The sequence below is a fragment of the Stegostoma tigrinum genome, unplaced genomic scaffold (assembly GCF_030684315.1).
Source record: "Stegostoma tigrinum isolate sSteTig4 unplaced genomic scaffold, sSteTig4.hap1 scaffold_237, whole genome shotgun sequence".
NCBI classification, from domain to species: Eukaryota; Metazoa; Chordata; class Chondrichthyes; order Orectolobiformes; family Stegostomatidae; genus Stegostoma; species Stegostoma tigrinum.
Window position 1 is genome coordinate 260,872 of NW_026728171.1, and position 66,112 is coordinate 326,983.

Consider the following 66,112-nt stretch of genomic DNA (forward strand, 5'->3'; position numbering starts at 1 on the left):
GGTAAGGGCTGCGGGGCCCAGTCCCTGTGAGCGGGTCAGGGCTGCGGGGACCAGTCCCTGTGAGCGGGTCAGGGCTGCGGGGACCAGTCCCTGTGAGCGGGTCAGGGCTGCGGGGACCAGTCCCAACCAGGGGGTCAGTGCTGCGGGGACCAGTACCTGTGAGCGGGTCAGGGCTGCGGGGGCCAGTCCCTGTGAGCGGGTCAGGGCTGCGGGGCCAGTCCCTGTGAGCGGGTCAGGGCTGCGGGGGACAGTCCCTGTTAGCAGGTCAGGGCTGCGGTGGCAAATAGCTGTCAGAGGGTCAGGGCTGCGGGGACCTGTCCCTGTGAGCCGGTCAGGGCTGCGGGGGCCAGTCCCTGTGAGCGGGTCAGGGCTGCGGGGGCCAGTCCCTGTGAGCGGGTCAGGGCTGCGGGGGACAGTCCCTGTTAGCGGGTCAGGGCTGCGGTGGCAAATAGCTGTCAGAGGGTCAGGGCTGCGGGGCCAGTCCCTGTGAGCGGGCAGGGGTGCGCGGGCCAGTCCCTGTGAGCGGGTCAGGGCTGCGGGGACCAGTCCCTGTGAGCGGGTCAGGGCTGCGGGAACAAGTCCCTGTCAGGGTGTCAGGGCTGCGGGGACCAGTCCCTGTGAGCCGGTCAGGGCTGCGGGGGCCAGTCCCTGTGAGCGGGTCAGGGCTGCGGGGGACAGTCCCTGTTAGCGGGTCAGGGCTGCGGTGGCAAATAGCTGTCAGAGGGTCAGGGCTGCGGGGCCAGTCCCTGTGAGCGGGCAGGGCTGCGCGGGCCAGTCCCTGTGAGCGGGTCAGGGCTGCAGGGGCCAGTCCCAGTGGCGGGACAGGGCTGCGGCGGCCAGTCCATGGCAGCGGGACAGGGCTGCGGGGGCCAGTCCCTGTCAGCGGGACAGGGCTGTGGGGGACAGTGCCTGTGATCGTGTCATGGCTGCGGGGGCCAGTCCCTGTGAGCGGGTCAGGGCTGCGGGGACCAGTCCCTGTGAGCGGGGAAGGGCTGCGGGGGCCAGTCCCTGTGAGCGGGTCAGGGCTGCGGGGACCAGTCGCTGAGAGCGGGTCAGGGCAGCGGGGACCAGTCCCTGTGAGCGGGTCAGGGCTGCGGGGGCCAGTCCCTGTGAGCCGGTCAGGGATGCGGGGACCAGTCCCAGTGAGCCGGTCAGGGCTGCGGGGACCAGTCCCTGTGAGCGGGTCAGGGCTGCGGGGACCAGTCCCTGTGAGCGGGTCAGGGATGCGGGGACAGTCCCTGTCAGGGGGTCAGGGCTGCGGGGACCAGTCCCTGTGAGCGGGTCAGGGCTGCGGGGGCCAGTCCCTGTGAGCGGGTCAGGGCTGCGGGGGCCAGTCCCTGTGAGCGGGTCAGGGCTGCGGGGGACAGTCCCTGTTAGCGGGTCACGGCTGCGGTGGCAAATAGCTGTCAGAGGGTCAGGGCTGCGGGGCCAGTCCCTGTGAGCGGGCAGGGCTGCGCGGGCCAGTCCCTGTGAGCGGGTCAGGGCTGCGGGGGCCAGACCCAGTGGCGGGACAGGGCAGCGGGGGCCAGTCCATGTCAGCGGGACAGGGCTGCGGGGACCAGTCCCTGTGAGCGGGTCAGGGCTGCGGGGACCAGTCCCTGTGAGCGAGTCAGGGCTGCGGGGACAAGTCCCTGTGAGCGGGTCAGGGCTGCGGGCACCAGTGCCTGTCAGGGGGTCAGGGCTGCGGGGACCAGTCCCTGTGAGCGGGTAGGGCTGCGGGGGCCAGTCCATTTGAGCGGGTCAGGGCTGCGGGGGACAGTCCCTGTCAGCGGGTCAGGGCTGCGGGGGCCAGTCCCTGTGAGCGGGCCAGGGCTGCGGGGGCCATTCCCTGTGAGCGGGCCAGGGCTGCGGGGGCCAGTCCCTGTGAGCGGGCCAGGGCTGCGGGGGCCAGTCCCTGTGAGCGGGCCAGGGCTGCGGGGGCAAGTCCCTGTGAGCGGGTCAGGGCTGCGGGGGCCAGTCCCTGTGAGCGGGTCAGGGCTGCGGTGGCAAATAGCTGTCAGCGGGACGGGGCTGCGGGGGCCATTCCCTGTGAGCGGGTGAGAGCTGCGGTGGCAAATAGCTGTCAGCGGGACAGGGCAGCGGGGGAAGATACCTGTGAGCGGGTCAGGGCCGCGGGGGCCAGTCCCTGTGAGCGGGCAGGGCTGCGCGGGCCAGTCCCTGTGAGCGGGTCAGGGCTGCGGGGACCGGTCCCTGTGGCGGGACAGGGCTGCGGGGGCCAGTCCCTGGGAGCGGGCCAGGGCTGCGGGGGCCAGTCCCTGGGAGCGGGCCAGGGCTGCGGGGGCCAGTCCATGTCAGCGGGACAGGGCTGCGGGGGCCAGTCCCTGTGAGCGGGTCAGGGCTGCGGGGACCAGTCCCTGTGAGCGGGGCAGGGCTGCGGGGGCCAGTCCCTGTGAGCGGGTCAGGGCTGCGGGGACCAGTCGCTGTGAGCGGGTCAGGGCTGCGGGGACCAGTCGCTGTGAGCGGGTCAGGGCTGCGGGGACCAGTCCCTGTGAGCCGGTCAGGGCTGCGGGGACCAGTCCCTGTGAGCCGGTCAGGGCTGCGGGGACCAGTCCCTGTGAGCGGGTCAGGGCTGCGGGGAGCAGTCCCTGCCAGGGGGTCAGGGCTGAGGGGACCAGTCCCTGTGAGCGGGTCAGGGCTGCGGGGGCCAGTCCCTGTGAGCGGGTCAGGGCTGCGGTGGCAAATAGCGGTCAGACGGTCAGGGCTGCGGGGGCCAGTCCCTGTGAGCAGGTCAGGGCTGCGGGGACCAGTCCCTGTGAGCGGGTCAGGGCTGCGGGGACCAGTCCCTGTGAGCGGGTCAGGGCTGCGGGGACCAGTCCCTGTGAGCGGGTCAGGGCTGCGGGGACCAGTCCCTGTCAGGGGGTCAGGGCTGCGGGGACCAGTCCCTGTTAGCGGGTCAGGGCTGCGGGGGCCAGTCCCTGTGAGCGGGTCAGGGCTGCGGAGGACAGTCCCTGTGAGCGGGTCAGGGCTGCGGGGGACAGTCCCTGTGAGCGGGTCAGGGCTGCGGGGGACAGTCCCTGTTAGCGGGTCAGGGCTGCGGTGGCAAATAGCTGTCAGAGGGTCAGGGCTGCGGGGCCAGTCCCTGTGAGTGGGCAGGGGTGCGCGGGCCAGTCCCTGTGAGCGGGACAGGGCTGCGGGGACCAGTCCCTGTCAGCCGGTCAGGGCTGCGGGGGCCAGTCCCTGTGAGCGGGTCAGGGCTGCGGGGGCCAGTCCCTGTGAGCGGGTCAGGGCTGCGGGGGACAGTCCCTGTTAGCGGGTCAGGGCTGCGGTGGCAAATAGCTGTCAGAGGGTCAGGGCTGCGGGGCCAGTCCCTGTGAGCGGGCAGGGCTGCGCGGGCAAGTCCCTGTGAGCGGGTCAGGGCTGCGGGGGCCAGTCCCAGTGGCGGGACAGGGCTGCGGGGGCCAGTCCATGGCAGCGGGACAGGGCTGCGGGGGACAGTCCCTTTGAGCGGGTGAGGGCTGCGGTGGCAAATAGCTGTCAGGGGGTCAGGGCTGCGGGGGCCAGTCCCTGTGAGCGGGTCAGGGTTGCGGGGACCAGTCCCTGTGAGCGGGTAAGGGCTGCGGGGCCCAGTCCCTGTGAGCGGGTCAGGGCTGCGGGGACCAGTCCCTGTGAGCGGGTCAGGGCTGCGGGGACCAGTCCCTGTGAGCGGGTCAGGGCTGCGGGGACCAGTCCCAACCAGGGGGTCAGTGCTGCGGGGACCAGTACCTGTGAGCGGGTCAGGGCTGCGGGGGCCAGTCCCTGTGAGCGGGTCAGGGCTGCGGGGCCAGTCCCTGTGAGCGGGTCAGGGCTGCGGGGGACAGTCCCTGTTAGCAGGTCAGGGCTGCGGTGGCAAATAGCTGTCAGAGGGTCAGGGCTGCGGGGACCTGTCCCTGTGAGCCGGTCAGGGCTGCGGGGGCCAGTCCCTGTGAGCGGGTCAGGGCTGCGGGGGCCAGTCCCTGTGAGCGGGTCAGGGCTGCGGGGGACAGTCCCTGTTAGCGGGTCAGGGCTGCGGTGGCAAATAGCTGTCAGAGGGTCAGGGCTGCGGGGCCAGTCCCTGTGAGCGGGCAGGGGTGCGCGGGCCAGTCCCTGTGAGCGGGTCAGGGCTGCGGGGACCAGTCCCTGTGAGCGGGTCAGGGCTGCGGGAACAAGTCCCTGTCAGGGTGTCAGGGCTGCGGGGACCAGTCCCTGTGAGCCGGTCAGGGCTGCGGGGGCCAGTCCCTGTGAGCGGGTCAGGGCTGCGGGGACCAGTCCCTGTGAGCGGGTCAGGGCTGCGGTGGCAAATAGCGGTCAGACGGTCAGGGCTGCGGGGGCCAGTCCCTGTGAGCAGGTCAGGGCTGCGGGGACCAGTCCCTGTGAGCGGGTCAGGGCTGCGGGGACCAGTCCCTGTGAGCGGGTCAGGGCTGCGGGGACCAGTCCCTGTGAGCGGGTCAGGGCTGCGGGGACCAGTCCCTGTCAGGGGGTCAGGGCTGCGGGGACCAGTCCCTGTTAGCGGGTCAGGGCTGCGGGGGCCAGTCCCTGTGAGCGGGTCAGGGCTGCGGAGGACAGTCTCTGTGAGCGGGTCAGGGCTGCGGGGGACAGTCCCTGTGAGCGGGTCAGGGCTGCGGGGGACAGTCCCTGTTAGCGGGTCAGGGCTGCGGTGGCAAATAGCTGTCAGAGGGTCAGGGCTGCGGGGCCAGTCCCTGTGAGTGGGCAGGGGTGCGCGGGGCAGTCCCTGTGAGCGGGTCAGGGCTGCGGGGACCAGTCCCTGTCAGCCGGTCAGGGCTGCGGGGGCCAGTCCCTGTGAGCGGGTCAGGGCTGCGGGGGCCAGTCCCTGTGAGCGGGTCAGGGCTGCGGGGGACAGTCCCTGTTAGCGGGTCAGGGCTGCGGTGGCAAATAGCTGTCAGAGGGTCAGGGCTGCGGGGCCAGTCCCTGTGAGCGGGCAGGGCTGCGCGGGCAAGTCCCTGTGAGCGGGTCAGGGCTGCGGGGGCCAGTCCCAGTGGCGGGACAGGGCTGCGGGGGCCAGTCCATGGCAGCGGGACAGGGCTGCGGGGGACAGTGCCTTTGAGCGGGTGAGGGCTGCGGTGGCAAATAGCTGTCAGGGGGTCAGGGCTGCGGGGGCCAGTCCCTGTGAGCGGGTCAGGGTTGCGGGGACCAGTCCCTGTGAGCGGGTAAGGGCTGCGGGGCCCAGTCCCTGTGAGCGGGTCAGGGCTGCGGGGACCAGTCCCTGTGAGCGGGTCAGGGCTGCGGGGACCAGTCCCTGTGAGCGGGTCAGGGCTGCGGGGACCAGTCCCAACCAGGGGGTCAGTGCTGCGGGGACCAGTACCTGTGAGCGGGTCAGGGCTGCGGGGGCCAGTCCCTGTGAGCGGGTCAGGGCTGCGGGGCCAGTCCCTGTGAGCGGGTCAGGGCTGCGGGGGACAGTCCCTGTTAGCAGGTCAGGGCTGCGGTGGCAAATAGCTGTCAGAGGGTCAGGGCTGCGGGGACCTGTCCCTGTGAGCCGGTCAGGGCTGCGGGGGCCAGTCCCTGTGAGCGGGTCAGGGCTGCGGGGGCCAGTCCCTGTGAGCGGGTCAGGGCTGCGGGGGACAGTCCCTGTTAGCGGGTCAGGGCTGCGGTGGCAAATAGCTGTCAGAGGGTCAGGGCTGCGGGGCCAGTCCCTGTGAGCGGGCAGGGGTGCGCGGGCCAGTCCCTGTGAGCGGGTCAGGGCTGCGGGGACCAGTCCCTGTGAGCGGGTCAGGGCTGCGGGAACAAGTCCCTGTCAGGGTGTCAGGGCTGCGGGGACCAGTCCCTGTGAGCCGGTCAGGGCTGCGGGGGCCAGTCCCTGTGAGCGGGTCAGGGCTGCGGGGGCCAGTCCCTGTGAGCGGGTCAGGGCTGCGGGGGACAGTCCCTGTTAGCGGGTCAGGGCTGCGGTGGCAAATAGCTGTCAGAGGGTCAGGGCTGCGGGGCCAGTCCCTGTGAGCGGGCAGGGCTGCGCGGGCCAGTCCCTGTGAGCGGGTCAGGGCTGCAGGGGCCAGTCCCAGTGGCGGGACAGGGCTGCGGCGGCCAGTCCATGGCAGCGGGACAGGGCTGCGGGGGACAGTCCCTGTGAGCGGGTGAGGGCTGCGGTGGCAAATAGCTGTCAGGGGGTCAGGGCTGCGGGGCCCAGTCCCTGTGAGCGGGTCATGGCTGCGGGGACCAGTCCCTGTGAGCAGGTCAGGGCTGCGGGGAACAGTCCCTGTGAGCGGGTCAGGGCTGCGGGGACCAGTCCCTGTGAGCGGGTCAGGGCTGCGGGGACCAGTCCCTGTGAGCGGGTCAGGGCTGCGGGGACCAGTCCCTGTGAGCGGGTCAGGGCTGCGGGGACCAGTCCCTACCAGGGGGTCAGTGCTGCGGGGACCAGTCCCTGTGAGCGGGTCAGGGCTGCGGTGGACAGTGCCTGTGATCATGTCATGGCTGCGGGGGCCAGTCCCTGTGAGCGGGTGAGGGCTGCGGTGGCAAATAACCGTCAGTGGGTCAGGGCTGCGGGGACCAGTCCCTACCAGGGGGTCAGTGCTGCGGGGACCAGTCCCTGTGAGCGGGTCAGGGCTGCGGTGGACAGTGCCTGTGATCACGTCATGGCTGCGGGGGCCAGTCCCTGTGAGCGGGTCAGGGCTGCGGGGACCAGTCCCTACCAGGGGGTCAGTGCTGCGGGGACCAGTCCCTGTGAGCGGGTCAGGGCTGCGGGGGCCAGTGCCTGTGAGCGGGTCAGGGCTGCGGGGGACAGTCCCTGTGAGCGGGTCAGGGCGGCGGGGCACTGACCCTGTGAGCGGGTCAGGGCTGCGGGGGACATTCCCTCTGAGCGGGGTCAGGGCCGAGGTGGCAAATCGGTGTCAGCGGGACAGGGCTGCGGGGACCAGTCCCTGTGAGCGGGTCAGGGCTGCGGGGACCAGTCCCTGTGAGCGGGTCAGGGCTGCGGGGACCAGTCCCTGTGAGCGGGTCAGGGCTGTGGGGACCAGTCCCTGTGAGCGGGTCAGGGCTGCGGGGACCAGTCCATGTCAGGTGGTCAGGGCTGCGGGGACCAGTCCCTGTCAGCGGGTCAGGGCTGCGGGGGCCAGTCCCTGTCAGCGGGCAGGGCTGCGCGGGCCATTTCTTGTGAGCGGGTCAGGGCTGCGGGGGCCAGTCCCAGTGGCGGGACAGGGCTGCGGGGGCCAGTCCATGGCAGCGGGACAGGGCTGCGGGGGACAGTGCCTGTGATCGTGTCATGGCTGCGGGGGCCAGTCCCTGTGAGCGGGTGAGGGCTGCCGTGGCAAATAGCTGTCAGGGGGTCAGGGCTGCGGGGGACAGTCCCTGTGAGCGGGTCAGGGCTGCGGGGACCAGTCCCTGTGAGCGGGTAAGGGCTGCGGGGACCAGTCCCTGTGAGCGGGTCAGGGCTGCGGGGACCAGTCCCTGTGAGCGGGTCAGGGCTGCGGGGACCAGTCCCTGTGAGCAGGTCAGGGCTGCGGGGACCAGTCCCTACCAGGGGGTCAGTGCTGCGGGGACCAGTCCCTGTGAATGGGTCAGGGCTGCGGGGGCCGGTCCCTGTGAGCGGGTCAGGCCTGCGGGGGCCAGTCCCTGTGAGCAGGTCAGGGCTGCGGGGGACAGTCCCTCTTAGCGGGTCAGGGCTGCGGTGGCAAATAGCTGTCAGAGGGTCAGGGCTGCGGGGCCCAGTCGATGTCAGCGGGGCAGGGCTGCGGTGGACAGTGCCTGTGATCATGTCAGGGGGCATGTCCCTGTGAGCGGGTCAGGGCTGCGGGGACCAGTCGCTGTGAGCGGGTCAGTGCTGCGGGGACCAGTCACTGTGAGCGGGTCAGGGCTGCGGGGACCAGTCCCTGTGAGCGGGTCAGGGCTGCGGGGACCAGTCCCTGTGAGCGGGTCAGGGCTGCGGGGACCAGTCCCTGTTAGCGGGTCAGGGCTGCGGGGACCAGTCCCTGTCAGGTGGTCAGGGCTGCGGGGACCAGTCCCTGTCAGCGGGTCAGGGCTGCGGGGGCCAGTCCCTGTCAGCGGGCTGGGCTGCGCGGGCCAGTACCTGTGAGCGGGTCAGGGCTGCGGGGGCCAGTCCCAGTGGCGGGACAGGGCTGCGGGGGACAGTCCATGGCAGCGGGACAGGGCTGCGGGGGACAGTGCCTGTGAACGTGTCATGGCTGCGGGGGCCAGTCCCTGTGAGTGGGTGAGGGCTGCGGTGGTAAGTAGCTGTCAGGGGGTCAGGGCTGCGGGGGCCAGTCCCTGTGAGCGGGTCAGGGCTGCGGGGGACAGTCCCTGTGAGCGGGTCAGGGCTGCAGTGGCAAATAGCTGTCAGAGGGTCAGGGCTGCGGGGCCAGTCCCTGTGAGCGGGCAGGGGTGCGCGGGCCAGTCCCTGTGAGCGGGTCAGGGCTGCGGGGACCAGTCCCTGTGAGCGGGTCAGGGCTGCGGGGACAAGTCCCTGTCAGGGTGTCAGGGCTGCGGGGACCAGTCCCTGTGAGCCGGTCAGGGCTGCGGGGGCCAGTCCCTGTGAGCGGGTCAGGGCTGCGGGGGCCAGTCCCTGTGAGCGGGTCAGGGCTGCGGGGGACAGTCCCTGTTAGCGGGTCAGGGCTGCGGTGGCAAATAGCTGTCAGAGGGTCAGGGCTGCGGGGCCAGTCCCTGTGAGCGGGCAGGGCTGCGCGGGCCAGTCCCTGTGAGCGGGTCAGGGCTGCAGGGGCCAGTCCCAGTGGCGGGACAGGGCTGCGGCGGCCAGTCCATGGCAGCGGGACAGGGCTGCGGGGGACAGTCCCTGTGAGCGGGTGAGGGCTGCGGTGGCAAATAGCTGTCAGGGGGTCAGGGCTGCGGGGGCCAGTCCCTGTGAGCGGGTCAGGGCTGCGGGGAACAGTCCCTGTGAGCGGGTCAGGGCTGCGGGGACCAGTCCCTGTGAGCGGGTCAGGGCTGCGGGGACCAGTCCCTGTGAGCGGGTCAGGGCTGCGGGGACCAGTCCCTGTGAGCGGGTCAGGGCTGCGGGGACCAGTCCCTACCAGGGGGTCAGTGCTGCGGGGACCAGTCCCTGTGAGCGGGTCAGGGCTGCGGTGGACAGTGCCTGTGATCATGTCATGGCTGCGGGGGCCAGTCCCAGTGAGCGGGTGAGGGCTGCGGTGGCAAATAACCGTCAGTGGGTCAGGGCTGCGGGGACCAGTCCCTACCAGGGGGTCAGTGCTGCGGGGACCAGTCCCTGTGAGCGGGTCAGGGCTGCGGTGGACAGTGCCTGTGATCACGTCATGGCTGCGGGGGCCAGTCCCTGTGAGCGGGTCAGGGCTGCGGGGACCAGTCCCTACCAGGGGGTCAGTGCTGCGGGGACCAGTCCCTGTGAGCGGGTCAGGGCTGCGGGGGCCAGTGCCTGTGAGCGGGTCAGGGCTGCGGGGGACAGTCCCTGTGAGCGGGTCAGGGCGGCGGGGGACAGACCCTGTGAGCGGGTCAGGGATGCGGGGACCAGTCCCTGTGAGCGGGTCAGGGCTGCGGGGACCAGTCCCTGTGAGCGGGTCAGGGCTGCGGGGACCAGTCCCTACCAGGGGGTCAGTGCTGCGGGGACCAGTCCCTGTGAGCGGGTCAGGGCTGCGGTGGACAGTGCCTGTGATCATGTCATGGCTGCGGGGGCCAGTCCCTGTGAGCGGGTGAGGGCTGCGGTGGCAAATAACCGTCAGCGGGACAGGGCTGCGGGGGACAGTGCCTGTGATCGTGTCATGGCTGCGGGGACCAGTCCCTGTGAGCGGGTCAGGGCTGCGGGGACCAGTCCCTGTGAGCGGGTCAGGGCTGTGGGGACCAGTCCCTGTGAGCGGGTCAGGGCTGCGGGGACCAGTCCATGTCAGGTGGTCAGGGCTGCGGGGACCAGTCCCTGTCAGCGGGTCAGGGCTGCGGGGGCCAGTCCCCGTCAGCGGGCAGGGCTGCGCGGGCCATTTCCTGTGAGCGGGTCAGGGCTGCGGGGGCCAGTCCCAGTGGCGGGACAGGGCTGCGGGAGCCAGTCCATGGCAGCGGGACAGGGCTGCGGGGGACAGTGCCTGTGATCGTGTCATGGCTGCGGGGGCCAGTCCCTGTGAGCGGGTGAGGGCTGCGGTGGCAAATAGCTGTCAGGGGGTCAGGGCTGCGGGGGACAGTCCCTGTGAGCGGGTCAGGGCTGCGGGGACCAGTCCCTGTGAGCGGGTAAGGGCTGCGGGGACCAGTCCCTGTGAGCGGGTCAGGGCTGCGGGGACCAGTCCCTGTGAGCGGGTCAGGGCTGCGGGGACCAGTCCCTGTGAGCAGGTCAGGGCTGCGGGGACCAGTCCCTACCAGGGGGTCAGTGCTGCGGGGACCAGTCCCTGTGAATGGGTCAGGGCTGCGGGGGCCGGTCCCTGTGAGCGGGTCAGGCCTGCGGGGGCCAGTCCCTGTGTGCAGGTCAGGGCTGCGGGGGACAGTCCCTGTTAGCGGGTCAGGGCTGCGGTGGCAAATAGCTGTCAGAGGGTCAGGGCTGCGGGGCCCAGTCGATGTCAGCGGGGCAGGGCTGCGGTGGACAGTGCCTGTGATCATGTCAGGGGGCAAGTCCCTGTGAGCGGGTCAGGGCTGCGGGGACCAGTCGCTGTGAGCGGGTCAGTGCTGCGGGGACCAGTCACTGTGAGCGGGTCAGGGCTGCGGGGACCAGTCCCTTTGAGCGGGTCAGGGCTGCGGGGACCAGTCCCTGTGAGCGGGTCAGGGCTGCGGGGACCAGTCCCTGTGAGCGGGTCAGGGCTGCGGGGACCAGTCCCTGTGAGCGGGTCAGGGCTGCGGGGGCCAGTCCCAGTGGCGGGACAGGGCTGCGGGGGACAGTCCATGGCAGCGGGACAGGGCTGCGGGGGACAGTGCCTGTGAACGTGTCATGGCTGCGGGGGCCAGTCCCTGTGAGTGGGTGAGGGCTGCGGTGGTAAGTAGCTGTCAGGGGGTCAGGGCTGCGGGGGCCAGTCCCTGTGAGCGGGTCAGGGCTGCGGGGGACAGTCCCTGTGAGCGGGTCAGGGCTGCGGTGGCAAATAGCTGTCAGAGGGTCAGGGCTGCGGGGCCAGTCCCTGTGAGCCGGCAGGGGTGCGCGGGCCAGTCCCTGTGAGCGGGTCAGGGCTGCGGGGACCAGTCCCTGTGAGCGGTTCAGGGCTGCGGGGACAAGTCCCTGTCAGGGTGTCAGGGCTGCGGGGACCAGTCCCTGTGAGCCGGTCAGGGCTGCGGGGGCCAGTCCCTGTGAGCGGGTCAGGGCTGCGGGGGCCAGTCCCTGTGAGCGGGTCAGGGCTGCGGGGGACAGTCCCTGTTAGCGGGTCAGGGCTGCGGTGGCAAATAGCTGTCAGAGGGTCAGGGCTGCGGGGCCAGTCCCTGTGAGCGGGCAGGGCTGCGCGGGCCAGTCCCTGTGAGCGGGTCAGGGCTGCAGGGGCCAGTCCCAGTGGCGGGACAGGGCTGCGGCGGCCAGTCCATGGCAGCGGGACAGGGCTGCGGGGGACAGTCCCTGTGAGCGGGTGAGGGCTGCGGTGGCAAATAGCTGTCAGGGGGTCAGGGCTGCGGGGGCCAGTCCCTGTGAGCGGGTCAGGGCTGCGGGGAACAGTCCCTGTGAGCGGCTCAGGGCTGCGGGGACCAGTCCCTGTGAGCGGGTCAGGGCTGCGGGGACCAGTCCCTGTGAGCGGGTCAGGGCTGCGGGGACCAGTCCCTGTGAGCGGGTCAGGGCTGCGGGGACCAGTCCCTACCAGGGGGTCAGTGCTGCGGGGACCAGTCCCTGTGAGCGGGTCAGGGCTGCGGTGGACAGTGCCTGTGATCATGTCATGGCTGCGGGGGCCAGTCCCTGTGAGCGGGTGAGGGCTGCGGTGGCAAATAACCGTCAGTGGGTCAGGGCTGCGGGGTCCAGTCCCTACCAGGGGGTCAGTGCTGCGGGGACCAGTCCCTGTGAGCGGGTCAGGGCTGCGGTGGACAGTGCCTGTGATCACGTCATGGCTGCGGGGGCCAGTCCCTGTGAGCGGGTCAGGGCTGCGGGGACCAGTCCCTACCAGGGGGTCAGTGCTGCGGGGACCAGTCCCTGTGAGCGGGTCAGGGCTGCGGGGGCCAGTGCCTGTGAGCGGGTCAGGGCTGCGGGGGACAGTCCCTGTGAGCGGGTCAGGGCGGCGGGGGACAGACCCTGTGAGCGGGTCAGGGCTGCGGGGACCAGTCCCTGTGAGCGGGTGAGGGCTGCGGGGACCAGTCCCTGTGAGCGGGTCAGGGCTGCGGGGACAAGACCCTACCAGGGGGTCAGTGCTGCGGGGACCAGTCCCTGTGAGCGGGTCAGGGCTGCGGTGGACAGTGCCTGTGATCATGTCATGGCTGCGGGGGGCAGTCCCTGTGAGCGGGTGAGGGCTGCGGTGGCAAATAACCGTCAGCGGGACAGGGCTGCGGGGGACAGTGCCTGTGATCGTGTCATGGCTGCGGGGGCCAGTCCCTGTGAGCGGGTGAGGGCTGCGGTGGCAAATAGCTGTCAGGGGGTCAGGGCTGCGGGGGACAGTCCCTGTGAGCGGGTCAGGGCTGCGGGGACCAGTCCCTGTGAGCGGGTAAGGGCTGCGGGGACCAGTCCCTGTGAGCGGGTCAGGGCTGCGGGGACCAGTCCCTGTGAGCGGGTCAGGGCTGCGGGGACCAGTCCCTGTGAGCAGGTCAGGGCTGCGGGGACCAGTCCCTACCTGGGGGTCAGTGCTGCGGGGACCAGTCCCTGTGAGTGGGTCAGGGCTGCGGGGGCCGGTCCCTGTGAGCGGGTCAGGGCTGCGGGGGCCAGTCCCTGTGAGCAGGTCAGGGCTGCGGGGGACAGTCCCTGTTAGCGGGTCAGGGCTGCGGTGGCAAATAGCTGTCAGAGGGTCAGGGCTGCGGGGCCCAGTCGATGTCAGCGGGGCAGGGCTGCGGTGGACAGTGCCTGTGATCATGTCAGGGGGCAAGTCCCTGAGAGCGGGTCAGGGCTGCGGGGACCAGTCGCTGTGAGCGGGTCAGTGCTGCGGGGACCAGTCACTGTGAGCGGGTCAGGGCTGCGGGGATCAGTCCCTGTGAGCGGGTCAGGGCTGCGGGGACCAGTCCCTGTGAGCGGGTCAGGGCTGCGGGGACCAGTCCCTTTGAGCGGGTCAGGGCTGCGGGGACCAGTCCCTGTCAGGTGGTCAGGGCTGCGGGGACCAGTCCCTGTCAGCGGGTCAGGGCTGCGGGGGCCAGTCCCTGTCAGCGGGCAGGGCTGCGCGGGCCAGTACCTGTGAGCGGGTCAGGGCTGCGGGGGCCAGTCCCAGTGGCGGGACAGGGCTGCGGGGGACAGTCCATGGCAGCGGGACAGCGCTGCGGGGGACAGTGCCTGTGAACGTGTCATGGCTGCGGGGGCCAGTCCCTGTGAGTGGGTGAGGGCTGCGGTGGTAAGTAGCTGTCAGGGGGTCAGGGCTGCGGGGGACAGTCCCTGTGAGCGGGTCAGGGCTGCGGGGACCAGTCCCTGTGAGCGGGTAAGGGCTGCGGGGACCAGTCCCTGTGAGCGGGTCAGGGCTGCGGGGACCAGTCCCTGTGAGCGGGTCAGGGCTGAGGGGACCAGTCCCTGTGAGCGGGTCAGGGCTGCGGGGACCAGTCCCTACCAGGGGGTCAGTGCTGCGGGGACCAGTCACTGGTGAGTGGGTCAGGGCTGCGGGGGCTGGTCCCTGTGAGCGGGTCAGGGCTGCGGGGGCAGTCCCTGTGAGCAGGTCAGGGCTGCGGGGGACAGTCCCTGTTAGCGGGTCAGGGCTGCGGTGGCAAATAGCTGTCAGAGGGTCAGGGCTGCGGGGCCCAGTCGATGTCAGCGGGACAGGGCTGCGGTGGACAGTGCCTGTGATCATGTCAGGGCTGCAGGGGCAAGTCCCTGTGAGCGGGTCAGGGCTGCGGGGACCAGTCCCTGTGAGCGGGTCAGGGCTGCGGGGACCAGTCCCTGTGAGCGGGTCAGGGCTGCGGGGACCAGTCCCTGTGAGCGGGTCAGGGCTGCGGGGACCAGTCCCTGTGAGCGGGTCAGGGCTGCGGGGACCAGTCCCTGTGAGCGGGTCAGGGCTGCGGGGACCAGTCCCTGTGAGCGGGTCAGGGCTGCGGGGACCAGTCCCTGTGAGCGGGTCAGGGCTGCGGGGGCCAGTCCCTGTGAGCGGGTCAGGGCTGCGGGGACCAGTCCCTGTGAGCGGGTCAGGGCTGCGGGGGCCAGTCCCTGTGAGCGGGTCAGGGCTGCGGGGACCAGTCCCTGTGAGCGGGTCAGGGCTGCGGGGACCAGTCCCTGTTAGCGGGTCAGGGCTGCGGGGACCAGTCCCTGTCAGGTGGTCAGGGCTGCGGGGACCAGTCCCTGTCAGCGGGTCAGGGCTGCGGGGGCCAGTCCCTGTCAGCGGGCAGGGCTGCGCGGGCCATTTCCTGTGAGCGGGTCAGGGCTGCGGGGGCCAGTCCCAGTGGCGGGACAGGGCTGCGGGGGCCAGTCCATGGCAGCGGGACAGGGCTGCGGGGGACAGTGCCTGTGATCGTGTCATGGCTGCGGGGGCCAGTCCCTGTGAGCGGGTGAGGGCTGCGGTGGCAAATAGCTGTCAGGGGGTCAGGGCTGCGGGGGACAGTCCCTGTGAGCGGGTCAGGGCTGCGGGGACCAGTCCCTGTGAGCGGGTAAGGGCTGCGGGGACCAGTCCCTGTGAGCGGGTCAGGGCTGCGGGGACCAGTCCCTGTGAGCGGGTCAGGGCTGCGGGGACCAGTCCCTGTGAGCAGGTCAGGGCTGCGGGGACCAGTCCCTACCAGGGGGTCAGTGCTGCGGGGACCAGTCCCTGTGAATGGGTCAGGGCTGCGGGGGCCGGTCCCTGTGAGCGGGTCAGGCCTGCGGGGGCCAGTCCCTGTGAGCAGGTCAGGGCTGCGGGGGACAGTCCCTGTTAGCGGGTCAGGGCTGCGGTGGCAAATAGCTGTCAGAGGGTCAGGGCTGCGGGGCCCAGTCGATGTCAGCGGGGCAGGGCTGCGGTGGACAGTGCCTGTGATCATGTCAGGGGGCAAGTCCCTGTGAGCGGGTCAGGGCTGCGGGGACCAGTCGCTGTGAGCGGGTCAGTGCTGCGGGGACCAGTCACTGTGAGCGGGTCAGGGCTGCGGGGACCAGTCCCTGTGAGCGGGTCAGGGCTGCGGGGACCAGTCCCTGTGAGCGGGTCAGGGCTGCGGGGACCAGTCCCTGTTAGCGGGTCAGGGCTGCGGGGACCAGTCCCTGTCAGGTGGTCAGGGCTGCGGGGACCAGTCCCTGTCAGCGGGTCAGGGCTGCGGGGGCCAGTCCCTGTCAGCGGGCTGGGCTGCGCGGGCCAGTACCTGTGAGCGGGTCAGGGCTGCGGGGGCCAGTCCCAGTGGCGGGACAGGGCTGCGGGGGACAGTCCATGGCAGCGGGACAGGGCTGCGGGGGACAGTGCCTGTGAACGTGTCATGGCTGCGGGGGCCAGTCCCTGTGAGTGGGTGAGGGCTGCGGTGGTAAGTAGCTGTCAGGGGGTCAGGGCTGCGGGGGCCAGTCCCTGTGAGCGGGTCAGGGCTGCGGGGGACAGTCCCTGTGAGCGGGTCAGGGCTGCGGTGGCAAATAGCTGTCAGAGGGTCAGGGCTGCGGGGCCAGTCCCTGTGAGCGGGCAGGGGTGCGCGGGCCAGTCCCTGTGAGCGGGTCAGGGCTGCGGGGACCAGTCCCTGTGAGCGGGTCAGGGCTGCGGGGACAAGTCCCTGTCAGGGTGTCAGGGCTGCGGGGACCAGTCCCTGTGAGCCGGTCAGGGCTGCGGGGGCCAGTCCCTGTGAGCGGGTCAGGGCTGCGGGGGCCAGTCCCTGTGAGCGGGTCAGGGCTGCGGGGGACAGTCCCTGTTAGCGGGTCAGGGCTGCGGTGGCAAATAGCTGTCAGAGGGTCAGGGCTGCGGGGCCAGTCCCTGTGAGCGGGCAGGGCTGCGCGGGCCAGTCCCTGTGAGCGGGTCAGGGCTGCAGGGGCCAGTCCCAGTGGCGGGACAGGGCTGCGGCGGCCAGTCCATGGCAGCGGGACAGGGCTGCGGGGGACAGTCCCTGTGAGCGGGTCAGGGCTGCGGGGACCAGTCCCTGTGAGCGGGTAAGGGCTGCGGGGACCAGTCCCTGTGAGCGGGTCAGGGCTGCGGGGACCAGTCCCTGTGAGCGGGTCAGGGCTGCGGGGACCAGTCCCTACCAGGGGGTCAGTGCTGCGGGGACCAGTCACTGGTGAGTGGGTCAGGGCTGCGGGGGCCGGTCCCTGTGAGCGGGTCAGGGCTGCGGGGGCAGTCCCTGTGAGCAGGTCAGGGCTGCGGGGGACAGTCCCTGTTAGCGGGTCAGGGCTGCGGTGGCAAATAGCTGTCAGAGGGTCAGGGCTGCGGGGCCCAGTCGATGTCAGCGGGACAGGGCTGCGGTGGACAGTGCCTGTGATCATGTCAGGGCTGCAGGGGCAAGTCCCTGTGAGCGGGTCAGGGCTGCGGGGACCAGTCCCTGTGAGCGGGTCAGGGCTGCGGGGACCAGTCCCTGTGAGCGGGTCAGGGCTGCGGGGACCAGTCCCTGTGAGCGGGTCAGGGCTGCGGGGACCAGTCCCTGTGAGCGGGTCAGGGCTGCGGGGACCAGTCCCTGTGAGCGGGTCAGGGCTGCGGGGACCAGTCCCTGTGAGTGGGTCAGGGCTGCGGGGACCAGTCCCTGTGAGCGGGTCAGGGCTGCGGGGGCCAGTCCCTGTGAGCGGGTCAGGGCTGCGGGGACCAGTCCCTGTGAGCGGGTCAGGGCTGCAGGGGCCAGTCCCTGTGAGCGGGTCAGGGCTGCGGGGACCAGTCCCTGTGAGCGGGTCAGGGCTGTGGGGACCAGTCCCTGTGAGCGGGTCAGGGCTGCGGGGACCAGTCCCTGTGAGCGGGTCAGGGCTGCGGGGACCAGTCCCTACCAGGGGGTCAGTGCTGCGGGGACCAGTCCCTGTGAGTGGGTCAGGGCTGCGGGGGCCGGTCCCTGTGAGCGGGTCAGGGCTGCGGGGGCCAGTCCCTGTGAGCAGGTCAGGGCTGCGGGGGACAGTCCCTGTTAGCGGGTCAGGGCTGCGGTGGCAAATAGCTGTCAGAGGGTCAGGGCTGCGGGGCCATGTCGATTTCAGCGGGACAGGGCTGCGGTGGACAGTGCCTGTGATCATGTCATGGCTGCGGGGGCCAGTCCCTGTGAGCGGGTGAGGGCTGCGGTGGCAAATAACCGTCAGGGGGTCAGGGCTGCGGGGGCAAGTCCCTGTGAGCGGGTCAGGGCTGCGGGGACCAATCGCTGTGAGCGGGTCAGTGCTGCGGGGACCAGTCCCTGTGAGCGGGTCAGGGCTGCGGGGACCAGTCCCTGTGAGCGGGTCAGGGCTGCGGGGACCAGTCCCTGTGAGCGGGTCAGGGCTGCGGGGACCAGTCCCTGTGAGCGGGTCAGGGCTGCGGGGACCAGTCCCTGTGAGCGGGTCAGGGCTGCGGGGACCAGTCCCTGTGAGCGGGTTCTGGCTGCGGGGAACAGTTCCTGTCAGGTGGTCAGGGCTGCGGGGACAAGTCCCTGTCAGCGGGTCAGGGCTGCGGGGGCCAGTCCCTGTGAGCGGGTCAGGGCTGCGGGGGAGAGTCCCTGTGAGCGGGTCAGGGCTGCGGTGGCAAATAGCTGTCAGCGGGACTGGGCAGCGGGGGCCAGACCCTGTGGCGGGACAGGGCTGCGGGGGCCAGTCCATGTCAGCGGGACAGGGCTGCGGGGGACATTGCCTGTGATCGTGTCATGGCTGCGGGGGCCAGTCCCTCTGAGGGGGTGAGGGCTGCGGTCGCAAATAGCTGTCAGGGGGTCAGGTCTGCGGGGACCAGTCCCTGTCAGGGTATCAGGGCTGCGGGGACCAGTCCCTGTGAGCGGGTCAGGGCTGCGGGGACCAGTCCCTGTGAGCCGGTCAGGGCTGCCGGGACCAGTCCCTGTGATCGTGTCATGGCTGCAGGGGCCTGTCCCTGTGAGCGGGTGAGGGCTGCAGTGGCAAATAGCAGTCAGGGGGTCAGGGCTGCGGGGGCCAGTCCCTGTGAGCGGGTCAGGGCTGCGGGGGCCAGTCGCTGTGAGCGGGTCAGGGCTGCAGGGACCAGTCCCTGTGAGCGGGTCAGGGCTGCGGGGACAAGTCCCTGTGAGCCGGTCAGGGCTGCGGCGACCAGTCCCTGTGAGCGGGTCAGGGCTGCGGGGGCAAGTCCCTGTGAGTGGGTCAGGGCTGCGGGGGCCAGTCCCTGTAAGCGGGTCAGGGCTGCGGGGGCCAGTCCCTGTGATCGGGTCATGGCTGCGGGGGCCAGTCCCTGTGAGCGGGCCAGGGCTGCGGGGGCCAGTCCCTGTGAGCGGGCCAGGGCTGCGGGGGCCAGTCCCTGTGAGCGGGCCAGGGCTGCGGGGGCCAGTCCCTGTAAGCGGGCCAGGGCTGCGGGGACCAGTCCCTGTGAGCCGGTCAGGGCTGCCGGGACCAGTCCCTGTGATCGTGTCATGGCTGCGGGGGCCAGTCCCTGTGAGCGGGTGAGGGCTGCAGTGGCAAATAGCAGTCAGGGGGTCAGGGCTGCGGGGGCCAGTCCCTGTGAGCGGGCCTGGGCTGCGGGGGCCAGTCCCTGTGAGCGGGCCAGGGCTGCGGGGGCAAGTCCCTGTGAGCGGGCCAGGGCTGCGGGGGCCAGTCCCTGTGAGCGGGCCAGGGCTGCGGGGGCCAGTCCCTGTGAGCGGGTCAGGGCTGCAGTGGCAAATAGCTGTCAGCGGGTCGCGGCTGCGGGGGCCAGTCCCTGTGAGCGGGTGAGGACTGCGGTGGCAAATAGCTGTCAGCGGGACAGGGCAGCGGGGGAAGATACCTGTGAGCGGGTCAGGGCTGCGGGGGCCAGTCCCTGTGAGCGGGCAGGGCTGCGCGGGCCAGTCCCTGTGAGCGGGCCAGGGCTGCGGGGACCAGTCCCTGTGAGCCGGTGAGGGCTGCCGGGACCAGTCCCTGTGATCGTGTCATGGCTGCGGGGGCCAGTCCCTGTGAGCGGGTGAGGACTGCGGTGGCAAATAGCTGTCAGCGGGACAGGGCAGCGGGGGAAGATACCTGTGAGCGGGCCTGGGCTGCGGGGGCCAGTCCCTGTGAGCGGGCCAGGGCTGCGGGGGCCAGTCCCTGTGAGCGGGCCAGGGCTGCGGGGGCCAGTCCCTGTGAGCGGGCCAGGGCTGCGGGGGCCAGTCCCTGTGAGCGGGTCAGGGCTGCGGGGGCCAGTCCCTTTGAGCGGGTCAGGGCTGCTGTGGCAAATAGCTGTCAGCGGGACGCGGGTGCGGGGGCCATTCCCTGTGAGCGGGTGAGGACTGCGGTGGCAAATAGCTGTCAGCGGGACAGGGCAGCGGGGGAAGATACCTGTGAGCGGGTCAGGGCTGCGGGGGCCAGTCCCTGTGAGCGGGCAGGGCTGCGCGGGCCAGTCCCTGTGAGCGCGTCAGGGCTGCGGGGGCCAGTCCCTGTGGCGGGACAGGGCTGCGGGGGCCAGTCCAGGTCAGCGGGACAGGGCTGCAGGGGACAGTGCCTGTGATCGTGTCATGGCTGTGGGGGCAAGTCCCTGTGAGCGGGTGAGGGCTGCGGGGGCCAGTCCCTGTGAGCGGGTGAGGGCTGCGGTGGCAAATAGCTGTCAGCGGGTCAGGGCAGCGGGGGAAGATACCTGTGACCGGGTCAGGGCTGCGGGGGCCTGTCCCTGTGAGCGGGCAGGGCTGCGCGGGCCAGTCCCTGTGAGCGGGTCAGGGCTGCGGGGGCCAGTCCCTGTGAGCGGGCCAGGGCTGCGGGGGCCAGTCCCTGTGAGCGGGCCAGGGCTGCGGGGGCCAGTCCCTGTGAGCGGGTCAGGGCTGCGGGGGCAAGTCCCTGTGAGCGGGCCAGGGCTGCGGGGGCCAGTCCCTGTGAGCGGGCCAGGGCTGCGGGGGCCAGTCCCTGTGAGCGGGTCAGGGCTGCGGGGGCCAGTCCCTGTGAGCGGGCCAGGGCTGCGGGGGCCAGACCCTGTGAGCGGGTCAGGGCTGCGCGGGCCAGTCCCTGTGAGCGGGTCAGGGCTGCGGGGGCCAGTCCCTTTAGCGGGTCAGGGCTGCCGTGGCAAATAGCTGTCAGAGGGTCAGGGCTGCGGGGGCCAGTCCATGTCAGCGGGACAGGGCTGCGGGGGACAGTGCCTGAGATCGTGTCATGGCTGCGGGGGCCAGTACCTGTGAGCGGGTGAGGGCTGCGGTGGCAAATAACTGTCAGGGGGTCAGGGCTGCGGGGGCAAGTCCCTGTGAGCGGGTCAGGGCTGCGGGGCCCAGTCGCTGTCAGGGGGTCAGGGCTGTGGGGACCAGTCCCTGTGAGCGGGCCAGGGCTGCGGGGGCCAGTCCCTGTGAGCGGGCCAGGGCTGCGGGGGCCAGTCCCTGTGAGCGGGTCAGGGCTGCGGGGGCCAGTCCCTCTGAGCGGGCCAGGGCTGCGGGGGCCAGTCCCTGTGAGCCGGTCAGGGCTGCGGGGGCCAGTCCCTGTGGGCGGGTCTGGGCTGCGCGGGCCAGTCCCTGTGAGCGGGTCAGGGCTGCGGGGGCCAGTCCCTGTTAGCGGGTCAGGGCTGCCGTGGCAAATAGCTGTCAGAGGGTCAGGGCTGCGGGGGCCAGTCCATGTCAGCGGGACAGGGCTGCGGGGGACAGTGCCTGTGATCGTGTCATGGCTGCGGGGGCCAGTCCCTGTGAGCGGGTGAGGGCTGCGGTGGCAAATAACTGTCAGGGGGTCAGGGCTGCGGGGGCAAGTCCCTGTGAGCGGGTCAGGGCTGTGGGGACCAGTCCCTGTGAGCGGGTCAGGGCTGCGGGGACCAGTCCCTGTGAGCGGGTCAGGGCTGCGGGGACCAGTCCCTGTGAGCGGGTCAGGGCTGCGGGGCCCAGTCGCTGTCAGGGGGTCAGGGCTGTGGGGACCAGTCCCTGTGAGCGGGTCAGGGCTGCGGGGGCCAGTCCCTGTGAGCAGGTCAGGGCTGCGGGGGACAGTCCCTGTGAGCGGGTCAGGGCTGCGGGGGACAGTCCCCGTGAGCGGGTCCGGGCTGCGGGGGACAGTCCCTGTGAGCGGGTCAGGGCTGCGGTGGCAAATAGCTGTCAGCGGGACTGGGCAGCGGGGGCCAGTCCCTGTGGCGGGACAGGGCTGCGGGGGCCAGTCCATGTCAGCGGGACAGGGCTGCGGGGGACAGTGCCTGTGATCGTGTCATGGCTGCGGGGGCCAGTCCCTGTGAGTGGGTGAGGGCTGCGTTCGCAAATAGCTGTCTGGGGGTCAGGGCTGCGGGGGCCAGTCCCTGTGAGCGGGTCAGGGCTGCGGGGACCAAACGCTGTGAGCGGGTCAGGGCTGCAGGGACCAGTCCCTGTGAGCGGGTCAGGGCTGCGGGGACCAGTCCCTGTGAGCCGGTCAGGGCTGCGGGGACCAGTCCCTGTGAGCCGGTCAGGGCTGCGGGGACCAGTCCCTGTGAGCGGGTCAGGGCTGCGGGGACCAGTCCCTGCCAGGGGGTCAGGGCTGCGGGGACCAGTCCCTGTGAGCGGGCCAGGGCTCCGGGGGCCAGTCCCTGTGAGCGGGTCAGGGTTGCGGGGGCCAGTCCCTGTGAGCGGGTCAGGGCTAGGGGGGACAGTCCCTGTCAGCGGGTCAGGGCTGCGGTGGCAAATAGCGGTCAGAGGGTCAGGGCTGCGGGGGCCAGTGCCTGTGAGCGGGTCAGGGCTGCGGGGGCCAGTCCCTTTGGCGGGACAGGGCTGCGGGGGACAGTGCCTGTGATCGTGTCATGGCTGCGGGGGCGAGTACCTGTGAGGGGGTGAGGGCTGCGGTCGCAAATAGCTGTCAGGGGGTCAGGGCTGCGGGGACCAGTCCCTGTCAGGGGGTGAGGGCTGCGGGGACCAGTCCCTGTGAGCGGGTCAGGGCTGCGGGGACCAGTCACTGTGAGCCGGTCAGGGCTGCGGGGGACAGTACCTGTGAGCGGGTCAGGGCTGCGGTGGCAAATAGCTGTCAGTGGGACGGGGCTGCGGGGGCCATTCCCTGTGAGCGGGTGAGGGCTGCGGTGGCAAAAAGCTGTCAGCGGGACAGGGCAGCGGGGGAAGATACCTGTGAGCGGGTCAGGGCTGCGGGGGCCAGTCCCTGTGAGCGGGCAGGGCTGCGCGGACCAGTCCCTGTGAGCGGGTCAGGTCTGCGGGGGCCGGTCCCTGTGGCGGGACAGGGCTGCAGGGGTCAGTGCCTGTGATCGTGTCATGGCTGCGGGGGCCAGTCCCTGTGAGCGGGTGAGGGCTGCGGGGGCCAGTCCCTGTGAGCGGGTCAGGGATGCGGGGGCCAGTCCCTGGGAGCGGGCCAGGGCTGCGGGGGCCAGTCCCTGTGAGCGGGCCAGGGCTGCGGGGGCCAGTCCCTGAGGCGGGACAGGGCTGCGGGGGCCAGTCCATGTCAGCGGGTGAGGGCTGCGGTGGCAAATAGCTGTCAGGGGGTCAGGGCTGCGGGGGCCAGTCCCTGTGAGCGGGTCAGGGCTGCGGGGACCAGTCGCTGTGAGCGGGTCAGGGCTGCGGGGACCAGTCCCTGTGAGCGGGTCAGGGCTGCGGGGACCAGTCCCTGTGAGCCGGTCAGGGCTGCGGGGACCAGTCCCTGTGAGCCGGTCAGGGCTGCGGGGACCAGTCCCTGTGAGTGGGTCAGGGCTGCGGGGACCAGTCCCTGTGAGCGGGTCAGGGCAGCGGGGACCAGTCCCTGACAGGGGGTCAGGGCTGCGGGGACCAGTCCCTGTGAGCGGGTCAGGGCTGCGGGGGCCAGTCCCTGTGAGCGGGTCAGGGCTGCGGGGACCAGTCACTGTGAGCCGGTCAGGACTGCGGGGGACAGTCCCTGTGAGCCGGTCAGGGCTGCGGGGACCAGTCCCAGTGAGCGGGTCAGGGCTGCGGGGACCAGTCCCTGTGAGCAGGTCAGGGCTGCGGGGGCAAGTCCCTGTGAGCGGGTCAGGGCTGCGGGGGCCAGTCCCTGTGAGCGGGTCAGGGCTGCGGGGGACAGTCCCTGTTAGCGGGTCAGGGCTGCGGTGACGAATAGCTCTCAGGGGGTCAGGGCTGCGGGGGCCAGTCCCTGTCAGCGGGTCAGGGCTGCAGGAACCAATCCCTGTGAGCGGGTCAGGGCTGCGGGGACAAGTCCCTGTGAGCCGGCCTGGGCTGCGGGGACCAGTCCCTGTGAGCCGGTCAGGGCTGCGGGGACCAGTCCCTGTGAGCCGGTCAGGGCTGCGGGGACCAGTCCCTGTGAGCGGGACAGGGCTGGGTGGACCTGTCCCTGTGAGCGGGACAGGGCTGCGGGGACCAGTCCCTGTCAGAGGGTCAGGGCTGCGGGGACCAGTCCCTGTGAGCGGTCAGGGCTGCGGGGGCCAGTCCCTGTGAGCGGGTCAGGGCTGCGGAAGGCCAGTCCCTGTAAGCGGGTCAGGGCTGCGGGGGACAGTCCCTGTCAGCGGGTCAGGGCTGCGGTGGCAAATAGCGGTCAGAGGGTCAGGGCTGCGGGGGCCAGTGCCTGTGAGCGGGTCAGGGCTGCGGGGGCCAGTCCCTTTGGCGGGACAGGGCTGCGGGGGACAGTGCCTGTGATCGTGTCATGGCTGCGGGGGCGCGTTCCTGTGAGGGGGGGGAGGGCTGCGGTCGCAAATAGCTGTCAGGGGGTCAGGGCTGCGGGGGCCAGTCCCTGTGAGCAGGTCAGGGCTGCGGGGGACAGTCCATGTTAGCAGGTCAGGGCTGCGGTGACAAATAGCTGTCAGAGGGTCAGGGCTGCGGGGGCCAGTCCATGTCAGCGGGACAGGGCTGCGGGGGACAGTGCCTGTGATCGTGTCATGGCTGCGGGGGCCAGTCCCTGTGAGCGGGTGAGGGCTGCGGTGGCAAATAACTGTCAGGGGGTCAGGGCTGCGGGGGCAAGTCCCTGTGAGCGGGTCAGGGCTGCGGGGACCAGTCCCTGTGAGCAGGTCAGTGCTGCGGGGACCAGTCCCTGTGAGCGGGTCAGGGCTGCGGGAACCAGTCCCTGTGAGCGGGTCAGGGCTGCGGGGACCAGTCCCTGTGAGCCGGGCAGGGCTGCGGGGACCAGTCCCTGTGATCGTGTCATGGCTGCGGGGGCCAGTCCCTGTGAGCGGGTGAGGGCTGCGGTGGCAAATAGCTGTCAGCGGGACTGGGCTGCGGGGGCCATTGCCTGTGAGCGGGTGAGGGCTGCGGTGGCAAATAGCTGTCAGCGGGACAGGGCAGCGGGGGAAGATACCTGTGACCGGGTCAGGGCTGCGGGGGCCAGTCCCTGTGAGCGGGTCAGGGCTGCGGGGACCAAACGCTGTGAGCGGGTCAGGGCTGCAGGGACCAGTCCCTGTGAGCGGGTCAGGGCTGCGGGGACCAGTCCCTGTGAGCCGGTCAGGGCTGCGGGGACCAGTCCCTGTGAGCCGGTCAGGGCTGCGGGGACCAGTCCCTGTGAGCGGGTCAGGGCTGCGGGGACCAGTCCCTGCCAGGGGGTCAGGGCTGCGGGGACCAGTCCCTGTGAGCGGGCCAGGGCTCCGGGGGCCAGTCCCTGTGAGCGGGTCAGGGTTGCGGGGGCCAGTCCCTGTGAGCGGGTCAGGGCTAGGGGGGACAGTCCCTGTCAGCGGGTCAGGGCTGCGGTGGCAAATAGCGGTCAGAGGGTCAGGGCTGCGGGGGCCAGTGCCTGTGAGCGGGTCAGGGCTGCGGGGGCCAGTCCCTTTGGCGGGACAGGGCTGCGGGGGACAGTGCCTGTGATCGTGTCATGGCTGCGGGGGCGAGTACCTGTGAGGGGGTGAGGGCTGCGGTCGCAAATAGCTGTCAGGGGGTCAGGGCTGCGGGGACCAGTCCCTGTCAGGGGGTGAGGGCTGCGGGGACCAGTCCCTGTGAGCGGGTCAGGGCTGCGGGGACCAGTCACTGTGAGCCGGTCAGGGCTGCGGGGGACAGTACCTGTGAGCGGGTCAGGGCTGCGGGGGCCAGTCCCTGTGAGCGGGTGAGGGCTGCGGTGGGAAATAACTGTCAGGAGGTCAGGGCTGCGGGGGCAAGTCCCTGTGAGCGGGTCAGGGCTGCGGGGACCAGTCCCTGTGAGCAGGTCAGTGCTGCGGGGACCAGTCCCTGTGAGCGGGTCAGGGCTGCGGGGACCAGTCCCTGTGAGCGGGTCAGGGCTGCGGGGACCAGTCCCTGTGAGCCGGGCAGGGCTGCGGGGACCAGTCCCTGTGATCGTGTCATGGCTGCGGGGGCCAGTCCCTGTGAGCGGGTGAGGGCTGCGGTGGCAAATGGCTGTCAGCGGGACTGGGCTGCGGGGGCCATTGCCTGTGAGCGGGTGAGGGCTGCGGTGGCAAATAGCTGTCAGCGGGCCAGGGCAGCGGGGGAAGATACCTGTGACCGGGTCAGGGCTGCGGGGGCCTGTCCCTGTGAGCGGGCAGGGCTGCGCGGGCCAGTGCCTGTGAGCGGGCCAGGGCTGCGGGGGCCAGTCCCTGTGTCGGGACAGGGCTGCGGGGGCCAGTCCAGGTCAGCGGGACAGGGCTGCAGGGGACAGTGCCTGTGATCGTGTCATGGCTGCGGGGGCCAGTCCCTGTGAGCGGGTGAGGGCTGCGGGGGCCAGTCACTGTGAGCGGGTCAGGGCTGCGGGGGCCAGACCCTGTGAGCGGGTCAGGGCTGCGGGGGCCAGTCCCTGTGAGCGGGTCAGGGCTGCGGGGGACAGTCCATGTTAGCGGGTCAGGGCTGCGGTGGCAAATAGCTGTCAGAGGGTCAGGGCTGCGGGGGCCAGTCCATGTCAGCGGGACAGGGCTGCGGGGGCCAGTCCCTGTGATCGTGTCATGGCTGCGGGGGCCAGTCCCTGTGAGCGGGTGAGGGCTGCGGTGGCAAATAACTGTCAGGGGGTCAGGGCTGCGGGGGCAAGTCCCTGTGAGCGGGTCAGGGCTGCGGGGACCAGTCCCTGTGAGCGGGTCAGTGCTGCGGGGACCAGTCCCTGTGAGCGGGTCAGGGCTGCGGGGACCAGTCCCTGTGAGCGGGTCAGGGCTGAGGGGACCAGTCCCTGTGAGCCGGTCAGGGCTGCGGGGACCAGTCCCTGTGATCGTGTCATGGCTGCGGGGGCCAGTCCCTGTGAGCGGGTGAGGGCTGCGGTGGCAAATAGCTGTCAGCGGGACGGGGCTGCGGGGGCCATTCCCTGTGAGCGGGTGAGGGCTGCGGTGGCAAATAGCTGTCAGCGGGACAGGGCAGCGGGGGAAGATTCCTGTGACCGGGTCAGGGCTGCGGGGTCCTGTCCCTGTGAGCGGGCAGGGCTGCGCGGGCCAGTGCCTGTGAGCGGGTCAGGGCTGCGGGGGCCAGTCCCTTTGGCGGGACAGGGCTGCGGGGGACAGTGCCTGTGATCGTGTCATGGCTGCGGGGGCGAGTCCCTGTGAGCGGGTCAGTGCTGCGGGGACCAGTCCCTGTGAGCGGGCAGGGCTGCGCGGGCCAGTGCCTGTGAGCGGGTCAGGGCTGCGGGGGCCAGTCCCTTTGGCGGGACAGGGCTGCGGGGGACAGTGCCTGTGATCGTGTCATGGCTGCGGGGGCGAGTCCCTGTGAGGGGGTGAGGGCTGCGGTCGCAAATAGCTGTCAGGGGGTCAGGGCTGCGGGGACCAGTCCCTGTCAGGGGGTCAGGGCTGCGGGGACCAGTCCCTGTGAGCGGGTCAGGGCTGCGGGGACCAGTCCCTGTGAGCCGGCCAGGGCTGCGGGGACCAGTCACTGTGAGCCGGTCAGGGCTGCGGGGGACAGTACCTGTGAGCGGGTCAGGGCTGCAGTGGCAAATAGCTGTCAGTGGGACGGGGCTGCGGGGGCCATTCCCTGTGAGCGGGTGACGGCTGCGGTGGCAAAAAGCTGTCAGCGGGACAGGGCAGCGGGGGAAGATACCTGTGAGCGGGTCAGGGCTGCGGGGGCCAGTCCCTGTGAGCGGGCAGGGCTGCGCGGGCCAGTCCCTGTGAGCGGGTCAGGTCTGCGGGGGCCGGTCAATGTGGCGGGACAGGGCTGCAGGGGTCAGTGCCTGTGATCGTATCATGGCTGCGGGGGCCAGTCCCTGTGAGCGGGTGAGGGCTGCGGGGGCCAGTCCCTGTGAGCGGGTCAGGGATGCGGGGGCCAGTCGCTGGGAGCGGGCCAGGGCTGCGGGGGCCAGTCCCTGTGAGCGGGCCAGGGCTGCGGGGGCCAGTCCCTGTGAGCGGGACAGGGCTGCGGGGGCCAGTCCATGTCAGCGGGTGAGGGCTGCGGTGGCAAATAGCTGTCAGGGGGTCAGGGCTGCGGGGGCCAGTGCCTGTGAGCGGGTCAGGGCTGCGGGGACCAGTCGCTGTGAGCGGGTCAGGGCTGCGGGGACCAGTCCCTGTGAGCGGGTCAGGGCTGCGGGGACCAGTCCCTGTGAGCCGGTCAGGGCTGCGGGGACCAGTCCCTGTGAGCCGGTCAGGGCTGCGGGGACCAGTCCCTGTGAGCCGGTCAGGGCTGCGGGGACCAGTCCCTGTGAGCGGGTCAGGGCTGCGGGGACCAGTCCCTGTGAGCGGGTCAGGGCAGCGGGGACCAGTCCCTGCCAGGGGGTCAGGGCTGCGGGGACCAGTCCCTGTGAGCGGGTCAGGGCTGCGGGGGCCAGTCCCTGTGAGCGGGTCAGGGCTGCGGGGACCAGTCACTGTGAGCCGGTCAGGGCTGCGGGGTCCAGTCCCTGTGAGCCGGTCAGGGCTGCGGGGACCAGTCCCAGTGAGCGGGTCAGGGCTGCGGGGACCAGTCCCTGTGAGCAGGTCAGGGCTGCGGGGGCAAGTCCCTGTGAGCGGGTCAGGGCTGCGGGGGCCAGTCCCTGTGAGCGGATCAGGGCTGCGGGGGACAGTCCCTCTTAGCGGGTCAGGGCTGCGGTGACGAATAGCTCTCAGGGGGTCAGGGCTGCGGGGGCCAGTCCCTGTGAGCGGGTCAGGGCTGCGGGAACCAATCCCTGTGAGCGGGTCAGGGCTGCGGGGACAAGTCCCTGTGAGCCGGCCTGGGCTGCGGGGACCAGTCCCTGTGAGCCGGTCAGGGCTGCGGGGACCAGTCCCTGTGAGCCGGTCAGGGCTGCGGGGACCAGACCCTGTGAGCGGGACAGGGCTGGGGGGACCTGTCCCTGTGAGCGGGTCAGGGCTGCGGGGACCAGTCCCTGTCAGAGGGTCAGGGCTGCGGGGACCAGTCCCTGTGAGCGGGTCAGGGCTGCGGGGGCCAGTCCCTGTGAGCGGGTCAGGGCTGCGGAAGGCCAGTCCCTGTAAGCGGGTCAGGGCTGCGGGGGACAGTCCCTGTCAGCGGGTCAGGGCTGCGGTGGCAAATAGCGGTCAGAGGGTCAGGGCTGCGGGGGCCAGTGCCTGTGAGCGGGTCAGGGCTGCGGGGACCAGTCCCTTTGGCGGGACAGGGCTGCAGGGGACAGTGCCTGTGATCGTGTCATGGCTGCGGGGGCGAGTCCCTGTGAGGGGGTGAGGGCTGCGGTCGCAAATAGCTGTCAGGGGGTCAGGGCTGCGGGGACCAGTCCCTGTCAGGGGGTCAGGGCTGCGGGGACCAGTCCCTGTGAGCGGGTCAGGGCTGCGGGGACCAGTCCCTGTGAGCCGGCCAGGGCTGCGGGGACCAGTCACTGTGAGCCGGTCAGGGCTGCGGGGGACAGTACCTGTGAGCGGGTCAGGGCTGCGGTGGCAAATAGCTGTCAGTGGGACGGGGCTGCGGGGGCCATTCCCTGTGAGCGGGTGAGGGCTGCGGTGGCAAAAAGCTGTCAGCGGGACAGGGCAGCGGGGGAAGATACCTGTGAGCGGGTCAGGGCTGCGGGGGCCAGTCCCTGTGAGCGGGCAGGGCTGCGCGGGCCAGGCCCTGTGAGCGGGTCAGGTCTGCGGGGGCCGGTCCCTGTGGCGGGACAGGGCTGCAGGGGTCAGTGCCTGTGATCGTGTCATGGCTGCGGGGGCCAGTCCTTGTGAGCGGGTGAGGGCTGCGGGGGCCAGTCCCTGTGAGCGGGTCAGGGATGCGGGGGCCAGTCCCTGGGAGCGGGCCAGGGCTGCGGGGGCCAGTCCCTGTGAGCGGGCCAGGGCTGCGGGGGCCAGTCCCTGTGGCGGGACAGGGCTGCGGGGGCCAGTCCATGTCAGCGGGTGAGGGCTGCGGTGGCAAATAGCTGTGAGGGGGTCAGGGCTGCCGGGGCCAGTCCCTGTGAGCGGGTCAGGGCTGCGGGGACCAGTCGCTGTGAGCGGGTCAGGGCTGCGGGGACTAGTCCCTGTGAGCCGGTCAGGGCTGCGGGGACCAGTCCCTGTGAGCTGGTCAGGGCTGCGTGGACCAATCCCTGTGAGCCGGTCAGGGCTGCGGGGACCAGTCCCTGTGAGTGGGTCAGGGCTGCGGGGACCAGTCCCTGTGAGCGGGTCAGGGCAGCGGGGACCAGTCCCTGCCAGGGGGTCAGGGCTGCGGGGACCAGTCCCTGTGAGCGGGTCAGGGCTGCGGGGGCCAGTCCCTGTGAGCGGGTCAGGGCTGCGGGGACCAGTCACTGTGAGCCGGTCAGGGCTGCGGGGGACAGTCCCTGTGAGCCGGTCAGGGCTGCGGGGACCAGTCCCAGTGAGCGGGTCAGGGCTGCGGGGACCAGTCCCTGTGAGCAGGTCAGGGCTGCGGGGGAAAGTCCCTGTGAGCGGGTCAGGGCTGCGGGGGCCAGTCCCTGTGAGCGGGTCAGGGCTGCGGGGGACAGTCCCTGTTAGCGGGTCAGGGCTGCGGTGACGAATAGCTCTCAGGGGGTCAGGGCTGCGGGGGCCAGTCCCTGTGAGCGGGTCAGGGCTGCGGGAACCAATCCCTGTGAGCGGGTCAGGGCTGAGGAGACAAGTCCCTGTGGGCCGGCCTGGGCTGCGGGGACCAGTCCCTGTGAGCCGGTCAGGGCTGCGGGGACCAGTCCCTGTGAGCCGGTCAGGGCTGCGGGGACCAGTCCCTGTGAGCGGGACAGGGCTGGGGGGACCTGTCCCTGTGAGCGGGTCAGGGCTGCAGGGACCAGTCCCTGTCAGAGGGTCAGGGCTGCGGGGACCAGTCCCTGTGAGCGGGTCAGGGCTGCGGGGGCCAGTCCCTGTGAGCGGGTCAGGGCTGCGGAAGGCCAGTCCCTGTAAGCGGGTCAGGGCTGCGGGGGCCAGTCCCTGTGATCGGGTCATGGCTGCGGGGGCCAGTCCCTGTGAGCGGGCCAGGGCTGCGGGGGCTAGTCCCTGTGAGCGGGTCAGGGCTGCGGGGGCCAGTACCTGTGAGCGGGTCAGGGCTGCGGGGACCAGTCCCTGTGAGCCGGTCAGGGCTGCGGGGACCAGTCCCTGTGAGCCGGTCAGGGCTGCGGGGACCAGTCCCTGTGAGCCGGACAGGGTTGCGGGGACCAGTCCCTGTGAGCGGGTCAGGGCTGCGGGGACCAGTCCCTGCCAGGGGGTCAGGGCTGCGGGGACCAGTCCCTGTGAGCGGGTCAGGGCTGCGGGGGCCAGTCCCTGTGAGCGGATCAGGGCTGCGGGGGCCAGTCCCTGTGAGCGGATCAGGGCTGCGGGGGCCAGTCCCTGTGAGCGGGTCAGGGCTGCGGGGGCAAGTCCCTGTGAGCGGGTCAGGGCTGCGGGGACCAGTCCCTGTGAGCGGGTCAGGGCAGCGGGGACCAGTCCCTGCCAGGGGGTCAGGGCTGCGGGGACCAGTCCCTGTGAGCGGGTCAGGGCTGCGGGGGCCAGTCCCTGTGAGCGGGACAGGGCTGCGGGGGCCAGTCCCTGTGAGCGGGTCAGGGCTGCGGGGACCAGTCACTGTGAGCCGGTCAGGGCTGCGGGGGACAGTCCCTGTGAGCCGGTCAGGGCTGCGGGGACCAGTCCCAGTGAGCCGGTCAGGGCTGCGGGGACCAGTCCCTGTGAGCAGGTCAGGGCTGCGGGGGAAAGTCCCTGTGAGCAGGTCAGGGCTGCGGGGGCCAGTCCCTGTGAGCGGGTCAGGGCTGCGGGGGACAGTCCCTGTTAGCGGGTCAGGGCTGCGGTGACGAATAGCTCTCAGGGGGTCAGGGCTGCGGGGGCCAGTCCCTGTGAGCGGGTCAGGGCTGCGGGAACCAATCCCTGTGAGCGGGTCAGGGCTGCGGGGACAAGTCCCTGTGGGCCGGCCTGGGCTGCGGGGACCAGTCCCTGTGAGCCGGTCAGGGCTGCGGGGACCAGTCCCTGTGAGCCGGTCAGGGCTGCGGGGACCAGTCCCTGTGAGCGGGACAGGGCTGGGGGGACCTGTCCCTGTGAGCGGGTCAGGGCTGCGGGGACCAGTCCCTGTCAGAGGGTCAGGGCTGCGGGGACCAGTCCCTGTGAGCGGGTCAGGGCTGCGGGGGCAAGTCCCTGTGAGCGGGTCAGGGCTGCGGGGGCCAGTCCCTGTGAGCGGGTCAGGGCTGCGGGGGACAGTCCCTCTTAGCGGGTCAGGGCTGCGGTGACGAATAGCTCTCAGGGGGTCAGGGCTGCGGGGGCCAGTCCCTGTGAGCGGGTCAGGGCTGCGGGAACCAATCCCTGTGAGCGGGTCAGGGCTGCGGGGACAAGTCCCTGTGAGCCGGCCTGGGCTGCGGGGACCAGTCCCTGTGAGCCGGTCAGGGCTGCGGGGACCAGTCCCTGTGAGCCGGTCAGGGCTGCGGGTACCAGACCCTGTGAGCGGGACAGGGCTGGGGGGACCTGTCCCTGTGAGCGGGTCAGGGCTGCGGGGACCAGTCCCTGCCAGAGGGTCAGGGCTGCGGGGACCAGTCCCTGTGAGCGGGTCAGGGCTGCGGGGGCCAGTCCCTGTGAGCGGGTCAGGGCTGTGGAAGGCCAGTCCCTGTAAGCGGGTCAGGGCTGCGGGGGACAGTCCCTGTCAGCGGGTCAGGGCTGCGGTGGCAAATAGCGGTCAGAGGGTCAGGGCTGCGGGGGCCAGTGCCTGTGAGCGGGTCAGGGCTGCGGGGACCAGTCCCTTTGGCGGGACAGGGCTGCAGGGGACAGTGCCTGTGATCGTGTCATGGCTGCGGGGGCGAGTCCCTGTGAGGGGGTGAGGGCTGCGGTCGCAAATAGCTGTCAGGGGGTCAGGGCTGCGGGGACCAGTCCCTGTCAGGGGGTCAGGGCTGCGGGGACCAGTCCCTGTGAGCGGGTCAGGGCTGCGGGGACCAGTCCCTGTGAGCCGGCCAGGGCTGCGGGGACCAGTCACTGTGAGCCGGTCAGGGCTGCGGGGGACAGTACCTGTGAGCGGGTCAGGGCTGCGGTGGCAAATAGCTGTCAGTGGGACGGGGCTGCGGGGGCCATTCCCTGTGAGCGGGTGAGGGCTGCGGTGGCAAAAAGCTGTCAGCGGGACAGGGCAGCGGGGGAAGATACCTGTGAGCGGGTCAGGGCTGCGGGGGCCAGTCCCTGTGAGCGGGCAGGGCTGCGCGGGCCAGGCCCTGTGAGCGGGTCAGGTCTGCGGGGACCGGTCCCTGTGGCGGGACAGGGCTGCAGGGGTCAGTGCCTGTGATCGTGTCATGGCTGCGGGGGCCAGTCCTTGTGAGCGGGTGAGGGCTGCGGGGGCCAGTCCCTGTGAGCGGGTCAGGGATGCGGGGGCCAGTCCCTGGGAGCGGGCCAGGGCTGCGGGGGCCAGTCCCTGTGAGCGGGCCAGGGCTGCGGGGGCCAGTCCCTGTGGCGGGACAGGGCTGCGGGGGCCAGTCCATGTCAGCGGGTGAGGGCTGCGGTGGCAAATAGCTGTCAGGGGGTCAGGGCTGCCGGGGCCAGTCCCTGTGAGCGGGTCAGGGCTGCGGGGACCAGTCGCTGTGAGCGGGTCAGGGCTGCGGGGACTAGTCCCTGTGAGCCGGTCAGGGCTGCGGGGACCAGTCCCTGTGAGCTGGTCAGGGCTGCGTGGACCAATCCCTGTGAGCCGGTCAGGGCTGCGGGGACCAGTCCCTGTGAGTGGGTCAGGGCTGCGGGGACCAGTCCCTGTGAGCGGGTCAGGGCAGCGGGGACCAGTCCCTGCCAGGGGGTCAGGGCTGCGGGGACCAGTCCCTGTGAGCGGGTCAGGGCTGCGGGGGCCAGTCCCTGTGAGCGGGTCAGGGCTGCGGGGACCAGTCACTGTGAGCCGGTCAGGGCTGCGGGGGACAGTCCCTGTGAGCCGGTCAGGGCTGCGGGGACCAGTCCCAGTGAGCGGGTCAGGGCTGCGGGGACCAGTCCCTGTGAGCAGGTCAGGGCTGCGGGGGAAAGTCCCTGTGAGCGGGTCAGGGCTGCGGGGGCCAGTCCCTGTGAGCGGGTCAGGGCTGCGGGGGACAGTCCCTGTTAGCGGGTCAGGGCTGCGGTGACGAATAGCTCTCAGGGGGTCAGGGCTGCGGGGGCCAGTCCCTGTGAGCGGGTCAGGGCTGCGGGAACCAATCCCTGTGAGCGGGTCAGGGCTGAGGGGACAAGTCCCTGTGGGCCGGCCTGGGCTGCGGGGACCAGTCCCTGTGAGCCGGTCAGGGCTGCGGGGACCAGTCCCTGTGAGCCGGTCAGGGCTGCGGGGACCAGTCCCTGTGAGCGGGACAAGGCTGGGGGGACCTGTCCCTGTGAGCGGGTCAGGGCTGCAGGGACCAGTCCCTGTCAGAGGGTCAGGGCTGCGGGGACCAGTCCCTGTGAGCGGGTCAGGGCTGCGGGGGCCAGTCCCTGTGAGCGGGTCAGGGCTGCGGAAGGCCAGTCCCTGTAAGCGGGTCAGGGCTGCGGGGGCCAGTCCCTGTGATCGGGTCATGGCTGCGGGGGCCAGTCCCTGTGAGCGGGCCAGGGCTGCGGGGGCTAGTCCCTGTGACCGGGTCAGGGCTGCGGGGGCCAGTACCTGTGAGCGGGTCAGGGCTGCGGGGACCAGTCCCTGTGAGCCGGTCAGGGCTGCGGGGACCAGTCCCTGTGAGCCGGTCAGGGCTGCGGGGACCAGTCCCTGTGAGCCGGACAGGGTTGCGGGGACCAGTCCCTGTGAGCGGGTCAGGGCTGCGGGGACCAGTCCCTGCCAGGGGGTCAGGGCTGCGGGGACCAGTCCCTGTGAGCGGGTCAGGGCTGCGGGGGCCAGTCCCTGTGAGCGGATCAGGGCTGCGGGGGCCAGTCCCTGTGAGCGGATCAGGGCTGCGGGGACCAGTCCCTGTGAGCGGGTCAGGGCTGCGGGGGCAAGTCCCTGTGAGCGGGTCAGGGCTGCGGGGACCAGTCCCTGTGAGCGGGTCAGGGCAGCGGGGACCAGTCCCTGCCAGGGGGTCAGGGCTGCGGGGACCAGTCCCTGTGAGCGGGTCAGGGCTGCGGGGGCCAGTCCCTGTGAGCGGGACAGGGCTGCGGGGGCCAGTCCCTGTGAGCGGGTCAGGGCTGCGGGGACCAGTCACTGTGAGCCGGTCAGGGCTGCGGGGGACAGTCCCTGTGAGCCGGTCAGGGCTGCGGGGACCAGTCCCAGTGAGCGGGTCAGGGCTGCGGGGACCAGTCCCTGTGAGCAGGTCAGGGCTGCGGGGGAAAGTCCCTGTGAGCAGGTCAGGGCTGCGGGGGCCAGTCCCTGTGAGCGGGTCAGGGCTGCGGGGGACAGTCCCTGTTAGCGGGTCAGGGCTGCGGTGACGAATAGCTCTCAGGGGGTCAGGGCTGCGGGGGCCAGTCCCTGTGAGCGGGTCAGGGCTGCGGGAACCAATCCCTGTGAGCGGGTCAGGGCTGCGGGGACAAGTCCCTGTGGGCCGGCCTGGGCTGCGGGGACCAGTCCCTGTGAGCCGGTCAGGGCTGCGGGGACCAGTCCCTGTGAGCCGGTCAGGGCTGCGGGGACCAGTCCCTGTGAGCGGGACAGGGCTGGGGGGACCTGTCCCTGTGAGCGGGTCAGGGCTGCGGGGACCAGTCCCTGTCAGAGGGTCAGGGCTGCGGGGACCAGTCCCTGTGAGCGGGTCAGGGCTGCGGGGGCCAGTCCCTGTGAGCGGGTCAGGGCTGCGGAAGGCCAGTCCCTGTAAGCGGGTCAGGGCTGCGGGGGCCAGTCCCTGTGATCGGGTCATGGCTGCGGAGGCCAGTCCCTGTGAGCGGGCCAGGGCTGCGGGGGCCAGTCCCTGTGAGCGGGTCAGGGCTGCGGGGGCCAGTACCTGTGAGCGGGTCAGGGCTGCGGGGACCAGTCCCTGTGAGCCGGTCAGGGCTGCGGGGACCAGACCCTGTGAGCCGGTCAGGGCTGCGGGGACCAGTCCCTGTGAGCCGGACAGGGCTGCGGGGACCAGTCCCTGTGAGCGGGTCAGGGCTGCGGGGACCAGTCCCTGCCAGGGGGTCAGGGCTGCGGGGACCAGTCCCTGTGAGCGGGTCAGGGCTGCGGGGGCCAGTCCTTGTGAGCGGATCAGGGCTGCGGGGGCCAGTCCCTGTGAGCGGATCAGGGCTGCGGGGGACAGTCCCTGTCAGCGGGTCATGGTTGCGGGGGACAGTCCCGGTGAGCGGGTCAGGGCAGCGGTGGCAAATAGCTGTCAGAGGGTCAGGGCTGCGGGGGCCAGTCCCTGTGAGCGGGTCAGGGCTGCGGGGGCCAGTCCCTGTGGCGGGACAGGGCTGCGGGGGCCAGTCCATGTCAGCGGGACTGAGCTGCGGGGGACAGTGCCTGTGAACGTGTCATGGCTGCGGGGACCAGTCCCTGTGAGCGGGCCAGGGCTGCGGGGGCCAGTCCCTGTGAGCGGGTCAGGGCTGCGGGGGCCAGTCCCTGTGAGCGGGTCAGGGCTGGGGGGGACAGTCCCTGTCAGCGGGTCAGGGCTGCGGTGGCAAATAGCGGTCAGAGGGTCAGGGCTGCGGGGGGCCAGTGCCTGTGAGCGGGACAGGGCTGCGGGGGACAGTGCCTGTGATCGTGTCATGGCTGCGGGGGCGAGTCCCTGTGAAGGGGTGAGGGCTGCGGTCGCATATAGCTGTCAGGGGGTCAGGGCTGCGGGGACCAGTCCCTGTCAGGGGGTCAGGGCTGCGGGTCCAGTCCCTGTGAGCGGGTCAGGGCTGCGGGGACCAGTCCCTGTGAGCCGGCCAGGGCTGCGGGGACCAGTCACTGTGAGCCGGTCAGGGCTGCGGGGGACAGTCCCTGTGAGCCGGTCAGGGCTGCGGGGACCATTCCCAGTGAGCGGGTCAGGGCTGCGGGGACCAGTCCCTGTCAGGGGGTCAGGGCTGCGGGGACCAGTCCCTGTGAGCAGGTCAGGGCTGCGGGGGCAAGTCCCTGTGAGCGGGTCAGGGCTGCGGGGACCAGTCCCTGTGAGCGGGTCAGGGCAGCGGGGACCAGTCCCTGCCAGGGGGTCAGGGCTGCGGGGACCAGTCCCTGTGAGCGGGTCAGGGCTGCGGGGGACAGTCCCTGTGAGCGGGTCAGGGCTGCGGGGACCAGTCACTGTGAGCCGGTCAGGGCAGCGGGGGACAGTCCCTGTGAGCCGGTCAGGGCTGCTTGGACCAGTCCCAGTGAGCGGGTCAGGGCTGCGGGGACCAGTCCCTGTGAGCAGGTCAGGGCTGCGGGGGCAAGTCCCTGTGAGCGGGTCAGGGCTGCGGGGGCCAGTCCCTGTGAGCGGGTCAGGGCTGCGGGGGACAGTCCCTGTTAGCGGGTCAGGGCTGCGGTGACGAATAGCTCTCAGGGGGTCAGGGCTGCGGGGGCCAGTCCCTGTGAGCGGGTCAGGGCTGTGGGAACCAATCCCTGTGAGCGGGTCAGGGCTGCGGGGACAAGTCCCTGTGAGCCGGCCTGGGCTGCGGGGACCAGTCCCTGTGAGCCGGTCAGGGCTGCGGGGACCAGTCCCTGTGAGCCGGTCAGGGCTGCGGGGACCAGTCCCTGTGAGCGGGACAGGGCTGGGGGACCTGTCCCTGTGAGCGGGTCAGGGCTGCGGGGACCAGTCCCTGTCAGAGGGTCAGGGCTGCGGGGACCAGTCCCTGTGAGCGGGTCAGGGCTGCGGGGGCCAGTCCCTGTGAGCGGGTCAGGGCTGCGGAAGGCCAGTCCCTGTAAGCGGGTCAGGGCTGCGGGGGCCAGTCCCTGTGATCGGGTCATGGCTGCGGGGGCCAGTCCCTGTGAGCGGGCCAGGGCTGCGGGGGCCAGTCCCTGTGAGCGGGTCAGGGCTGCGGGGGCCAGTACCTGTGAGTGGGTCAGGGCTGCGGGGACCAGTCCCTGTGAGCCGGTCAGGGCTGCGGGGACCAGTCCCTGTGAGCAGGTCAGGGCTGCGGGGACCAGTCCCTGTGAGCCGGACAGGGCTGCGGGGACCAGTCCCTGTGAGCGGGTCAGGGCTGCGGGGGCAAGTCCCTGTGAGCGGGTCAGGGCTGCGGTGACAAATAGCTGTCAGAGGGTCAGGGCTGCGGGGGCCAGTCCATGTCAGCGGGACAGGGCTGCGGGGGCCAGTCCATGGCAGCGGGACAGGGCTGCGGGGGACAGTGCCTGTGATCGTGTCATGGCTGCGGGGGCCAGTACCTGTGAGCGGGTGATGGCTGCGGTGGCAAATAGCTGTCAGGGGGTCAGGGCTGCGGGGGCCAGTCGCTGGGAGCGGGTCAGGGCTGCGGGGACCAGTCCCTGTGAGCGGGTCAGGGCTGCAGGGACCAGTCCCTGTGAGCGGGTCAGGGCTGCGGGGACCAGTCCCTGTGGGCCGGTCAGGGCTGCGGGGACCAGTCCCTGTGAGCCGGTCAGGGCTGCGGGGACCAGTCCCTGTGAGCCGGTCAGGGCTGCGGGGACCAGTCCCTGTGAGCGGGTCAGGGCTGCGGGAACCAGTCCCTGTGAGCGGGTCAGGGCTGCGGGGACCAGTCCCTGTCAGGGGTTCAGGGCTGCGGGGACCAGTCCCTGTGAGCGGGTCAGGGCTGCGCGGGCCAGTCCCTGTGAGCGGGTCAGGCCTGCGGGGGTATGTCCCAGTGGCGGGACAGGGCTGCGGGGGCCAGTCCATGGCAGCGGGACAGGGCTGCGGGGGACAGTGCCTGTGATCGTGTCATGGCTGCGGGGGCCAGTCCCTGTGAGCGGGTGAGGGCTGCGGTGGCAAATAGCTGTCAGGGGGTCAGGGCTGCGGGGGCCAGTCCCTGTGAGCGGGTCAGGGCTGCGGGGACCAGTCCCTGTGAGCGGGTCAGGGCGGCGGGGACCAGTCACTGTGAGCCGGTCAGGGCTGCGGGGACAAGTCCCTGTGAGCGGGTCAGGGCTGCGGGGACCAGTCCCTGTGAGCGGGTCAGGGCTGCGGGGACCAGTCCCTGTCAGGGGGTCAGGGCTGCGGAGACCAGTCCCTGTGAGCGGGTCAGGGCTGCGGGGGCCAGTCCCTGTGAGCGGGTCAGGGCTGCGGGGGCCAGTCCCAGTGGCGGGACAGGGCTGCGGGGGCCAGTCCATGGCAGCGGGACAGGGCTGCGGGGGACAGTGCCTGTGATCGTGTCATGGCTGCGGGGGCCAGTCCCTGTGAGCGGGTGAGGGCTGCGGTGGCAAATAGCTGTCAGGGGGTCAGGGCTGCGGGAGCCAGTCCCTGTGAGCGGGTCAGGGCTGCGGGGACCAGTCCCTGTGAGCGGGTCAGGGCGGCGGTGACCAGTCACTGTGAGCCGGTCAGGGCTGCGGGGACAAGTCCCTGTGAGTGGGTCATGGCTGCGGGGACCAGTCCCTGTGAGCGGGTCAGGGCTGCGGGGACCAGTCCCTGTCAGGGGTTCAGGGCTGCGGAGACCAGTCCCTGTGAGCGGGTCAGGGCTGCGGGGGCCAGTCCCTGTCAGGGGGTCAGGGCTGCGGGGACCAGTCCCTGTGAGCGGGTCAGGGCTGCGGGGACCAGTCCCTGTGAGCCGGCCAGGGCTGCGGGGACCAGGCACTGTGAGCAGGTCAGATCTGCGGGGGACAGTCCCTGTGAGCCGGTCAGGGCTGCGGGGGCCAGTCCCTGTGAGCGGGTCAGGGCTGCGGGGACCAGTCCCTGTGAGCAGGTCAGGGCTGCGGGGGCAAGTCCCTGTGAGCGGGTCAGCGGTGCGGGGGCCAGTCCCTGGGAGCGGGTCAGGGCTGCGGGGGACAGTCCCTGTTAGCGGGTCAGGGCTGCGGTGGCGAATAGCTCTCAGGGGGTCAGGGCTGCGGGGGCCAGTCCCTGTGAGCGGGTCAGGGCAGCGGGAACCAATCCCTGTGAGCGGGTCAGGGCTGCGGGGACAAGTCCCTGTGAGCCGGCATGGGCTGCGGGGACCAGTCCCTGTGAGCCGGTCAGGGCTGCGGGGACCAGTACCTGTGAGCGGGTCAGGGCTGCGGGTACCAGTCCCTGTGAGCCGGTCAGGGCTGCGGGGACCAGTCCCTGTGAGCCGGTCAGGGCTGCGGGGACCAGTCCCTGTGAGCGGGTCAGGGCTGCGGGTACCAGTCCCTGTGAGCGGGTCAGGGCTGCGGGGACCTGTCCCAGTGAGCGGGTCAGGGCTGCGGGGACCAGTCCCTGCCAGGGGATCAGGTCTGCGGGGACCAGTCCCTGTGAGCGGGTCAGGGCTGCGGGGGCCTGTCCCTGTGAGCGGGTCAGGGCTGCGGGGGACAGTCCCTGTCAGCGGGTCAGATCTGGGGGGGACACTCCCTGTCAGCAGGTCAGGGCTGCGGTGGCAAATAGGGGTCAGAGGGTCAGGGCTGCGGGGGCCAGTCCCTGTGATCGGGTCAGGGCTGCGGGGGCCAGTCCCTGTGAGCGGGTCAGGGCTGCGGGGGCCAGTGCCTGTGAGCGGGTCAGGGCTGCGGGGACCAGTCCCTGTGAGCGGGTCAGGGCTGCGGGGACCTGACCCTGTGAGCCGGTCAGGGCTGCGGGGACCAGTCCCTGTGAGCCGGTATGGGCTGCGGGGACCAGACCCTGTGAGCGGGTCAGGGCTGCGGGAACCAGTCCCTGTGAGCGGGTCAGGGCTGCGGGGACCAGTCCCTGTCAGGGGTTCAGGGCTGCGGGGACCAGTCCCTGTGAGCGGGTCATGGCTGCGGGGGCCAGTCCCTGTGAGCGGGTCAGGGCTGCGGGGGCAGTCCCTGTGAGCGGGTCAGGGCTGCGGGGGCCAGTCCCTTGAGCGGGTCAGGGCTGCGGTGGGAAATAGCTGTCAGAGGGTCAGGGCTGCGGGGCCAGTCCCTGTGAGCGGGCAGGGCTGCGCGGGCCAGTCCCTGTGAGCGGGTCAGGCCTGCGGGGGTATGTCCCAGTGGCGGGACAGGGCTGCGGGGGCCAGTCCATGGCAGCGGGACAGGGCTGCGGGGGACAGTGCCTGTGATCGTGTCATGGCTGCGGGGGCCAGTCCCTGTGAGCGGGTGAGGGCTGCGGTGGCAAATAGCTGTCAGGGGGTCAGGGCTGCGTGGGCCAGTCCCTGTGAGCGGGTCAGGGCTGCGGGGACCAGTCACTGTGAGCCGGTCAGGGCTGCGGGGACAAGTCCCTGTGAGTGGGTCATGGCTGCGGGGACCAGTCCCTGTGAGCGGGTCAGGGCTGCGGGGACCAGTCCCTGTCAGGGGTTCAGGGCTGCGGAGACCAGTCCCTGTGAGCGGGTCAGGGCTGCGGGGGCCAGTCCCTGTCAGGGGGTCAGGGCTGCGGGGACCAGTCCCTGTGAGCGGGTCAGGGCTGCGGGGACCAGTCCCTGTGAGCCGGCCAGGGCTGCGGGGACCAGGCACTGTGAGCAGGTCAGATCTGCGGGGGACAGTCCCTGTGAGCCGGTCAGGGCTGCGGGGGCCAGTCCCTGTGAGCGGGTCAGGGCTGCGGGGACCAGTCCCTGTGAGCAGGTCAGGGCTGCGGGGGCAAGTCCCTGTGAGCGGGTCAGCGGTGCGGGGGCCAGTCCCTGGGAGCGGGTCAGGGCTGCGGGGGACAGTCCCTGTTAGCGGGTCAGGGCTGCGGTGGCGAATAGCTCTCAGGGGGTCAGGGCTGCGGGGGCCAGTCCCTGTGAGCGGGTCAGGGCAGCGGGAACCAATCCCTGTGAGCGGGTCAGGGCTGCGGGGACAAGTCCCTGTGAGCCGGCATGGGCTGCGGGGACCAGTCCCTGTGAGCCGGTCAGGGCTGCGGGGACCAGTCCCTGTGAGCGGGTCAGGGCTGCGGGTACCAGTCCCTGTGAGCCGGTCAGGGCTGCGGGGACCAGTCCCTGTGAGCCGGTCAGGGCTGCGGGGACCAGTCCCTGTGAGCGGGTCAGGGCTGCGGGTACCAGTCCCTGTGAGCGGGTCAGGGCTGCGGGGACCTGTCCCAGTGAGCGGGTCAGGGCTGCGGGGACCAGTCCCTGCCAGGGGATCAGGTCTGCGGGGACCAGTCCCTGTGAGCGGGTCAGGGCTGCGGGGGCCTGTCCCTGTGAGCGGGTCAGGGCTGCGGGGGACAGTCCCTGTCAGCGGGTCAGATCTGGGGGGGACACTCCCTGTCAGCAGGTCAGGGCTGCGGTGGCAAATAGGGGTCAGAGGGTCAGGGCTGCGGGGGCCAGTCCCTGTGATCGGGTCAGGGCTGCGGGGGCCAGTCCCTGTGAGCGGGTCAGGGCTGCGGGGGCCAGTGCCTGTGAGCGGGTCAGGGCTGCGGGGACCAGTCCCTGTGAGCGGGTCAGGGCTGCGGGGACCTGACCCTGTGAGCCGGTCAGGGCTGCGGGGACCAGTCCCTGTGAGCCGGTATGGGCTGCGGGGACCAGACCCTGTGAGCGGGTCAGGGCTGCGGGAACCAGTCCCTGTGAGCGGGTCAGGGCTGCGGGGACCAGTCCCTGTCAGGGGTTCAGGGCTGCGGGGACCAGTCCCTGTGAGCGGGTCATGGCTGCGGGGGCCAGTCCCTGTGAGCGGGTCAGGGCTGCGGGGGCAGTCCCTGTGAGCGGGTCAGGGCTGCGGGGGCCAGTCCCTTGAGCGGGTCAGGGCTGCGGTGGGAAATAGCTGTCAGAGGGTCAGGGCTGCGGGGCCAGTCCCTGTGAGCGGGCAGGGCTGCGCGGGCCAGTCCCTGTGAGCGGGTCAGGCCTGCGGGGGTATGTCCCAGTGGCGGGACAGGGCTGCGGGGGCCAGTCCATGGCAGCGGGACAGGGCTGCGGGGGACAGTGCCTGTGATCGTGTCATGGCTGCGGGGGCCAGTCCCTGTGAGCGGGTGAGGGCTGCGGTGGCAAATAGCTGTCAGGGGGTCAGGGCTGCGTGGGCCAGTCCCTGTGAGCGGGTCAGGGCTGCGGGGACCAGTCCCTGTGAGCGGGTCAGGGCGGCGGGGACCAGTCACTGTGAGCCGGTCAGGGCTGCGGGGACAAGTCCCTGTGAGCGGGTCAGGGCTGCGGGGACCAGTCCCTGTGAGCGGGTCAGGGCTGCGGGGACCAGTCCCTGTCAGGGGGTCAGGGCTGCGGAGACCAGTCCCTGTGAGCGGGTCAGGGCTGCGGGGGCCAGTCCCTGTGAGCGGGTCAGGGCTGCGGGGGCCAGTCCCAGTGGCGGGACAGGGCTGCGGGGGCCAGTCCATGGCAGCGGGACAGGGCTGCGGGGGACAGTGCCTGTGATCGTGTCATGGCTGCGGGGGCCAGTCCCTGTGAGCGGGTGATGGCTGCGGTGGCAAATAGCTGTCAGGGGGTCAGGGCTGCGGGAGCCAGTCCCTGTGAGCGGGTCAGGGCTGCGGGGGCCAGTGCCTGTGATCGGGTCAGGGCTGCCAGGGCCAGTCCCTGTGAGCGGGTCAGGGCTGCGGGGGCCAGTGCCTGTGAGCGGGTCAGGGCTGCGGGGACCAGTCCCTGTGAGCGGGTCAGGGCTGCGGGGACCTGTCCCTGTGAGCCGGTCAGGGCTGCGGGGAATAGTCCCTGTGAGCCGGTCAGGGCTGCGGGGACCAGTCCCTGTGAGCCAGTCAGGGCCGCGGGAACCAGTCCCTGTGAGCGGGACAGGGCTGCGGCGACCTGTCGCTGTGAGCGGGTCATGGCTGCGGGGACCAGTCCCTGTCAGAGGGTCAGGGCTGCGGGGACCAGTCCCTGTCAGAGGGTCAGGGCTGCGGGGGCCAGTCCCAGTGAGCGGGTAAGGGCTGCGGGGGCCAGTCCCTGTGATCGGGTCATGGCTGCGGGGGCCAGTCCCTGTGAGCTGGTCAGGGCTGCGGGGGCCAGTGCCTGTGAGCGGGTCAGGGCTGCGGGGGCCAGTGCCTGTGAGCGGGCCAGGCCTGCGGGGGCCAGTGCAAGTGCGCGCGCCAGGGCTGCGGGGGCCAGTGACTGTGAGCGGGTCAGGGCTGCGGGGGCCAGTCCCTGTGAGCGGGTCAGGGCTGCGGGGGACAGTCCCTGTGAGTGGGTCAGGGCTGCAGGGGAAAGTCCCTGTGAGCCGGTCAGGGCTGCGGGGGACAGTCCCTGTGAGCGGGTCAGGGCTGCGGGGGACAGTCCCTGTGAGCGGGTCAGGGCTGCGGGGGACAGTCCCTGTGAGCGGGTCAGGGCTGCGGGGGACAGTCCCTGTGAGCGGGTCAGGGCTGCGGGGGACAGTCCCTGTGAGCGGGTCAGGGCTGCGGGGGAAAGTCCCTGTGAGCGGGACAGGGATGCCGGGGCCAGTCCATGTCAGCGGGACAGGGCTGCGGGGGACAGTGCCTGTGATCGTGTCATGGCTGCGGGGGCCAGTCCCTGTGAGCGGGTGATGGCTGCGGTGGCATATAGCTGTCAGGGGGTCAGGGCTGCGGGGGCCAGTCGCTGGGAGCGGGTCAGGGCTGCGGGGACCAGTCCCTGTGAGCGGGTCAGGGCTGCAGGGACCAGTCCCTGTGAGCGGGTCAGGGCTGCGGGGACCAGTCCCTGTGAGCCGGTCAGGGCTGCGGGGACCAGTCCCTGTGAGCCGGTCAGGGCTGCGGGGACCAGTCCCTGTGAGCCGGTATGGGCTGCGGGGACCAGTCCCTGTGAGCGGGTCAGGGCTGCGGGAACCAGTCCCTGTGAGCGGGTCAGGGCTGCGGGGACCAGTCCCTGTCAGGGGTTCAGGGCTGCGGGGACCAGTCCCTGTGAGCGGGTCAGGGCTGCGCGGGCCAGTCCCTGTGAGCGGGTCAGGCCTGCGGGGGTATGTCCCAGTGGCGGGACAGGGCTGCGGGGGCCAGTCCATGGCAGCGGGACAGGGCTGCGGGGGACAGTGCCTGTGATCGTGTCATGGCTGCGGGGGCCAGTCCCTGTGAGCGGGTGAGGGCTGCGGTGGCAAATAGCTGTCAGGGGGTCAGGGCTGCGGGGGCCAGTCCCTGTGAGCGGGTCAGGGCTGCGGGGACCAGTCCCTGTGAGCGGGTCAGGGCGGCGGTGACCAGTCACTGTGAGCCGGTCAGGGCTGTGGGGACAAGTCCCTGTGAGTGGGTCACGGCTGCGGGGACCAGTCCCTGTGAGCGGGTCAGGGCTGCGGGGACCAGTCCCTGTCAGGGGGTCAGGGCTGCGGAGACCAGTCCCTGTGAGCGGGTCAGGGCTGCGGGGGCCAGTCCCTGTCAGGGGGTCAGGGCTGCGGGGACCAGTCCCTGTGAGCGGGTCAGGGCTGCGGGGACCAGTCCCTGTGAGCCGGCCAGGGCTGCGGGGACCAGGCACTGTGAGCAGGTCAGATCTGGGGGGGACAGTCCCTGTGAGCCGGTCAGGGCTGCGGGGGCCAGTCCCTGTGAGCGGGTCAGGGCTGCGGGGACCAGTCCCTGTGAGCGGGTCAGGGCTGCGGGGACCAGTCCCTGTGAGCGGGTCAGGGGTGCGGGGGCCAGTCCCTGTGAGCGGGTCAGGGCTGCGGGGGACAGTCCCTGTTAGCGGGTCAGGGCTGCGGTGGCGAATAGCTCTCAGGGGGTCCGGGCTGCGGGGGCCAGTCCCTGTGAGCGGGTCAGGGCAGGGGGAACCAATCCCTGTGAGCGGGTCAGGGCTGCGGGGACAAGTCCCTGTGAGCCGGCATGGGCTGCGGGGACCAGTCCCTGTGAGCCGGTCAGGGCTGCGGGGACCAGTCCCTGTGAGCGGGTCAGGGCTGCGGGTACCAGTCCCTGTGAGCCGGTCAGGGCTGCGGGGACCAGTCCCTGTGAGCCGGTCAGGGCTGCGGGGACCAGTCCCTGTGAGCGGGTCAGGGCTGCGGGTACCAGTCCCTGTGAGCGGGTCAGGGCTGCAGGGACCTGTCCCAGTGAGCGGGTCAGGGCTGCGGGGACCAGTCCCTGCCAGGGGATCAGGTCTGCGGGGACCAGTCCCTGTGAGCGGGTCAGGGCTGCGGGGGCCTGTCCCTGTGAGCGGGTCAGGGCTGCGGGGGACAGTCCCTGTCAGCGGGTCAGATCTGGGGGGACACTCCCTGTCAGCAGGTCAGGGCTGCGGTGGCAAACAGCGGTCAGAGGGTCAGGGCTGCGGGGGCCAGTCCCTGTGATCGGGTCAGGGCTGCGGGTGCCAGTCCCTGTGAGCGGGTCAGGGCTGCGGGGGCCAGTGCCTGTGAGCGGGTCAGGGCTGCGGGGACCAGTCCCTGTGAGCGGGTCAGGGCTGCGGGGACCAGTCCCTGTGAGCAGGTCAGGGCTGCGGGGGCAAGTCCCTGTGAGCGGGTCAGGGGTGCGGGGGCCAATCCCTGTGAGCGGGTCAGGGCTGCGGGGGACAGTCCCTGTTAGCGGGTCAGGGCTGCGGTGGCGAATAGCTCTCAGGGGGTCAGGGCTGCGGGGACCAGTCCCTGTGAGCGGGTCAGGGCTGCGGGGACCTGACCCTGTGAGCCGGTCAGGGCTGCGGGGACCAGTCCCTGTGAGCCGGTATGGGCTGCGGGGATCAGTCCCTGTGAGCGGGTCAGGGCTGCGGGAACCAGTCCCTGTGAGCGGGTCAGGGCTGCGGGGACCAGTCCCTGTCAGGGGTTGAGGGCTGCGGGGACCAGTCCCTGTGAGCGGGTCAGGGCTGCGGGGGCCAGTCCCTGTGAGCGGGTCAGGGCTGCGGGGGCCAGTCCCTGTGAGCGGGTCAGGGCTGCGGGGGCCAGTCCCTTGAGCGGGTCAGGGCTGCGGTGGGAAATAGCTGTCAGAGGGTCAGGGCTGCGGGGCCAGTCCCTGTGAGCGGGCAGGGCTGCGCGGGCCAGTCCCTGTGAGCGGGTCAGGACTGCGGGGGTATGTCCCAGTGGCGGGACAGGGCTGCGGGGGCCAGTCCATGGCAGCGGGACAGGGCTGCGGGGGACAGTGCCTGTGATCGTGTCATGGCTGCGGGGGCCAGTCCCTGTGAGCGGGTGAGGGCTGCGGGGGACAGTCCCTGTGAGCGGGTCAGGGCTGCGGGGGACAGTCCCTGTGAGCGGGTCAGGGCTGCGGGGGACAGTCCCTGTGAGCGGGTCAGGGCTGCGGGGGAAAGTCCCTGTGAGCGGGACAGGGATGCCGGGGCCAGTCCATGTCAGCGGGACAGGGCTGCGGGGGACAGTGCCTGTGATCGTGTCATGGCTGCGGGGGCCAGTCCCTGTGAGCGGGTGATGGCTGCGGTGGCATATAGCTGTCAGGGGGTCAGGGCTGCGGGGGCCAGTCGCTGGGAGCGGGTCAGGGCTGCGGGGACCAGTCCCTGTGAGCGGGTCAGGGCTGCAGGGACCAGTCCCTGTGAGCGGGTCAGGGCTGCGGGGACCAGTCCCTGTGAGCCGGTCAGGGCTGCGGGGACCAGTCCCTGTGAGCCGGTCAGGGCTGCGGGGACCAGTCCCTGTGAGCCGGTATGGGCTGCGGGGACCAGTCCCTGTGAGCGGGTCAGGGCTGCGGGAACCAGTCCCTGTGAGCGGGTCAGGGCTGCGGGGACCAGTCCCTGTCAGGGGTTCAGGGCTGCGGGGACCAGTCCCTGTGAGCGGGTCAGGGCTGCGCGGGCCAGTCCCTGTGAGCGGGTCAGGCCTGCGGGGGTATGTCCCAGTGGCGGGACAGGGCTGCGGGGGCCAGTCCATGGCAGCGGGACAGGGCTGCGGGGGACAGTGCCTGTGATCGTGTCATGGCTGCGGGGGCCAGTCCCTGTGAGCGGGTGAGGGCTGCGGTGGCAAATAGCTGTCAGGGGGTCAGGGCTGCGGGGGCCAGTCCCTGTGAGCGGGTCAGGGCTGCGGGGACCAGTCCCTGTGAGCGGGTCAGGGCGGCGGTGACCAGTCACTGTGAGCCGGTCAGGGCTGTGGGGACAAGTCCCTGTGAGTGGGTCACGGCTGCGGGGACCAGTCCCTGTGAGCGGGTCAGGGCTGCGGGGACCAGTCCCTGTCAGGGGGTCAGGGCTGCGGAGACCAGTCCCTGTGAGCGGGTCAGGGCTGCGGGGGCCAGTCCCTGTCAGGGGGTCAGGGCTGCGGGGACCAGTCCCTGTGAGCGGGTCAGGGCTGCGGGGACCAGTCCCTGTGAGCCGGCCAGGGCTGCGGGGACCAGGCACTGTGAGCAGGTCAGATCTGGGGGGGACAGTCCCTGTGAGCCGGTCAGGGCTGCGGGGGCCAGTCCCTGTGAGCGGGTCAGGGCTGCGGGGACCAGTCCCTGTGAGCGGGTCAGGGCTGCGGGGACCAGTCCCTGTGAGCGGGTCAGGGGTGCGGGGGCCAGTCCCTGTGAGCGGGTCAGGGCTGCGGGGGACAGTCCCTGTTAGCGGGTCAGGGCTGCGGTGGCGAATAGCTCTCAGGGGGTCCGGGCTGCGGGGGCCAGTCCCTGTGAGCGGGTCAGGGCAGGGGGAACCAATCCCTGTGAGCGGGTCAGGGCTGCGGGGACAAGTCCCTGTGAGCCGGCATGGGCTGCGGGGACCAGTCCCTGTGAGCCGGTCAGGGCTGCGGGGACCAGTCCCTGTGAGCGGGTCAGGGCTGCGGGTACCAGTCCCTGTGAGCCGGTCAGGGCTGCGGGGACCAGTCCCTGTGAGCCGGTCAGGGCTGCGGGGACCAGTCCCTGTGAGCGGGTCAGGGCTGCGGGTACCAGTCCCTGTGAGCGGGTCAGGGCTGCAGGGACCTGTCCCAGTGAGCGGGTCAGGGCTGCGGGGACCAGTCCCTGCCAGGGGATCAGGTCTGCGGGGACCAGTCCCTGTGAGCGGGTCAGGGCTGCGGGGGCCTGTCCCTGTGAGCGGGTCAGGGCTGCGGGGGACAGTCCCTGTCAGCGGGTCAGATCTGGGGGGACACTCCCTGTCAGCAGGTCAGGGCTGCGGTGGCAAACAGCGGTCAGAGGGTCAGGGCTGCGGGGGCCAGTCCCTGTGATCGGGTCAGGGCTGCGGGTGCCAGTCCCTGTGAGCGGGTCAGGGCTGCGGGGGCCAGTGCCTGTGAGCGGGTCAGGGCTGCGGGGACCAGTCCCTGTGAGCGGGTCAGGGCTGCGGGGACCAGTCCCTGTGAGCAGGTCAGGGCTGCGGGGGCAAGTACCTGTGAGCGGGTCAGGGGTGCGGGGGCCAATCCCTGTGAGCGGGTCAGGGCTGCGGGGGACAGTCCCTGTTAGCGGGTCAGGGCTGCGGTGGCGAATAGCTCTCAGGGGGTCAGGGCTGCGGGGACCAGTCCCTGTGAGCGGGTCAGGGCTGCGGGGACCTGACCCTGTGAGCCGGTCAGGGCTGCGGGGACCAGTCCCTGTGAGCCGGTATGGGCTGCGGGGACCAGTCCCTGTGAGCGGGTCAGGGCTGCGGGAACCAGTCCCTGTGAGCGGGTCAGGGCTGCGGGGACCAGTCCCTGTCAGGGGTTGAGGGCTGCGGGGACCAGTCCCTGTGAGCGGGTCAGGGCTGCGGGGGCCAGTCCCTGTGAGCGGGTCAGGGCTGCGGGGGCCAGTCCCTGTGAGCGGGTCAGGGCTGCGGGGGCCAGTCCCTTGAGCGGGTCAGGGCTGCGGTGGGAAATAGCTGTCAGAGGGTCAGGGCTGCGGGGCCAGTCCCTGTGAGCGGGCAGGGCTGCGCGGGCCAGTCCCTGTGAGCGGGTCAGGACTGCGGGGGTATGTCCCAGTGGCGGGACAGGGCTGCGGGGGCCAGTCCATGGCAGCGGGACAGGGCTGCGGGGGACAGTGCCTGTGATCGTGTCATGGCTGCGGGGGCCAGTCCCTGTGAGCGGGTGAGGGCTGCGGTGGCAAATAGCTGTCAGGGGGTCAGGGCTGCGTGGGCCAGTCCCTGTGAGCGGGTCAGGGCTGCGGGGACCAGTCCCTGTGAGCGGGTCAGGGCGGCGGGGACCAGTCACTGTGAGCCGGTCAGGGCTGCGGGGACAAGTCCCTGTGAGCGGGTCAGGGCTGCGGGGACCAGTCCCTGTGAGCGGGTCAGGGCTGCGGGGACCAGTCCCTGTCAGGGGGTCAGGGCTGCGGAGACCAGTCCCTGTGAGCGGGTCAGGGCTGCGGGGGCCAGTCCCTGTGAGCGGGTCAGGGCTGCGGGGGCCAGTCCCAGTGGCGGGACAGGGCTGCGGGGGCCAGTCCATGGCAGCGGGACAGGGCTGCGGGGGACAGTGCCTGTGATCGTGTCATGGCTGCGGGGGCCAGTCCCTGTGAGCGGGTGAGGGCTGCGGTGGCAAATAGCTGTCAGGGGGTCAGGGCTGCGGGAGCCAGTCCCTGTGAGCGGGTCAGGGCTGCGGGGGCCAGTGCCTGTGATCGGGTCAGGGCTGCCAGGGCCAGTCCCTGTGAGCGGGTCAGGGCTGCGGGGGCCAGTGCCTGTGAGCGGGTCAGGGCTGCGGGGACCAGTCCCTGTGAGCGGGTCAGGGCTGCGGGGACCTGTCCCTGTGAGCCGGTCAGGGCTGCGGGGAATAGTCCCTGTGAGCCGGTCAGGGCTGCGGGGACCAGTCCCTGTGAGCCAGTCAGGGCCGCGGGGACCAGTCCCTGTGAGCGGGACAGGGCTGCGGCGACCTGTCGCTGTGAGCGGGTCATGGCTGCGGGGACCAGTCCCTGTCAGAGGGTCAGGGCTGCGGGGACCAGTCCCTGTCAGAGGGTCAGGGCTGCGGGGGCCAGTCCCTGTGAGCGGGTAAGGGCTGCCGGGGCCAGTCCCTGTGATCGGGTCATGGCTGCGGGGGCCAGTCCCTGTGAGCTGGTCAGGGCTGAGGGGGCCAGTGCCTGTGAGCGGGTCAGGGCTGCGGGGGCCAGTGCCTGTGAGCGGGCCAGGCCTGCGGGGGCCAGTGCCTGTGCGCGGGCCAGGGCTGCGGGGGCCAGTGACTGTGAGCGGGTCAGGGCTGCGGGGGCCAGTCCCTGTGAGCGGGTCAGGGCTGCGGGGGACAGTCCCTGTGAGTGGGGCAGGGCTGCGGGGACCAGTCCCTGTGAGCGGGTCAGGGCTGCGGGGACCAGTCCCTGTCAGGGGGTCAGGGCTGCGGGGACCAGTCCCTGTCAGGGGGTCAGGGCTGCGGAGACCAGTCCCTGTGAGCGGGTCAGGGCTGCGGGGGCCAGTCCCTGGGAGCGGGTCATGGCTGCGGGGGCCAGTCGCTGTGAGCGGGTCAGGGCTGCGGGGGACAGTCCCTGTTAGCGGGTCAGGGCTGCGGGGGCCAGTCCCTGTGAGCGGGTCAGGGCGGCGGGGGACAGTCCCTGTTAGCGGGTCAGGGCTGCGGGGGCCAGTCCCTGTGAGCGGGTCAGGGCGGCGGGGGACAGTCCCTGTTAGCGGGTCAGGGCTGCGGTGGCAAATAGCTGTCAGGGGGTCAGGGCTGCGGGGGCCAGTCCCTGTGAGCGGGTCAGGGCTGCGGGAACCAATCCCTGAGAGCGGGTCAGGGCTGCGGGGACCAGTCCCTGTGAGCGGGTCAGGGCTGCGGGGACCAGTCCCTGTGAGCCATTCAGGGCTGCGGGGACCAGTCCCTGTGAGCGGGACAGGGCTGGGGGGACCTGTCCCTGTGAGCGGGTCAGGGCTGCGGGGACCAGTCCCTGTCAGAGGGTCAGGGCTGCGGGGACCAGTCCCTGTGAGCGGGACAGGGCTGCGGGGGCCAGTCCATGTAAGCGGGTCAGGGCTGCGGGGGCCAGTCCCTGTGAGCGGGTCAGGGCTGCGGGGGCCAGACCCTGTGAGCGGGCCAGGGCTGCGGGTGCCAGTCCCTGTGAGCGGGCCCGGGCTGCGGGGGCCAGTCCCTGTGAGCGGGTCAGGGCTGCGGGGGACAGTCCCTGTCAGCGGGTCAGGGCTGCGGGGGACAGTCCCTGTCAGCGGGTCAGGGTTGCGGGGGACAGTCCCGGTGAGTGGGTCAGGGCAGCGGTGGCAAATAGCTGTCAGAGGGTCAGGGCTGCGGGGGCCAGTCCCTGTGAGCGGGTCAGGGCTGCGGGGGCCAGTCCCTGTGGCGGGACAGGGCTGCGGGGGCCAGTTAATGTCAGCGGGACAGGGCTGCGGGGGACAGTGCCTGTGATCGTGTCATGGCTGCGGGCCCAGTCCCTGTGAGCGGGTGAGGGCTGCGGGTACCAGTCCCTGTGATCCGGTCAGGGCTGCGGGGACCAGTCCCTGTGAGCCGGTCAGGGCTGCGGGGACCTGTCCCAGTGAGCGGGTCAGGGCTGCGGGGACTAGTCCCTGCCAGGGGATCAGGGCGGGGACCTGTCCCAGTGAGCGGGTCAGGTCTGGGGGGGCCGGTCCCTGTGGCGGGACAGGGCTGCAGGGGACAGTGCCTGTGATCGTGTCATGGCTGCGGGGGCCAGTCCCTGTGAGCGGGTGAGGGCTGCGGGGGCCAGTCCCTGTGAGCGGGTCAGGGCTGCGGGGGCCAGTCCCTGTGAGCGGGTCAGGGCTGCGGGGGACAGTCCCTGTGAGCGGGTCAGGGCTGCGGGGGAAAGTCCCTGTGAGCGGGACAGGGCTGCGGGGGCCAGTCCATGTCAGCGGGACAGGGCTGCGGGGAACAGTGCCTGTGATCGTGTCATGGCGGCAGGGGCCAGTCCCTGTGAGGGGGTGAGGGTTGCGGTCGCAAATAGCTGTCAGGGGGTCAGGACTGCGGGGACCAGTCCCTGTCAGGGGGTCAGGGCTGCGGGGACCAGTCCCTGTGAGCGGGTCAGGGCTGCGGGGACCAGTCCCGGTGAGCCGGTCAGGGCTGCGGGGACCAGTCCCTGTGAGCCGGTCAGGGCTGCGGGGTCCAGTCCCTGTGAGCCGGTCAAGGCTGCGGGGACCAGTCCCTGTGAGCGGGTCAGGGCTGCGGTGACCAGTCCCTGTCAGGGGGTCAGGGCTGCGGGGACCAGTCCCTGTGAGCAGGTCAGGGCTGCGGGGACAAGTCCCTGGGAGCGGGTCAGGGCTGCGGGGGCAGTCCCTGTGAGCGGGTCAGGGCGGCGGGGACCAGTCACTGTGAGCCGGTCAGGGCTGCGGGGACAAGTCCCTGTGAGCGGGTCAGGGCTGCGGGGACCAGTCCCTGTGAGCGGGTCAGCGCTGCGGGGACCAGTCCCTGTCAGGGGGTCAGGGCTGCGGGGACCACTCCCTGTCAGGGGGCCAGGGCTGCGGAGACCAGTCCCTGTGAGCGGGTCAGGGCTGCGGGGGCCAGTCCCTGTGAGCGGGTCATGGCTGCGGGGGCCAGTCGCTGTGAGCGGGTCAGGGCTGCGGGGGACAGTCCCTGTTAGCGGGTCAGGGCTGCGGGGGCCAGTCCGTGTGAGCGGGTCAGGGCGGCGGGGGACAGTCCCTGATAGCGGGTCAGGGCTGCGGTGGCAAATAGCTGTCAGGGGGTCAGGGCTGCGGGGGCCAGTCCCTGTGAGCGGGTCAGGGTTGCGGGAACCAATCCCTGTGAGCGGGTCAGGGCTGCGGGGACCAGTCCCTGTGAGCGGGTCAGGGCTGCGGGGACCAGTCCCTGTGAGCCGGTCAGGGCTGCGGGGCCCAGTCCCTGTGAGCCGGTCAGGGCTGCGGGGACCAGTCCCTGTGAGGCATTCAGGGCTGCGGGGACCAGTCCCTGTGAGCGGGACAGGGCTGGGGGGACCTGTCCCTGTGAGCGGGTCAGGGCTGCGGGGACCAGTCCCTGTCAGAGGGTCAGGGCTGCGGGGACCAGTCCCTGTGAGCGGGTCAGGGCTGCGGGGGCCAGTCCCTGTAAGCGGGTCAGGGCTGCGGGGGCCAGTCCCTGTGATCGGGTCATGGCTGCGGGGGCCAGTCCATGTGAGCGGGCCAGGGCTGCGGGGGCCAGTCCCTGTGAGCGGGCCAGGGCTGCGGGGGCCAGTCCATGTCAGCGGGACAGGGTTGCGGGGGACAGTCCCGGTGAGTGGGTCAGGGCAGCGGTGGCAAATAGCTGTCAGAGGGTCAGGGCTGCGGGGGCCAGTCCCTGTGAGCGGGTCAGGGCTGCGGGGGCCAGTCCTTGTGGCGGGACAGGGCTGCGGGGGCCAGTCCATGTCAGCGGGACAGGGCTGCGGGGGACAGTGCCTGTGATCGTGTCATGGCTGCGGGCCCAGTCCCTGTGAGCGGGTGAGGGCTGCGGTGGCAAATAGCTGTCAGGGGGTCAGGGCAGCGGGGGCCAGTCCCTGTGAGCGGGTCAGGGCTGCGGGTACCAGTCCCTGTGAGCCGGTCAGGGCTGCGGGGACCAGTCCCTGTGAGCCGGTCAGGGCTGCGGGGACCTGTCCCAGTGAGCGGGTCAGGGCTGCGGGGACTAGTCTCTGCCAGGGGATCAGGGCGGGGACCTGTCCCAGTGAGCGGGTCAGGTCTGGGGGGGCCGGTCCCTGTGGCGGGACAGGGCTGCAGGGGACAGTGCCTGTGATCGTGTCATGGCTGCGGGGGCCAGTCCCTGTGAGCGGGTGAGGGCTGCGGGGGCCAGTCCCTGTGAGCGGGTCAGGGCTGCAGGGGCCAGTCCCTGGGAGCGGGCCAGGGCTGCGGGGGCCAGTCCCTGTGAGCCGGCCAGGGCTGCGGGGGCCAGTCCCTGTGGCGGGACAGGGCTGCGGGGGCCAGTCCTTGTCAGCGGGTGAGGGCTGAGGTGGCAAATAGCTGTGAGGGGGTCAGGGCTGCGGGGGCCAGTCCCTGTGAGCGGGTCAGGGCTGCGGGGACCAGTCGCTGTGAGCGGGTCAGGGCTGCGGGGACCAGTCCCTGTGAGCGGGTCAGGGCTGCGGGGACCAGTCCCTGTGAGCCAGTCAGGGCTGCGGGGACCAGTCCCTGTGAGCCGGTCAGGGCTGCGGGGACCAGTCCCTATGAGCGGGTCAGGGCTGCGGGGACCAGTCCCTGTGAGCGGGTCAGGGCAGCGGGGACGAGTCCCTACCAGGGGGTCAGGGCTGCGGGGAGCAGTCCCTGTGAGCGGGTCAGGGCTGCGGGGGCCAGTCCCTGTGAGCGGGTCAGGGCTGCGGGGGCCAGTCCCTGTGAGCGGGTCAGGGCTGCGGGGGACAGTCCCTTCAGCGGGTCAGGGTTGCGGGGGACAGTCCCGGTGAGTGGGTTAGGGCAGCGGTGGCAAATAGCTGTCAGAGGGTCAGGGCTGCGGGGGCCAGTCCCTGTGAGCGGGTCAGGGCTGCGGGGGCCAGTCCCTGTGGCGGGACAGGGCTGCGGGGGCCAGTCCATGTCAGCGGGACAGGGCTGCGGGGGACAGTGCCTGTGATCAAGTCATGGCTGCGGGGGCCAGTCCCTGTGAGCGGGTGAGGGCTGCGGTGGCAAATAGCTGTCAGGGGGTCAGGGCAACGGGGGCCAGTCCCTGTGAGCGGGTCAGGGCTGCGGGTACCAGTCCCTGTGAGCCGGTCAGGGCTGCGGGGACCAGTCCCTGTGAGCCGGTCAGGGCTGCGGGGACCTGTCCCTGTGAGCGGGTCAGGGCTGCGGGGACCAGTCCCTGCCAGGGGATCAGGGCTGCGGGGACCAGTCCCTGTGAGCCGGTCAGGGCTGCGGGGGCCAGTCCCTGTGAGCGGGTCAGGGCTGCGGGGGACAGTCCCTGTCAGCGGGTCAGGGCAGGGGGGGACAGTCCCTGTCAGCGGGTCAGGGCTGCGGTGGCAAATAGCGGTCAGAGGGTCAGGGCTGCGGGGGCCAGTCCCTGTGATCGGGTCAGGGCTGCGGGGGCCAGTCCCTGTGGCGGGACAGGGCTGCGGGGACCAGTCCATGTCAGCGGGACAGGGCTGCGGGGGACAGTGCCTGTGATCGTGTCATGGCCGCTGGAACCAGTCCCTGTGAGCCGGTCAGGGCTGCGGGGATCAGTTCCTGTGAGCGGGTCAGGGCTGCGGGAACCAGTCCCTGTGAGCGGGTCAGGGCTGCGGGGACCAGTCCCTGTCAGGGGGTCAGGGCTTGCGGGGTCCAGTCCCTGTGAGCGGGTCAGGGCTGCGGGGGCAAATAGCTGTCAGGGGGTCAGGGCTGCGGGGGCCAGTCCCTGGGAGCGGGTCAGGGCTGCGGGGACCAGTCCCTGTGAGCGGGTCAGGGCTGCAGGGACCAGTCCCTGTGAGGGGGTCAGGGCTGCGGGGACCAGTCCCTGTGAGCGGGTCAGGGCTGCGGGGGCAAGTCCCTGGGAGCGGGTCAGGGCTGCGGGGGCCAGTCCCTGTGAGCGGGTCAGGGCGGCGGGGACCAGTCACTGTGAGCCGGTCAGGGCTGCGGGGACAAGTCCCTGTGAGCGGGTCAGGGCGGCGGGGGACAGTCCCTGTTAGCGGGTCAGGGCTGCGGTGGCAAATCGCTGTCAGGTGGTCAGAGCTGCGGGGACCAGTCCCTGTGAGCGGGTCAGGGCTGCGGGGACCAGTCCCTGTGAGCCGGTCAGGGCTGCGGGGACCAGTCCCTGTGAGCCGGTCAGGGCTGCGGGGACCAGTCCCTGTGAGCCAGTCAGGGCTGCGGGGACCAGTCCCTGTGAGCGGGACAGGGCTGCGGGGACCTGTCGCTGTGAGCGGGTCAGGGCTGCGGGGACCAGTCCCTGTCAGAGGGTCAGGGCTGCGGGGACCAGTCCCTGTGAGCGGGTCAGGGCTGCGGGGGACAGTCCCTGTGATCGGGTCATGGCCGCTGGAACCAGTCCCTGTGAGCCGGTCAGGGCTGCGGGGATCAGTTCCTGTGAGCGGGTCAGGGCTGCGGGAACCAGTCCCTGTGAGCGGGTCAGGGCTGCGGGGACCAGTCCCTGTCAGGGGGTCAGGGCTTGCGGGGTCCAGTCCCTGTGAGCGGGTCAGGGCTGCGGGGGCAAATAGCTGTCAGGGGGTCAGGGCTGCGGGGGCCAGTCCCTGTGAGCGGGTCAGGGCTGCGGGGACCAGACCCTGTGAGCGGGTCAGGGCTGCAGGGACCAGTCCCTGTGAGGGGGTCAGGGCTGCGGGAACCAGTCCCTGTGAGCGGGTCAGGGCTGCGGAGACCAGTCCCTGTCAGGGGGTCAGGGCTTGCGGGGTCCAGTCCCTGTGAGCGGGTCAGGGCTGCGGGGGCAAATAGCTGTCAGGGGGTCAGGGCTGCGGGGGCCAGTCCCTGGGAGCGGGTCAGGGCTGCGGGGACCAGTCCCTGTGAGCGGGTCAGGGCTGCAGGGACCAGTCCCTGTGAGGGGGTCAGGGCTGCGGGGACCAGTCCCTGTGAGCGGGTCAGGGCTGCGGGGGCAAGTCCCTGGGAGCGGGTCAGGGCTGCGGGGGCCAGTCCCTGTGAGCGGGTCAGGGCGGCGGGGACCAGTCACTGTGAGCCGGTCAGGGCTGCGGGGACAAGTCCCTGTGAGCGGGTCAGGGCGGCGGGGGACAGTCCCTGTTAGCGGGTCAGGGCTGCGGTGGCAAATCGCTGTCAGGGGGTCAGAGCTGCGGGGACCAGTCCCTGTGAGCGGGTCAGGGCTGCGGGGACCAGTCCCTGTGAGCCGGTCAGGGCTGCGGGGACCAGTCCCTGTGAGCCGGTCAGGGCTGCGGGGACCAGTCCCTGTGAGCCAGTCAGGGCTGCGGGGACCAGTCCCTGTGAGCGGGACAGGGCTGCGGGGACCTGTCGCTGTGAGCGGGTCAGGGCTGCGGGGACCTGTCGCTGTGAGCGGGTCAGGGCTGCGGGGACCAGTCCCTGTCAGAGGGTCAGGGCTGCGGGGACCAGTCCCTGTGAGCGGGTCAGGGCTGCGGGGGACAGTCCCTGTGATCGGGTCATGGCCGCTGGAACCAGTCCCTGTGAGCCGGTCAGGGCTGCGGGGATCAGTTCCTGTGAGCGGGTCAGGGCTGCGGGAACCAGTCCCTGTGAGCGGGTCAGGGCTGCGGGAACCAGTCCCTGTCAGGGGGTCAGGGCTTGCGGGGTCCAGTCCCTGTGAGCGGGTCAGGGCTGCGGGGGCAAATAGCTGTCAGAGGGTCAGGGCTGCGGGGGCCAGTCCCTGGGAGCGGGTCAGGGCTGCGGGGACCAGTCCCTGTGAGCGGGTCAGGGCTGCAGGGACCAGTCCCTGTGAGGGGGTCAGGGCTGCGGAAACCAGTCCCTGTGAGCGGGTCAGGGCTGCGGGGACCAGTCCCTGTCAGGGGGTCAGGGCTTGCGGGGTCCAGTCCCTGTGAGCGGGTCAGGGCTGCGGGGGCAAATAGCTGTCAGGGGGTCAGGGCTGCGGGGGCCAGTCCCTGGGAGCGGGTCAGGGCTGCGGGGACCAGTCCCTGTGAGCGGGTCAGGGCTGCAGGGACCAGTCCCTGTGAGGGGGTCAGGGCTGCGGGGACCAGTCCCTGTGAGCGGGTCAGGGCTGCGGGGGCAAGTCCCTGGGAGCGGGTCAGGGCTGCGGGGGCCAGTCCCTGTGAGCGGGTCAGGGCGGCGGGGACCAGTCACTGTTATCCGGTCAGGGCTGCGGGGACAAGTCCCTGTGAGCGGGTCAGGGCGGCGGGGGACAGTCCCTGTTAGCGGGTCAGGGCTGCGGTGGCAAATCGCTGTCAGGGGGTCAGAGCTGCGGGGACCAGTCCCTGTGAGCGGGTCAGGGCTGCGGGGACCAGTCCCTGTGAGCCGGTCAGGGCTGCGGGGACCAGTCCCTGTGAGCCGGTCAGGGCTGCGGGGACCAGTCCCTGTGAGCCAGTCAGGGCTGCGGGGACCAGTCCCTGTGAGCGGGACAGGGCTGCGGGGACCTGTCGCTGTGAGCGGGTCAGGGCTGCGGGGACCAGTCCCTGTGAGCCGGCCAGGGCTGCGGGGACCAGTCACTGTGAGCCGGTCAGGGCTGCGGGGGACAGTCCCTGTGAGCCGGTCAGGGCTGCGGGGACCAGTCCCAGTGAGCGGGTCAGGGCTGCGGGGACCAGTCCCTGTCAGGGGGTCAGGGCTGCGGGGACCAGTCCCTGTGAGCAGGTCAGGGCTGCGGGGGCAAGTCCCTGTGAGCGGGTCAGGGCTGCGGGGACCAGTCCCTGTGAGCGGGTCAGGGCAGCGGGGACCAGTCCCTGCCAGGGGGTCAGGGCTGCGGGGACCAGTCCCTGTGAGCGGGTCAGGGCTGCGGGGGACAGTCCCTGTGAGCGGGTCAGGGCTGCGGGGACCAGTCACTGTGAGCCGGTCAGGGCAGCGGGGGACAGTCCCTGTGAGCCGGTCAGGGCTGCTTGGACCAGTCCCAGTGAGCGGGTCAGGGCTGCGGGGACCAGTCCCTGTGAGCAGGTCAGGGCTGCGGGGGCAAGTCCCTGTGAGCGGGTCAGGGCTGCGGGGGCCAGTCCCTGTGAGCGGGTCAGGGCTGCGGGGGACAGTCCCTGTTAGCGGGTCAGGGCTGCGGTGACGAATAGCTCTCAGGGGGTCAGGGCTGCGGGGGCCAGTCCCTGTGAGCGGGTCAGGGCTGTGGGAACCAATCCCTGTGAGCGGGTCAGGGCTGCGGGGACAAGTCCCTGTGAGCCGGCCTGGGCTGCGGGGACCAGTCCCTGTGAGCCGGTCAGGGCTGCGGGGACCAGTCCCTGTGAGCCGGTCAGGGCTGCGGGGACCAGTCCCTGTGAGCGGGACAGGGCTGGGGGACCTGTCCCTGTGAGCGGGTCAGGGCTGCGGGGACCAGTCCCTGTCAGAGGGTCAGGGCTGCGGGGACCAGTCCCTGTGAGCGGGTCAGGGCTGCGGGGGCCAGTCCCTGTGAGCGGGTCAGGGCTGCGGAAGGCCAGTCCCTGTAAGCGGGTCAGGGCTGCGGGGGCCAGTCCCTGTGATCGGGTCATGGCTGCGGGGGCCAGTCCCTGTGAGCGGGCCAGGGCTGCGGGGGCCAGTCCCTGTGAGCGGGTCAGGGCTGCGGGGGCCAGTACCTGTGAGTGGGTCAGGGCTGCGGGGACCAGTCCCTGTGAGCCGGTCAGGGCTGCGGGGACCAGTCCCTGTGAGCAGGTCAGGGCTGCGGGGACCAGTCCCTGTGAGCCGGACAGGGCTGCAGGGACCAGTCCCTGTGAGCGGGTCAGGGCTGCGGGGGCAAGTCCCTGTGAGCGGGTCAGGGCTGCGGTGACAAATAGCTGTCAGAGGGTCAGGGCTGCGGGGGCCAGTCCATGTCAGCGGGACAGGGCTGCGGGGGCCAGTCCATGGCAGCGGGACAGGGCTGCGGGGGACAGTGCCTGTGATCGTGTCATGGCTGCGGGGGCCAGTACCTGTGAGCGGGTGATGGCTGCGGTGGCAAATAGCTGTCAGGGGGTCAGGGCTGCGGGGGCCAGTCGCTGGGAGCGGGTCAGGGCTGCGGGGACCAGTCCCTGTGAGCGGGTCAGGGCTGCAGGGACCAGTCCCTGTGAGCGGGTCAGGGCTGCGGGGACCAGTCCCTGTGAGCCGGTCAGGGCTGCGGGGACCAGTCCCTGTGAGCCGGTCAGGGCTGCGGGGACCAGTCCCTGTGAGCCGGTATGGGCTGCGGGGACCAGTCCCTGTGAGCGGGTCAGGGCTGCGGGAACCAGTCCCTGTGAGCGGGTCAGGGCTGCGGGGACCAGTCCCTGTCAGGGGTTCAGGGCTGCGGGGACCAGTCCCTGTGAGCGGGTCAGGGCTGCGCGGGCCAGTCCCTGTGAGCGGGTCAGGCCTGCGGGGGTATGTCCCAGTGGCGGGACAGGGCTGCGGGGGCCAGTCCATGGCAGCGGGACAGGGCTGCGGGGGACAGTGCCTGTGATCGTGTCATGGCTGCGGGGGCCAGTCCCTGTGAGCGGGTGAGGGCTGCGGTGGCAAATAGCTGTCAGGGGGTCAGGGCTGCGGGGGCCAGTCCCTGTGAGCGGGTCAGGGCTGCGGGGACCAGTCCCTGTGAGCGGGTCAGGGCGGCGGGGACCAGTCACTGTGAGCCGGTCAGGGCTGCGGGGACAAGTCCCTGTGAGCGGGTCAGGGCTGCGGGGACCAGTCCCTGTGAGCGGGTCAGGGCTGCGGGGACCAGTCCCTGTCAGGGGGTCAGGGCTGCGGAGACCAGTCCCTGTGAGCGGGTCAGGGCTGCGGGGGCCAGTCCCTGTGAGCGGGTCAGGGCTGCGGGGGCCAGTCCCAGTGGCGGGACAGGGCTGCGGGGGCCAGTCCATGGCAGCGGGACAGGGCTGCGGGGGACAGTGCCTGTGATCGTGTCATGGCTGCGGGGGCCAGTCCCTGTGAGCGGGTGAGGGCTGCGGTGGCAAATAGCTGTCAGGGGGTCAGGGCTGCGGGAGCCAGTCCCTGTGAGCGGGTCAGGGCTGCGGGGACCAGTCCCTGTGAGCGGGTCAGGGCGGCGGTGACCAGTCACTGTGAGCCGGTCAGGGCTGCGGGGACAAGTCCCTGTGAGTGGGTCATGGCTGCGGGGACCAGTCCCTGTGAGCGGGTCAGGGCTGCGGGGACCAGTCCCTGTCAGGGGGTCAGGGCTGCGGAGACCAGTCCCTGTGAGCGGGTCAGGGCTGCGGGGGCCAGTCCCTGTCAGGGGGTCAGGGCTGCGGGGACCAGTCCCTGTGAGCGGGTCAGGGCTGCGGGGACCAGTCCCTGTGAGCCGGCCAGGGCTGCGGGGACCAGGCACTGTGAGCAGGTCAGATCTGCGGGGGACAGTCCCTGTGAGCCGGTCAGGGCTGCGGGGGCCAGTCCCTGTGAGCGGGTCAGGGCTGCGGGGACCAGTCCCTGTGAGCAGGTCAGGGCTGCGGGGGCAAGTCCCTGTGAGCGGGTCAGCGGTGCGGGGGCCAGTCCCTGGGAGCGGGTCAGGGCTGCGGGGGACAGTCCCTGTTAGCGGGTCAGGGCTGCGGTGGCGAATAGCTCTCAGGGGGTCAGGGCTGCGGGGGCCAGTCCCTGTGAGCGGGTCAGGGCAGCGGGAACCAATCCCTGTGAGCGGGTCAGGGCTGCGGGGACAAGTCCCTGTGAGCCGGCATGGGCTGCGGGGACCAGTCCCTGTGAGCCGGTCAGGGCTGCGGGGACCAGTCCCTGTGAGCGGGTCAGGGCTGCGGGTACCAGTCCCTGTGAGCCGGTCAGGGCTGCGGGGACCAGTCCCTGTGAGCCGGTCAGGGCTGCGGGGACCAGTCCCTGTGAGCGGGTCAGGGCTGCGGGTACCAGTCCCTGTGAGCGGGTCAGGGCTGCGGGGACCTGTCCCAGTGAGCGGGTCAGGGCTGCGGGGACCAGTCCCTGTGAGCGGGTCAGGGCTGCGGGGACCAGTCCCTGTCAGGGGGTCAGGGCTGCGGAGACCAGTCCCTGTGAGCGGGTCAGGGCTGCGGGGGCCAGTCCCTGTGAGCGGGTCAGGGCTGCGGGGGCCAGTCCCAGTGGCGGGACAGGGCTGCGGGGGCCAGTCCATGGCAGCGGGACAGGGCTGCGGGGGACAGTGCCTGTGATCGTGTCATGGCTGCGGGGGCCAGTCCCTGTGAGCGGGTGAGGGCTGCGGTGGCAAATAGCTGTCAGGGGGTCAGGGCTGCGGGAGCCAGTCCCTGTGAGCGGGTCAGGGCTGCGGGGACCAGTCCCTGTGAGCGGGTCAGGGCGGCGGTGACCAGTCACTGTGAGCCGGTCAGGGCTGCGGGGACAAGTCCCTGTGAGTGGGTCATGGCTGCGGGGACCAGTCCCTGTGAGCGGGTCAGGGCTGCGGGGACCAGTCCCTGTCAGGGGGTCAGGGCTGCGGAGACCAGTCCCTGTGAGCGGGTCAGGGCTGCGGGGGCCAGTCCCTGTCAGGGGGTCAGGGCTGCGGGGACCAGTCCCTGTGAGCGGGTCAGGGCTGCGGGGACCAGTCCCTGTGAGCCGGCCAGGGCTGCGGGGACCAGGCACTGTGAGCAGGTCAGATCTGCGGGGGACAGTCCCTGTGAGCCGGTCAGGGCTGCGGGGGCCAGTCCCTGTGAGCGGGTCAGGGCTGCGGGGACCAGTCCCTGTGAGCAGGTCAGGGCTGCGGGGGCAAGTCCCTGTGAGCGGGTCAGCGGTGCGGGGGCCAGTCCCTGGGAGCGGGTCAGGGCTGCGGGGGACAGTCCCTGTTAGCGGGTCAGGGCTGCGGTGGCGAATAGCTCTCAGGGGGTCAGGGCTGCGGGGGCCAGTCCCTGTGAGCGGGTCAGGGCAGCGGGAACCAATCCCTGTGAGCGGGTCAGGGCTGCGGGGACAAGTCCCTGTGAGCCGGCATGGGCTGCGGGGACCAGTCCCTGTGAGCCGGTCAGGGCTGCGGGGACCAGTCCCTGTGAGCGGGTCAGGGCTGCGGGTACCAGTCCCTGTGAGCCGGTCAGGGCTGCGGGGACCAGTCCCTGTGAGCCGGTCAGGGCTGCGGGGACCAGTCCCTGTGAGCGGGTCAGGGCTGCGGGTACCAGTCCCTGTGAGCGGGTCAGGGCTGCGGGGACCTGTCCCAGTGAGCGGGTCAGGGCTGCGGGGACCAGTCCCTGCCAGGGGATCAGGTCTGCGGGGACCAGTCCCTGTGAGCGGGTCAGGGCTGCGGGGGCCTGTCCCTGTGAGCGGGTCAGGGCTGCGGGGGACAGTCCCTGTCAGCGGGTCAGATCTGGGGGGGACACTCCCTGTCAGCAGGTCAGGGCTGCGGTGGCAAATAGCGGTCAGAGGGTCAGGGCTGCGGGGGCCAGTCCCTGTGATCGGGTCAGGGCTGCGGGGGCCAGTCCCTGTGAGCGGGTCAGGGCTGCGGGGGCCAGTGCCTGTGAGCGGGTCAGGGCTGCGGGGACCAGTCCCTGTGAGCGGGTCAGGGCTGCGGGGACCTGACCCTGTGAGCCGGTCAGGGCTGCGGGGACCAGTCCCTGTGAGCCGGTATGGGCTGCGGGGACCAGTCCCTGTGAGCGGGTCAGGGCTGCGGGAACCAGTCCCTGTGAGCGGGTCAGGGCTGCGGGGACCAGTCCCTGTCAGGGGTTCAGGGCTGCGGGGACCAGTCCCTGTGAGCGGGTCATGGCTGCGGGGGCCAGTCCCTGTGAGCGGGTCAGGGCTGCGGGGACCAGTCCCTGTGAGCGGGTCATGGCTGCGGGGGACAGTCCCTGTGAGCGGGTCAGGGCTGCGGGGGACAGTCCCTGTGAGCGGGTCAGGGCTGCGGGGGACAGTCCCTGTGAGCGGGTCAGGGCTGCGGGGGACAGTCCCTGTGAGCGGGTGAGGGCTGCGGGGGCCAGTCCCTTGAGCGGGTCAGGGCTGCGGTGGGAAATAGCTGTCACAGGGTCAGGGCTGCGGGGCCAGTCCCTGTGAGCGGGCAGGGCTGCGCGGGCCAGTCCCTGTGAGCGGGTCAGGCCTGCGGGGGTATGTCCCAGTGGCGGGACAGGGCTGCGGGGGCCAGTCCATGGCAGCGGGACAGGGCTGCGGGGGACAGTGCCTGTGATCGTGTCATGGCTGCGGGGGCCAGTCCCTGTGAGCGGGTGAGGGCTGCGGTGGCAAATAGCTGTCAGGGGGTCAGGGCTGCGTGGGCCAGTCCCTGTGAGCGGGTCAGGGCTGCGGGGACCAGTCCCTGTGAGCGGGTCAGGGCGGCGGGGACCAGTCACTGTGAGCCGGTCAGGGCTGCGGGGACAAGTCCCTGTGAGCGGGTCAGGGCTGCGGGGACCAGTCCCTGTGAGCGGGTCAGGGCAGCGGGGACCAGTCCCTGTCAGGGGGTCAGGGCTGCGGAGACCAGTCCCTGTGAGCGGGTCAGGGCTGCGGGGGCCAGTCCCTGTGAGCGGGTCAGGGCTGCGGGGGCCAGTCCCAGTGGCGGGACAGGGCTGCGGGGGCCAGTCCATGGCAGCGGGACAGGGCTGCGGGGGACAGTGCCTGTGATCGTGTCATGGCTGGGGGGGCCAGTCCCTGTGAGCGGGTGATGGCTGCGGTGGCAAATAGCTGTCAGGGGGTCAGGGCTGCGGGAGCCAGTCCCTGTGAGCGGGTCAGGGCTGCGGGGGCCAGTGCCTGTGATCGGGTCAGGGCTGCCAGGGCCAGTCCCTGTGAGCGGGTCAGGGCTGCGGGGGCCAGTGCCTGTGAGCGGGTCAGGGCTGCGGGGACCAGTCCCTGTGAGCGGGTCAGGGCTGCGGGGACCTGTCCCTGTGAGCCGGTCAGGGCTGCGGGGAATAGTCCCTGTGAGCCGGTCAGGGCTGCGGGGACCAGTCCCTGTGAGCCAGTCAGGGCCGCGGGAACCAGTCCCTGTGAGTGGGACAGGGCTGCGGCGACCTGTCGCTGTGAGCGGGTCATGGCTGCGGGGACCAGTCCCTGTCAGAGGGTCAGGGCTGCGGGGACCAGTCCCTGTCAGAGGGTCAGGGCTGCGGGGGCCAGTCCCAGTGAGCGGGTAAGGGCTGCGGGGGCCTGTCCCTGTGATCGGGTCATGGCTGCGGGGGCCAGTCCCTGTGAGCTGGTCAGGGCTGCGGGGGCCAGTGCATGTGAGCGGGTCAGGGCTGCGGGGGCCAGTGCCTGTGAGCGGGCCAGGCCTGCGGGGGTCAGTGCCAGTGCGCGCGCCAGGGCTGCGGGGGCCAGTGACTGTGAGCGGGTCAGGGCTGCGGGGGCCAGTCCCTGTGAGCGGGTCAGGGCTGCGGAGGACAGTCCCTGTGAGTGGGTCAGGGCTGCAGGGGAAAGTCCCTGTGAGCCGGTCAGGGCTGCGGGGGACAGTCCCTGTGAGCGGGTCAGGGCTGCGGGGGACAGTCCCTGTGAGCGGGTCAGGGCTGCGGGGGACAGTCCCTGTGAGCGGGTCAGGGCTGCGGGGGACAGTCCCTGTGAGCGGGTCAGGGCTGCGGGGGACAGTCCCTGTGAGCGGGTCAGGGCTGCGGGGGACAGTCCCTGTGAGCGGGTCAGGGCTGCGGGGGAAAGTCCCTGTGAGCGGGACAGGGCTGCCGGGGCCAGTCCATGTCAGCGGGACAGGGCTGCGGGGGACAGTGCCTGTGATCGTGTCATGGCTGCGGGGGCCAGTCCCTGTGAGCGGGTGATGGCTGCGGTGGCAAATAGCTGTCAGGGGGTCAGGGCTGCGGGGGCCAGTCGCTGGGAGCGGGTCAGGGCTGCGGGGACCAGTCCCTGTGAGCGGGTCAGGGCTGCAGGGACCAGTCCCTGTGAGCGGGTCAGGGCTGCGGGGACCAGTCCCTGTGAGCCGGTCAGGGCTGCGGGAACCAGTCCCTGTGAGCCGGTCAGGGCTGCGGGGACCAGTCCCTGTGAGCCGGTAGGGGCTGCGGGGACCAGTCCCAGTGAGCGGGTCAGGGCTGCGGGAACCAGTCCCTGTGAGCGGGTCAGGGCTGCGGGGACCAGTCCCTGTCAGGGGTTCAGGGCTGCGGGGACCAGTCCCTGTGAGCGGGTCAGGGCTGCGCGGGCCAGTCCCTGTGAGCGGGTCAGGCCTGCGGGGGTATGTCCCAGTGGCGGGACAGGGCTGCGGGGGCCAGTCCATGGCAGCGGGACAGGGCTGCGGGGGACAGTGCCTGTGATCGTGTCATGGCTGCGGGGGCCAGTCCCTGTGAGCGGGTGAGGGCTGCGGTGGCAAATAGCTGTCAGGGGGTCAGGGCTGCGGGGGCCAGTCCCTGTGAGCGGGTCAGGGCTGCGGGGACCAGTCCCTGTGAGCGGGTCAGGGCGGCGGTGACCAGTCACTGTGAGCCGGTCAGGGCTGTGGGGACAAGTCCCTGTGAGTGGGTCAGGGCTGCGGGGACCAGTCCCTGTGAGCGGGTCAGGGCTGCGGGGACCAGTCCCTGTCAGGGGGTCAGGGCTGCGGAGACCAGTCCCTGTGAGCGGGTCAGGGCTGCGGGGGCCAGTCCCTGTCAGGGGGTCAGGGCTGCGGGGACCAGTCCCTGTGAGCGGGTCAGGGCTGCGGGGACCAGTCCCTGTGAGCCGGCCAGGGCTGCGGGGACCAGGCACTGTGAGCAGGTCAGATCTGCGGGGGACAGTCCCTGTGAGCCGGTCAGGGCTGCGGGGGCCAGTCCCTGTGAGCGGGTCAGGGCTGCGGGGACCAGTCCCTGTGAGCGGGTCAGGGCTGCGGGGACCAGTCCCTGTGAGCGGGTCAGGGGTGCGGGGGCCAGTCCCTGTGAGCGGGTCAGGGCTGCGGGGGACAGTCCCTGTTAGCGGGTCAGGGCTGCGGTGGCGAATAGCTCTCAGGGGGTCAGGGCTGCGGGGGCCAGTCCCTGTGAGCGGGTCAGGGCAGCGGGAACCAATCCCTGTGAGCGGGTCAGGGCTGCGGGGACCAGTCCCTGCCAGGGGATCAGGTCTGCGGGGACCAGTCCCTGTGAGCGGGTCAGGGCTGCGGGGGCCTGTCCCTGTGAGCGGGTCAGGGCTGCGGGGGACAGTCCCTGTCAGCGGGTCAGATCTGGGGGGACACTCCCTGTCAGCAGGTCAGGGCTGCGGTGGCAAACAGCGGTCAGAGGGTCAGGGCTGCGGGGGCCAGTCCCTGTGATCGGGTCAGGGCTGCGGGGGCCAGTCCCTGTGAGCGGGTCAGGGCTGCGGGGGCCAGTGCCTGTGAGCGGGTCAGGGCTGCGGGGACCAGTCCCTGTGAGCGGGTCAGGGCTGCGGGGACCAGTCCCTGTGAGCAGGTCAGGGCTGCGGGGGCAAGTCCCTGTGAGCGGGTCAGGGGTGCGGGGGCCAGTCCCTGTGAGCGGGTCAGGGCTGCGGGGGACAGTCCCTGTTAGCGGGTCAGGGCTGCGGTGGCGAATAGCTCTCAGGGGGTCAGGGCTGCGGGGACCAGTCCCTGTGAGCGGGTCAGGGCTGCGGGGACCTGACCCTGTGAGCCGGTCAGGGCTGCGGGGACCAGTCCCTGTGAGCCGGTATGG